The sequence below is a fragment of the Aedes aegypti genome, chromosome 1 (genome assembly GCF_002204515.2).
Source record: "Aedes aegypti strain LVP_AGWG chromosome 1, AaegL5.0 Primary Assembly, whole genome shotgun sequence".
NCBI lineage: Eukaryota > Metazoa > Arthropoda > Insecta > Diptera > Culicidae > Aedes > Aedes aegypti.
In genome coordinates this window covers 9,732,151-9,804,239 of record NC_035107.1, presented here as the reverse complement: position 1 = coordinate 9,804,239, position 72,089 = coordinate 9,732,151, and the positions used below count along the sequence as shown (strand labels likewise).

At 36.4% G+C, this 72,089-nt stretch overlaps 1 long non-coding RNA gene across 1 annotated transcript; it reads right to left on the bottom strand.

The window, feature by feature from the left end:
- Positions 1-21,171: 21,171 nt before the first annotated feature.
- On the bottom strand, positions 21,172-21,943 carry LOC5572467. The gene is made up of 2 exons (XR_002498786.1): positions 21,381-21,943; positions 21,172-21,322 (listed from the first exon to the last, which is right to left on the bottom strand). It is a non-coding gene; the product is annotated as an uncharacterized LOC5572467 (long non-coding RNA).
- Positions 21,944-72,089: the final 50,146 nt, after the last annotated feature.

The following is a 72,089-nucleotide window of genomic DNA, read 5'->3' as shown; positions in this document are numbered from 1 at the left end:
AAGTTTGTATTCTGTGGCAAATTTAGCATATAAATTGTCATACAAGCTGGCAAACTTGCATGCAAGTTGGCTGAAATAGTCAAGTTTCGCATTTTCAACAACCAATATCTCAAAAACTAGACGTGCTATGATATTTTTGGAAACGGCAATGGATTCAGCTAGGGTAGGTGTACCAGTTTTGGCCACCCTAAGGAAAAATATTGTTTATACATAACTCAAACTACCTTTGGTTACTGCCAATACATCAAACGAAAGCTTTCAATCCATGCTCAGCGGGGAAAATATTAAAACTAATCAGAAACTTTGTTTTTGTATTAAAAATGGGGGTGGCGAATACTGGACCACTTGTACCAGTATTCGCCACGATTTTAATTTCGGTTCCTGAATTCGCCACTTACGTTGATTTCTGATTTCCGATGGCGAAACAGGAACAGGTGGCGAAAAATAGGTGCAAAGGAGCAAACAATTTCAGAAAAATGATTTTTTCTATTATTTTCTGAGAAATTTTTCCGGTTTCCAAGAATGTTTCCGTATCATCTTAAAGCAATTTAGCGAACACTTAACAATTGGCAACCATATATGATAAAACGGTATATAATCTTGGGTGGCGAATAACTGGTACATGGCGAATACCGGTACACCTTCCCTATCCTTATTAAAGTAAATAGCGGTATTTTGGTCTCAGAGCTCCTTCAGAATTGTTTCCAGGATTCATGTAACTAATTCACAAATTTCTTCACCTTTTATGTGCATAAGCAAAATATTGCCTATGATACCGCATGTAAATCTATTCAAAAATGACCATAATGCACTAGTTCGTGAATTTCTCTACATTATTTAAAAAAGTGAAAACTCTAAAAATACTCTTTCTTTAAAAGTTTTTGCAAGTATTCTTCAAGTTTTTTTTCAACGAAAAATATATAAACAATCTTCTTTGTTTTTTTAAGTAACACTTCTGAAGGTCTACCAGGAAATTTTCAATGCATTTCTTAAGGGATTCGTTCCAAAACTTCTCTAAGGATTCTGCAACGATTTTCTCTACAACATGCTCTTAAGATTCATCTCAGAACTCCTTCAAAAATATGATGTTCATAAGATTTTTTTCTTGTATCTCTGAAGGGGTTCCTCCAAAATTTTTTCAGAACATTTTCCAAGCAATCCCTTTATTAGCACATATACTGTTACTAGTCCTTGTTTTTTCAGGATTTTAAAATTCTTCTAACATTCGTGTAAGAAAAAAAATTCCAAACATTCTTCCTACACAATTATCCGATAAGTCATACACATTTTTCTGAGGTAAATCCTCGTCCACGAACTATTTTATGATTTTATCTGAAAAATAATAATAATAATTTTTTTAAATATATTCGGTAAGTATCCCATCAGGGGATGTTTAAGGAATCTGCTTCCAAGAATTTTTCCATAAGTTTTCTTGAAAGGATTTCACCATTAATTTGTCCAAGTTTTTTTTTTTCAGGGTCTGTTGCAAATTACATGTTTACAAATTCATGTACCCAAATTTATCTAGCGCTAAACGCGAAAACATTCAGCATGACCTTAGGTGTTAGATTGTGAGTTTGAATCCCACCGCTAGAGCTATTTTTTTGTAATTTTCTCGACATTTCAGGATATAGAGTATCTTGGAGGGCTTCTTTAGCCCACTGACAATGTCCGCCATGCTGAAGGTGTCTGCAGTCCCCGGCCAGTTCAGGATTTATTTATTTTTTTTCGTATAATAGCAAATGCCTTCCTTCTAATCTAATCTAATCTAAGCGCTTGCACAGCCAATATTGAAAAGCATCCTGGAAATATCTTAATTAATTAAGGTATTTTCTTGTCAGTATTAACATTTGCAGAATATCGGCGATATGATACAAATATTAAAATGGCCAGGCCCACTGTGCAGACTTTGGGGTTGAAGGCAATTGAAAAATCATGACGATTAGGTTATTCACGCATGAATAAACTGATAGGCAATAATTTTTCAATTCAAGGAAGAAGAAACGGGGACAACCGTACCAACCGTTTCAATTCAGGGTTATAGGTCAAATCGTTGGGAGTGGCGTTGCTAAGAAAGTTAATGCACACTCCATTGTTGTTTTCCTGGGATGGGACATAGGCATTTCTTCCTCATGTCCTGGCTCTAGAGCCTTGGTTTAAGCGCCTGGGCTCGCTCTCTGAAACGAGATGAAAATTTATTTTGCCCCTTACCCGCTGAATAGGAACCCGCAATACATCCCATGAATTATTGATGTGTGCAATTTGACCATAAATTATTGAGTATTCAAAACGATCTCACCAGATTTCAGTTGTGTACCAACGTTTGTTGTTTTCATGTATACTCCTCAATCGTGCAACTCGCCAATGCTTGCATGTTGAGTTTTGACAATGAACGGTAGCTTTTCGGTGGTCAGCAAAGACAGCATTCTGCGTTTCTGGTAGCCTTGGGCTATTGGTGCATTGTCCCGTCATCTATGTATGTATCCGGACGTCAAAACCGACACTAATTTGCACTGCTTGTTCACCAGCCAAAAGTCGGACTCACAAATTAAAGGAAGTTTTTGGAGCAGCTGAGCAGCAACATTGCTTGAAAAATATTCTCAATAAGAACACTACTACCACTATTAATGAATATAAAATAACTGTAAATTCTTGAATTTCTTGTCAAACCACTATTGAAATGGAACAAAACGTTTGAAAATTTCATTTTTTTATACTCCACGAGTAAAAACTTGACAGACGTACGAAAAACGCGACCGTTTGGTATCACCGCTTACTGCGACTCCGTATAATAGGAAATGCCTTCCTTGGGAAAAAAGTATCATCAAACCAGCCACCCGAACTTTGACAAAGAAAACTCTCGGTTCACAAATGTGAAAGTGCTTGTAGAAAAATAAGCTAGGAAGTTAGTCCTATCCGGTTAGGAGCGCAACGCCGGAAAAAAGAACATAAATTCAAACATTTTGATGTCAATTATTTCCACGCCGATACACGCCGCTGTCGCCGCCGCCGAAACTTGTTAACGGCGCGACGCTGATGACGCCGCCGCCGCCGGTACAAAAATGCCCTCACGCCGCCGCTGATTAAAAATATTTCGGCGCACAGGTCTATCAGGATTTCTTAAAATAAAATTAAATCTTTCACATCATATGATGCGATTCAAAAAAGTATGTACTATTTCATTGATTCTAATCATTCGTAAAAGTACAAATACAAATACGTTTGTCAAGGCCGTAAATACGGCCCTGGAATTGCAGTGAATGGTATTTTTATTCATCTAAACAAGCTCCAAACCTGGGGGCACTATTGCTATCAGATAGTCTGAAATTGTTTTTCATGCCACTCTAAGCAATGGTTAATAAAGCGAGAAAAATGGGTTTTATCATCGCTCTATATTTGAACCTCTCTTTTGCTGCTGCTATTTATCAAGCTTGTTACAACTTGCGAAACATTATCACACATGGACCGATATAGATGCGATGACCAATTGATCGCGAATTATCCGTAGAAAATAAGATTTAGATGGAGAACCAGAATATTAATGACACTGGGATTGAGATTGTGATTAAGATTGAAAATGAGATTGAGATTAAGATTAAGATTATGACTAAGATTGAGATTGAGGTTGATATTGATATTAACATTGAGATTGACATTGAAAATGAGATTGAGATTGAGATTAAGATTGAGATTAATATTGAGAATCAGATTGAGAGTAAGATTGAGAATGAGATTGAGAATGAAATTGAAAATGAGATTGAGTTTAAAACTGAGATCGAGATTCTGATTCAGGTTCAGATTCAGATTAGTATTGAAATTGAGATTGAGATTTAGACTGAGATTCAATGTCAATACAATTCATATACAAGATTAACATTGAGAATGACATTGAAATCGAGATTAAGATTTAGATTGGTATTAAGCTTGAGAATGAGAACAAGATTCTGATTGAGAATGAGAATAAGAATAAGATTGAGGTTGAAGATGAGATTGAGTTTTAAATTAAAATTCAGATTAGAATTTGATCGATGAGAGACTGAGATAAAATTATTAAATTCTTATCATATTTGATAATTTCAAATTTTAGTCTATCGAAATCAAGAAAGGAGAAGGAAAAGATAAGTGCACTTATTTTACAGTTAATATACCGCAGTTCTAAAATAAACTTCAACAATGTCGCGTCCGGCAGATTCTGCCGCCTTGCGTTAATTGCGAGGCATGTTCGTCTTCAACATGACTCATACCAATACTGACTGCAGATGTTAATCTACCTACCTGGAAAGCTGTCTCATTCTTCTGCGCAAAACGATATCTCTCAGAACGAACAAGTTGATGCAACATTTTGCGAAACGATCATTTATCACAACCATACATGAATGTCCCGTAAACCTCTGGATTAGGTACCGCTAGCTAGACCGAACAACCTTTCCCCACAGCACAGATCTACAATCATCCACGCAACATATCTCTTTCTTTCCCCTCCGTTGTTGCCACATAACTACAATAAAGTCCATCCATATGACCGTCCTCCACAGGCCCAGTACTAGTAGACTGACCCAGTACCTCCCAAACTATGCGTCGTAGCTCCTAGTGCTCTGCGAGTTGACATTAACTAACTTAAAAATAAGCTTGACGTATCTCAACCAATTCACCGATCGCCATTAATTTGTGATATTGGAGCGGACTCCTATGTACTCATATACTCTTATTTAAAACTTTTTGTTTTTTTTTTCAATATGTATTTAAATTTCGAAAGCTCGTTCCTGGTAAAAATTATAATATTGTTAAGTTTTATGAAAGCAGAATAATTATGGATCTTGAGCAAAAAATAGATGGAATTTTGACTAACAATACTATTAAAAAGGCGTGTGCAGAATTCGAAGAGTCGGGCCATTTGATGCAGGACTATAAAAATCATTGTTTTCAATATGAAAACATAAAATATGGACGTTTAATTGAAGAAAAATGGGTGTTTTTTATTGATTCTGATATGAAATTAAAACGTAATTTATTGTTGTCAATAATATTTAAAAAGTGAAATATTGCCTTTACTTATTTGTGAAATAGGATTCTTGACTTTACAAACAAATATCATTGAAAACTCGACATTAAAAATTGAATTTGTTCTGTGGTTGTAAAGATAAGCTCATTTACATTCACCATACGAAATATTTGCACTTGACAGAACTTCGGGATTCAACCACTTTGTTAAAATTCGTATTTATTTTTTCGAACTGATTTGTGCACGTTATAAAAATGATAATATTTAGCATAAAAATGTTACGAGTTCTCATAAAACCAATTATTTTAGATTTATGAATGTATTGGCTCAAAGTTAAAAGACTTGTTTATATATGGAAAGTTCTTCAACTTCAGCGTTTTCCATACTGGTGCGCCACCTCATTCCCAGAACATTGCTAGTTTGAGAACCCATAGACTAACCGAAGCGATGCGACCAGCGATCAACGGATGGGACAAGCCAAGCAGTGGACGGCAGAGAGCAAAGCACGCAAGGTACCACCAGGCGTCATCGTCCCATAACTGTACCGACGGACGGCGCAACGATCCAAGCAATCAACGAACCAACCCATCCAAGCAAGCGGGGCAAAGAATTTCGCGCGTGTGCTCGGGTCAAATGACCGTCGCAACTCGCAATTTCTTCCCGGACTTCTTGCGCGAAAGCCGCCCCAAATACCCCAAGTGTTGTAGTTACAGTGCCCCCCCGAGGCGAGGCGAGGCGAAGCGGCCAAGTGCGACAAGGATGGACAGAATCAATCTTCGCCGGCGCAGAACCGAAAAACAGCCGTGTGATAAAGTTGTTAAAACACTTTGGACTGCCAAAATAATTCTACAGTACGGTCTCCTTTCACATGATGGTGAGCCCTGCACGAGGCGAAGGGTACCGTTCTGTATCGAATTCCCGGACGCTTCGAAATTCAGACACTGAACAATTTTAGTTTTTTTTCCGATAATAATACAAACAAAATCGAATGTTAATATTAATATGATCATTGGATGATCATGGATCAAAATTATTCTTTTCGAGTATAAAGACATCGTAGTAGGCGATGAAAATAACATTAAAGAAACAAGAATTACAGTTACTCTTTTAACCAATCCTTTGAAAATGCGTTCACGGAAATCCAATAAATTCCACCGGAAAGTTCTGAAAGTCTGTTCGACATTTCTCGAGTAAATTCTCAAAGAAAAAATACATAGACTGTTCAAAAGTTTTCTCTAATTAAACAACAAAAACATTTTGAATAATTCATGGGGAAATTTCTGGTGAACTCCTGCAGAAATCTTAGAAGTAACTGTAGATAATTCTGAAGATACATTCCTGGTTGATATCTTTAAGAAACCATGAACGAGAATTTTGAAGAACAACCTTAAAAATTCCTGGAGGCATCTCTGAAGAGATTACTGAAAAAGTTCCTGAAAAAGTTAAGACTTTTTTGAGAAATTTCTTAAACGAACCTCAAAATCTCTGGATTAATTTCCAAGATTTTTCTTGAAAAATAATACAGTACTCTCCATAACTCAATATTGAAGGAATCATCAAATTAGGGAGTTTTCGAACTATAGATCATAAAACCAGTGCAAATGCGATCCAAGGGATCATAGAGGTAGCTTTGAAGACCAACGAAGGATAAACCACGAGCTCGTCCAACTCTACGGAGAACCCAGTATCCTGAAGGTGGCTAAAGCTGGAAGGACACGCTTGACAGGGCATTTTGTAAAAAAGTGTTCGCTACTAATCCGGTTGGAAGAATAAGGCGTGATAAGGAATGTTCTTTGTGATTCTTTAATGATTTTTTTTTCAGGTATTCAACCATGTTCTTTGAAGAGACGAATCCCATGCAGAATGAGTCGAAAAAAAAATAAAAATCGTGCTCGATAGTCTCCGGTTTGGATTAAATTTGTCACATGTGTTTGGTATGATAGAATAAGTGTTTTCCATAAAAAAAAATATCACTCTAACCACTATGCTAAGGAAGGCCCCCTGTTCTTCATGGAACATTTTTCTCCAAAATCAACAGTTTCTGAGTTAGAATTTTTCAAATAAGTCGCATGTAAAAATGTATAGGCCATTTTCATAAGCTACTCTCGAGTCAAAATGGTCGATTTTTCTATGGAAAACACTTATTCTATCATACCAAAAACATGTGCAAAATTTACTGCAAATCGAAGATGGTCGAGTTCTGTGACTGACCGATTTGACATGGAATTCGTCAAGAGATTCGTCTTTGAATTGCTACGGGATTTTATTTATGAATTATTTTCGTGCTTTTCAATGCTTTCTTCAAGAACTCCTCCGATTTTTTTTCACAGATATTTTTTTTTTAAAATAAAGGAGCAACATCCCTCATTTTTTCAAAACATTCTCGGTTTTTGTTTAATTATTTTCTTACATAACTAAGAAATGTTTAAAGAATTCTAACATTTTTATAAAGTTTCTAGTGGAAAACGTTCAACTGTTCTTTCAAAAACTCTTCCAAGAAAATACACAAAGATTCCCTGACCAATTTGTTCAGGGATTTCTTAGAGAATTATATAATTGTTTGTCTAACATTCCCCCGTAAAAATTACCAAAGATTCATCTATATATTTTCCATTTTTTTTTTTGAACCGCACTAACGGATTCCCACAAGAAAATCCCCAAAAATTCCCAAAAGAAATTTTTTATGGTATAGTACAAAACTCGACTTTTCATTTATTTATAGGCATTCTTCTAAAAAGCTCGAAGATTTATTATTACCATTTCAGGTTTTAGAAATAACTCCATTTATTTTTGAATGGTAATCTCAAGATTTCCAATTTTTTGGTTCAAAAACTACTCCTGTTCCATGATACTATGGACGGTATGAATAAAATGTTGTATAGTTGAGTTTACTACATTCTTGGTAGTAAATGCTATTACAGTGGGATTCCGTTTTTGGCAACAAAATCGAAATTTTCAGTTGCCAAAAACGGAACCATGCCAAAATTGGAACCCAAATTTTCAATTTTATTTTACAACTATTGGTTTTGAAAACATCATTCGAATGTTATTACATCATCCTTATGGAACCATTGGCATCCATATGGCATCGAGACTTTGGAAGGCTTCACTGTGGGTAGTTTTCTTTAGGGTTGTATATGCTTTGAATCTATAGCCCCGTAATGTTTTAATTCCGCTCCTAAATGCTTATCTTTGACAGATACGCGTATTTCGACTACCACTTGCAGTCTTCTTCAGTGTCAGTTACTCGTATCCACTGAAGAAATCGTCGCATCTCTCTACCTTAAATACTAACACCAGATAAGTACCTACACAATCAAACTACCTAGGATTTTTTTTTTTTTTTTTTTTTTTTTTTTTTTTTTTTTTTTTTTTTTTTTTTTTTTTTTTTTTTTTTTTTTTTTTAATTCAGTAATCGATGTTGAAACCGCCATTACACACACAATACCAATAGAGTTTCAAGAATCTGCTAGAAATGACACTGAAGAGTCATTAAAAGGTAACAAATTTCAATTAAGAGGTCAAAATAGTGTTGAGGATAAAGTTTTGAGTGAACTTCGGGATAAGTCGGTATACTATGTAAAAGCGGACAAGGGCAATGCAGTGGTTATTTTGGATAAAGATGATTATGATAATCAAATGAACGAAAAAATAACCACTGGTCCCTATAGGCATTTTAGAGTCGATCCACTTCCCACAATGGTGAGACATGTAGCAAAAAACTTTAAAAGAATGTAAGCCACTTCTTGGAGATAACACTAGCCGCCTCAAAGTGTCTAATCCAGTTCTACCAAGAATTAAAGGATTGCCAAAAATTCACAAACCTGGCAATGAAATGAGAGAAATTATATCAGCAGAAGGGTCTCCTACACACAAACTTGCAAAGTGGCTGGTTAAGGAATTCCAATCCATGCCCAAACCTTTTGAAAGCCGTTCAGTTAACAATACTCAGGAGTTTGCAAGCCAACTTCAAGCTTCTGGGTATATTCAAGATGATGAAATTATGGTTTCTTTTGATGTTAAAGCATTATTTCCTAGTGTGCCAGTTAAAGAAGCCATAAACCTTTTGGAAGAATGGCTACTTAATCAACACAATGAGTCAAATTGGAAAAACAAAGTTCGGTATTACATCAAATTAACCCGACTTTGTATGGAAGAGAACTATTTTAGCTTCCGTGGTAATTTTTATAAGCAGACAAAAGGTGCACCTATGGGTAATCCATTGTCTCCGTTTTTGAGCGAGTTGTTTATGGCCAATTTTGAAAGCATTTTGAAAAAGAAAGATTTGTTACCACAGCGGTGGTGGAGATATGTAGATGATGTGTTTAGCATTATCAAAAAGGATTATTTGCCAAAAATTTTAGAAGCAATTAATAGTATCCACAAAGATATTAAATTTACTCATGAAGAGGAAAAGGATAATAAACTACCTTTTTTGGATTTGCTAATTATTAGGGAATCGTCTCACTTTGAATTTGAAATTTACCGGAAACCAACTAATACTATGCGAGTTATTCCGAGTACTTCCAACCACACTTATCAGCATAAAATGGCGGCTTTTCATCATATGATACATAGAATGCAAACCCTTCCTTTAAGTGAAACTGGAAAATCAAAAGAACTGAATTATATTTTTGAGACGGCTAGGCTTAACGGATATAGGAATAGTACAATACAAGCAGTAGTAGATAAGAGGGCAAGGGATAAATATAGGAAAAGTATGACAACACTTTTTGGACAATTTCGCATTCAGGGGACTGAAACAGAGAAATTTATTGCGAAACCATTTAGACAGGACGTTAGATCTAATATTCACAAATGATGCTATCACAGATTGCAGTTCAGTCGATGAAGCCTGTCAGCCGATAGTGGATATTGACCCGCATCACCCAGCCTTTGTACTCACAGTAAGATCTCCGACAATAGTTCCTTTCGTAGAAGTTAGTGATGAAGAAGTTCGCGACTTTGGTAAAGTGGACTACGAAACACTCCACGTTTTGCTTTCGAGAGTGGACTGGTCAACTGTCTATCAATGCAACGATGTGGATAATGCGGTGAGCATCTTCAATGGGAAACTACACGAATGTTTCACGCACTGTGTACCGTTAGCAATGCCGCGACGCAAACCTGCGTGGTCTAATGCACGCTTGTTGTATCTCCGACGGAATCAATCCAAGATGCAGAGACGATTTTCAAAAAGAAAAAACGATTGCAATAAGCTGGCATTTAATCGAGCTAGCCGCAGTTATCGTTACTACAATCGATACCTCTACGGTAAATATGTAAGGCGTGTTCAGGACAATTTACGAAGACATCCAAAGCAGTTCTGGAGTTTTGTCAATTCAAAGCGAAATGAAACTGGGCTGCCATCATTTTTGAGCTTGAATGGCCACTCTGCTTCCTCGGCCGAGGGCAAATGCGAGCTTTTTGCATCATGGTTTGCGAGTGTTTTCGACACATCGTCTCAATCTCAAGCGGATCCCGATGCTGCGTCACAATCGTTACCTACTGATATTATCGATGTTGACATCTTCGAAGTTAGCCATATGATGGTGGAGGAGGCATTGAAGAAGCTAAAACCATCCATATCGCCAGGCCCTGATGGTATTCCTGCATGCATTTTGAAACATTGCAAGGCGGTGTTAATTGCTCCGCTAAAGGCTATATTCAACCTCTCTCTCCGATGTCAGCAGTTCCCTAAAGCATGGAAAATGTCTTATATGCGACCGATCTTCAAGAAAGGCAGTAGAACGGAAGTATCGAACTATCGTGGAATAACCTCCCTTCCAGCTGGATCGAAATGCTTCGAGATAATAATGAACGATGTTTTATTGCAAGCCTGCAAAACATACATTTCACAGAATCAGCATGGATTCTTCCCACAACGGTCAGTAATCTCAAATCTATGCGAGTATACGTCATTCTGCATCAAAGAAATGGATAAAGGGGGACAGGTCGATAGTATTTATACAGATATAAAGGCCGCATTTGATACAGTTGATCACAGTATTCTCTTGGCAAAGTTGAACCGTTTGGGTGCTTCTTCGAGAATTTGCAGTTGGCTGTATTCCTATCTAACTGATCGTCAACTACTCGTTAAGATTGGAAAAGCCATATCAGCTCCATTCACTCCGCATTGTGGTGTACCCCAAGGGAGTAATTTGGGGCCACTATTGTTTGTCCTGTTTTTCAATGATGTGTCCCATGTACTTTCGAACTGTTACTTGTTGTTCTATGCAGATGACTTGAAAATCTATCTCATAGTAAGAAGCATCAATGATTGCCGCCAGTTGCAAGAACAGTTGGACCTCTTTGTGAGTTGGTGTACGTTGAATCATTTGAGTATTAGTGTGTCTAAGTGCTGCATCATATCCTTTCGTAGAATGAAAAGTCCTGTTCTGTACAATTATGCCATTAATGGTACCATACTGAATCGTGTGGATAATGTTAAAGATTTGGGTGTTTTACTAGACCATCAATTGACATTCAAAATGCACTATTCAGAAACAGTCGACAAAGCCAATCGTCAACTTGGATTCATCTTCAAAATAGCAAGTGAATTCGATGACCCTCTGTGTCTAAAATCATTGTACTGCTCGTTAGTCAGATCAATTCTAGAGTTTGCTTCTGTAATCTGGTCGCCATATGATGCAGTGTGGATTGCTAGAATCGAATCGATTCAGCGTAGATTCGTGAGATGCGCATTACGTAGCTTACCCTGGTCTGACCCATTACGGCTACCGCCCTACGAGCATCGATGCGCACTGCTCGGTATCGAAACGCTGGAGGAGAGGCGAAAGATGAACCAAGCCGTCTTTGGTGCTAAAGTTCTTCGCTCCGAAATAGACAGCCCAGCATTGCTTCGCCAGCTTAATATATACGCTCCTCAACGTGTGCTGCGTTCTAGACAACTACTATATCAACCACCGAGGCGAACTATGTATGGATCCAATAATCCCATTGACACGATAAGCCGGAGATTTCAAGATAATTACAATTTGTTCGATTTTAACATCTCAACTAATACCTTCAAAAATCGGTTGCGCAATCGCCAGGTTTAATGTATCCTGTTAAGTGTTGTCCAAGAGTTGATGTTTAGTTTAGTTTAGTTTTAATTTTATTCATTAAGACCATGATGTCGGATGAATCTTCAATACAAATACAAATACAAATACAAACACTTACTGCCGAAAAAGAGGATTTAATAAAAAGAGTAGCGGTGAATTTTGATACCAAGATTACACAACCTTTGGCTAAGAAATTTCGAAAATATGGAGTAGATTTGGTTTTCAGCAGTAGGAGTAGTCAGCTTAAATCTAGATTAGGATCAACAAAGGATAAAATTAATAAACTGAATAGAGCAGGAGTATATAAAATTTCATGCCCCCATTGTAATAAAATTTATATAGGACAAGTTTGTGTGTAGGAGACCCTTCTGCTGATATAATTTCTCTCATTTCATTGCCAGGTTTGTGAATTTTTGGCAATCCTTTAATTCTTGGTAGAACTGGATTAGACACTTTGAGGCGGCTAGTGTTATCTCCAAGAAGTGGCTTACATTCTTTTAAAGTTTTTTCTACATGTCTCACCATTGTGGGAAGTGGATCGACTCTAAAATGCCTATAGGGACCAGTGGTTATTTTTTCGTTCATTTGATTATCATAATCATCTTTATCCAAAATAACCACTGCATTGCCCTTGTCCGCTTTTACATAGTATACCGACTTATCCCGAAGTTCACTCAAAACTTTATCCTCAACACTATTTTGACCTCTTAATTGAAATTTGTTACCTTTTAATGACTCTTCAGTGTCATTTCTAGCAGATTCTTGAAACTCTATTGGTATTGTGTGTGTAATGGCGGTTTCAACATCGATTATTGAATTAAAAAAAAAAAAAAAAAAAAAAAAAAAAAAAAAAAAAAAAAAAAAAAAAAAAAAAAAAAAAAAATTCCTAGGTAGTTTGATTGTGTAGGTACTTATCTGGTGTTAGTATTTAAGGTAGAGAGATGCGACGATTTCTTCAGTGGATACGAGTAACTGACACTGAAGAAGACTGCAAGTGGTAGTCGAAATACGCGTATCTGTCAAAGATAAGTATTTAGGAGCGGAATTAAAAGGTACACGGTACTCCATCTACTTTAAAGTTTCTCTATTTGAGATTCTGCTCAGAGGATTCGAACATTCATTAAAGACCCGTAATGTTGATTGTGGCAAATGTACTACGTTAACGTACTTTTTACGCCTCAACGTCTTCTTTAACCTTTCGGTCGTCGTGCGAATTTTTGTAACGCGAGTAGTCGCGCGTTGTACTTTGTACAACACCTTTGGTTTTGCGAATATCCCAGGAGTCTGACCACTTAGAAAGATGACGTCTTCGGCAAAATTGTTCAGTAGCTCAAGGGCTATCATTATTTTAGCCAAAAAAATCGGGATTTTGTCACTAGGCGTCGCTAGTGAGCTGTTTCGCCGATCTCAGGATCCTGACCACTTAGAAAAATGGCGTCTTCGGCAAAGTTGCCCGGTAACTCAAGGACTATCATTGTTTTGAGCTAGTTGATTCTAAATTTTGCCACCAGGCGGCACTAGTGAAAATAAAACATTTGTGTTATTAATATCTCATGAACCTGATAACTTCGAAGGATGGCATCTTCGGTAGAGTTGTTCAGTAGCCTAAATTCTTTCTTTGTTTAATCATTAAAGTTCGAGATTTTGTAAAATAATGATAGTCCTTAAGCTTCTGAACAATTTAGCCGAAGGTGCCTGTCCGCAAACAAAAATTTCATGCTCAATAGCGCCGCCTAGCGGCAAAATACCCTATATCTTGACTCAAATAATGATAGCCCTTGAGCCACTGAACTACTTTGCCGAAAACACTAACTTTCTTAGTGGTCAGGCTCCCGAGATATCTGCGAACAAAAGTTTCATGCTCACTAGCGCCGCCCAGTGATAAAATTTTGATACAAATAGCTCGAACAATGATAGTCCTTAACTAACTAAACAACTTTGCCGAAGACGACATCCTTCTAAATGTTCAGGATCCTGAAATATCTGCAAAACAAAAGTAAAACTTCCATGCCTACTGGTGCCACCTAGCGATCAAATTGCGAATTAAATGAGGAACCATACGATAGCGCTTTACACTTCATTTTTTGCGACTTCCATGTACATTTGTTGATTTTACCGTATTATAAAGGGTCATACTGTAAATAAAAATTGTCGAGTATTGTTCTTAAGAAGATTCTTGAGGAATACATTTTGGTTTGGTGTCGATAGATATCTTTGTTGTAAAATGCTAGCATATAAATCACAACTGTTGTACAAAGTACAGTTCGTGACCTTTATTCAAGAATTGCTCATTTTCTTAAAACTGTGTAAGAATACGAAAAAAATAAAATATGTTATTGTAGTTTCACAAAGACGTATAACAAAATAAAAGCGCTGGGTATTGCAAAACGGCATAAGATGTTGTTTTTAATTTAATGATAATTGAAAATCAGTTAAACAGCCTAAAACTTTAGCGTAAAATTCGACGAAATTCGGTAAATTTAGAATTACTCCTTTGATTTATGTTTCTGAAAAAGTAAAGTGAAGTAATTATGAAAAATGAATGATTGATGGCAGTAAAAAGGGCAAACATGAACTACAACATTTCATGATCCATAAATGCAGCTCGTGATTTTGTAGAATATACACACAAGCTTCCTATAATTCTTACTTGAAATTAGCTCTAACTGGGCTTCATATATGATTGACACCTACCCTATGAAATCAATGGAAATTTACAGGATCCTACTATAAAACCTGAAGAGCCTGATAGGAATCGTGAGATCCTCGCAAGGAATCTACTAGCAAACGCAAATTATAAAACAAGAAACTTCTAAAACCTGTGTAAATATTCAAACTGAAACACGTTGAAATCACTAGCGCCGCCACACAGCATATTGCGTCAATCAGTGGTGATATCAGTATCTTGAAATATTTCATATTCACCACTGGCTGACACTCGTCAGAGCAACTTAGCGATATCAGCTCATCACGCCATAACTACTTGAGTTACCATTTAAAATGACCGTTAATTGTCTTACACAGTTTAACAATTGGACTTTGACGTCTGTGGTTTCACTTATTGGTGGACTCAAGTGGGTTGGTCACTCAGTTTGCCTAAGAACAGATAATGGTCTCTAGTTAAGATACTGGTTGAGATTAATGGCCTCATGAAACGTTGTCAATGCATGGCAAATGACCATCCCGAAGTAAATAAGCGCATACAGGAGCCCACCTGCTATTCAAATGTCTTAAACAACAGAAACCATAATATTTACAAAAAATTACAAATTTGAATGGTATTCCAAAATGTTGCCAAAAACGGATCCATTTTGTTGCCAAAATCGGGGGGTGCCAAAAATGGAGCATGCCAAAAACGAAGCATGCCAAAAACGGAATCCCACTGTAGTGAAGCAAAATGACACAAACATGTTCCACTCGTGTTCCACATGTGAGCAATAGGCCTTTTCATATGACAGATCCGTCTATGCATTTGTTTACATCGGTGGAGGACCGGTGCTAACACGGGCCTGTCATTTTCATAAAAGAACTGTCAAAGTGCTTCCCGATCAGCTGATTTGAGACGTCATGTGAATAGGCCTATTCCACCAAACATGAGGAATTTTTTTAAAATTTAATTTTTGTATTTTTTGAATCGCCTGAAAATTTGCATACAGATTCTTTATGACCAAAAATGCCATTTTGCATCTTCAGACCGCCATTTTGAACCTCGCCTTATTTTTTAGAAGGGCGTATCGGAAAATGCATGGCAAATCTTTAAAAAACTGTAACTCGAAAACGGTTTGTCCGATCGATTTGAGATCTTCTACAAAGTTGTAGGTATTGCTTAGGACTATATGGAGAAAAATATGCACGATAAAAAAAAGATACAGATTATGTTTTATTTCAAAAACAAAATTTTAAAATCGATTTTCTCCAGAAACGCAGTTTCGTTTTTTTTTAATTTTTGGATATGTTTCAGGGGACAACTTATGTGATTTATTGCACAATGTTTCAAAATGGAAGAATTATGGACAAAAAAATTATGATTTTTTAAAAATTTACAGATTTTGAAAAAAAAAATCGAAATAGAAGAAAACAATAATTTTTTATGTGATTATTTGAAAGTATAGAAAAATTGCAATCGAAAAGTACTTAAGTAATTTTTTTCTAGGTTGCATCAATTTCGAGATATACTCATATTTTTATAAAATTTTCAAATAAAAAAAGAAAAATAGCCCCTTTTCAAGCATATTTTGTGTTTCTCCATTCCAGAAAAAAATTATTTTGATTGGCGAATCGTAGCTAAATCGTTTATTGTTTGATCGAAACATTTATGCTTAAGTATTGAAAAAAGAGTGCACGGTAAAAAATATAAACGATATTTTCAAATGAAAATTTGAAGCTAATAGTTCTTAAAAACCGCAACATTGATGTTTTTGATTTTTGGATATATTTTGCAGCATATCGTTTGTAATTTCTTGCACAATGCCTCAAAACCGATAATTTTTGGATAAAAAATAAATTATTTGAAAAAATAAATAAAGAATCTGTATGCAAATTTTTAGGCGATTCAAAATATACAAAAATAATCGGGTTTGCGAAACGGCGTGGAACCGCTCAATACTGAACTTTACGTGACCATTGTGACATCCAAGATTCTCGGATTTCCTTTGGAATTCCGAAGTTTCTGAGGAAATTCTGGGATTCCGATAGATAATTAAGATTTTATTATGATTATTCTGGGATTGAGCGTGCCTTTCTTTCTTGAGGCAATATCAAAAATCCGGCATTCGATTCGATTATTGATCTTTAGAAATTATATAGGTATCTTTGAGAAGGTATTCCTGAGAATTTCGGATTTTGTATCACAATCTCAGCACTATAGTAATTTCATAATTCTATGTTGCTGTAATCTCTTCATAGGATACATATTTTCAGCTAAAATTCCAAAATTGTCAGAGAAATCTTTGTTGTCGAATCATCATAAAATTCAAATGCACATAAAGAGAATGCCAGATTTATTTCAAATTTTCGCTTCATATTGTGTAAAATTACATGTATACCGAAAATGTAGTAATATTCATATTGTCACATGATTTGTCGTGTGAATAAGCAAAAAATTTGGCATCCCCTTTATGTGTATGATTTTATTTATTTCACGCTACACTCTGAATGGATTTTTCTGAATGTGCAGCACTTTGAATGGATTTTTCTTAACGTGCAACATCAGTCACTGCTACCCTTATGTACTAAAATCTCATGTTCGAAAGTAGTACGTACTAAAATGTTCGAAAGGTTTTTTTTTTATACCAAAAGAGTAGTAAGCCTTGTGGATTTTGTTTCTGAAAAGATGCTCATTGTAGTAAAGTTTAACGCGTTTTATTCATGCCACCCTATATAGTGAACATATTGATGTGAAAAGAATCCATTTTTCCTACATTTAGAAATACCAAACGAACTGTTTTGAGGGGACCATTATTGAGTTTTTTTTAGTACAGTACAGTAGAAGTTTACCGCGAAAATATTGCCGGTATTTTTTAAGAACATTACCAAAGATGTATTGTGCATTACTTTGAAAATTTGTTGAGGAATTCCTGATGGACTTCCAGAAATCAAGAACCATTCGTCTAAAAATTCTGAAATTTTTCAAATCTCCTATACATTGTTTTTTTAATATTGGATCAGAATCTTTCTTAGAAGTTATCCTTGAAATCTATCTTTCATTGACTTCTGATTTTCTAGAATTCTGCCAGAAAGCCTCTAGAAATTCTGCTCTTGTATCGCACAAAAATTCAAACCAAGAATATGGATTCTGACGATAAGTAGTAAAATTATTTGTAAAGAAGTGTTTCAAGGAAGATCAATACAAACTTCTTTATGAATATCTTAATAAATTATGTTCCCTTTTTACAGTAATACATGTATTTTGATACATGTTTCTCTACAGATTCCTTTACTGCCCATAACTGCATATTTGTAACATTCGACAAAAGTAGGCACTGAGTAAATGGGGTACCAAATGTGAATTTCTCGTCAGTAGGGGAAGGCCCCAAAATTTCAAAAAATTACCGACAATTCAACAATGCTTATGTGAAGCTGAAATTTTGTACAACTCGTCTCACATATTGGGTGAATATTCAAAAAATAATTCTGATAGACATTTCTTTGCCACAACATTACGAGGCCCACGTATTATCTCAATGTGACTGTTATGCGGTTATATAAAGCAATGTGACAAAACAACATGATATTTTTTCCGAACTATTTAGAACAAACTCATAGATTTTATTGAGTTAGTCGAAAGTATTGATGATTTGATGATGTTCTACGGTGTTAACTCGAAATCGTAAAAAATGTCGAATGTGACAAATATGCAGTTATGGGCAGTTTACAGCTGTGCTAATTTTAGAAGCAAAAGTTTTCCTGGGGTTTTTCAACAAATTTCTTCCGAAGATTCGAAAGCAAGAGACATTTCAAAACCACTTTTCTTCCCAATACATAAATAAAGTATTTGAAGCAAAATTTGAAGAAAAAAAAACAGAAGAATTTTTGACGCAGTTTGTGATGTATTATGGAAACATTTCTTAAGGACTTTGGTTGAACTTTGCGGAAGAATTTGTTATAAAGTGTTTGGGATAAATATTTAAAGAAATTCACAGGAGCATTTCATAGTAGCATTAGCATAGTAGAACTTTCAGTGAAATATCTCAGTGTTAGATTTGACAGAATCAATGATTTTTTGGAGGAATGTAGAGGGAAAACTGAACTTTTGAAACATTAAGTAGCATTTTTTGAGTAAATCCGAGAAAAAAATTCTGGAATCAACTTGCAAAAGTTCTGTAGCCACTCTTCTATATTCCTTGAGGAATTTGATTATCCATTCATCTGATAAAAACTTGCCTATGCCGAAATTCCTTGTTTTCTGACAAAAATTCCCGCTATGTGTTGTCTGAGAAATTCCTTCAGTAATTTTGAAGTTGATCTATGGATTTATTTAGTGAATTCTTATAAGGGAAATAATCATCACCAGACACCTTGAGCAGGGTATCCTAAAGAACATGAGAAATCAGAAAGCAGTGTATGTTGTTTTATACTGAAACAGCATTATTTGAATAATTCAGAAAAAAAAAACGAATTTTGGGAATTAAATTTCCAGAATATTGACGGTATTTACCAGTTAGCAATTGATCTACAGCCGGACAGTTAAGTTTTCGGTTGTCATGCGATTCACCGAAATCAGAACAGCCACGCTGATGCTGCGTAAGACAAGCGAGGGTTTCTTACTATAGTTGTACAAAATAAAATAACGTAACAACTGAAGAGATTTTTTTGTTCATAACTAGAGTCATGTATATTAATTCAGAAGGTTTCGCATCATGTTAAATTGTTTTACTTATTTTTTTATTTTTATTTTATTGTCATCAAAAATCCGGGAAGGGGGGAGGGATGATTAAATGATTCTGGAAGGATCCATGTCGTCCTGTTTCTACACCAATGTTCACCAGAAACCAAACTTAAAAACAAATCCTGTATTTAATGCTATTAAGTGGTCAAGTGTCCGGGTTTCGAAGCAATACGGTATAGAAGCGCACCAAGACCAACCGAACGAAAGAAAAAAAAACAGCCAACGGTTAAGAAACAACACAATCCAAGTGCTGATGAGCCCACGGGTGTTGATTTTTTTCTGCTCCTCCGTTCGGCGAAAAGAAAAAAAGTCAATAAACTCATAAACTGCGAATTAATCGAAAATTAACAAGATGCTTGTCGGTGGACGTGATAAGCGAACACGGGCACTCTCTTCCTCCTGCTCCTGCCAGGCATGTGCTGCTATATAATTGGGCGCTTAAGGGTTCTGACGACGAACTGAGCGACGATCGTTCAACGCACTTCTCGGAGCCTATATGTTAGGGTGGTTCAACATATGGTGTTTGCTCCATACCGCTCACTCGATTAAGTCTGAGTGTCCTACCAAAATTGGAGCTCGCTTGGATGAAAACTGAGACTGCACAAGCCCTCCAAAGTTTATATGGGAATTACCCCAGACAACCAAAATGTACGTATAACGAAATCACCTTTTGTGTTATGCGAGGCTTTCATATGATCTAGAATCGAATGAGTACTGAGCAGCAAAAACGATACTTTGAGCTACCCTAATTAATATATGAATGACGACGCTGATGATCGTGACGACGAGCGGCATCAGTTTGGGGCCGAAAAGAATAAAATCAAACTGATTTTTACGATCACAGTAGCCTGAATGGCAGCAGCAACCTGATTGAGAAGGCGCCTGGCTTGCTGCGTCGTGATCGTCGAAACCATCTACCCAAAGTGGGCCTTTTCCGATGCCTGATGTTGGTTGAGGGTAATTGCGCATTACTTGACTTTTTCCCCCGTTGCGAAATTATAACTGTTTTCTCGGGCATTTCACGCTGTTAAGGGGTTCTACATTCTTAATCTGAATTTATATTCCATAAATTATACTGCTTTACAGATGGAAATTTACACCCAGACCTCGAGAAATATTTTATCACTAATGATTAGTCTGGGTAGGTACATTAAAAAAAAATCAATGGTGAAATACCATACTTATTCAGCAAGTCGGGTGAGTCGAGACAACCCACATAAACCAGAACAATACAGCCACTGTTTCAGAAACTATCCGTAACTGTTAACAACAATTTGTAAACAGTTTCGTATAACACCCAAAGCAACAATAAACCAACCGTACCGTAAACAATTTTGACGTTTTGGCAAATTGTAATTGAACAAATATCAATGTGGGGAATAGGCGGTTAAGTTATGTCACCATTTAAAAACGCCGATTTTTGCGAACAAAATTTTTCAATGATAGTATGTGAAACGGTCGATATATTATCCATGTTTTACCCAATTCACCGTATTGCAAACTGTAGTTAAATTGTTGACCAATAAAGATGACATAAAACTAGTAATGTATGTATAATGACTCATAAACGGTGTGTTATGGTTTTTTCAACCCTTTACTATACTGTAATGATGTGCTTGTACCTTATGAATTCTAAACGCACTTCTTGCAAATATTTCTCGATAAAAAAATTAACACCATGTTATATTTTTTCCTTTTATTGCATAGCGTAGTGATTTTAGATGCTATGAATTTATTCTATCAAAGCTAAGTTCAGAACACTGATTTTCTTCTTAAATGGCCACATCGTTTCACCCGGCTGCTCTATTAGACATCGTTGGATCCTCTGTGGATCCTTAAAAGTGTCGTCCATAATGATAGGTTCTACTGGAAGTAACGAAACAAATACAGAATACGAGAATATCGTATAGTTAAAAACACTTACCGATCACGTACACGATGGCAATTCCTACATCCTATTGAACATCTCCGGTAAAATTTCCATAAGTGCTGGACACAGCTGCGCAGGGAACATTGAGGAATATTTTTCGAGGAGCGAGAAGCGTTTTGTTTTCACAAGGATACTCGATCCTTGTAACATCGGCATTGACCGGATGGTTGTTGTTGCTCGTTATCGTTTACCCACCGAGAAACCGTTACCATTCTCGTTCAGCACCTTCGTCGTCAGTGGTTCACTATCAAACCGATCCATTTGGCACACAACATTGATTTGAGAGTATCTTCCGACTGATGTTTTACTCTAATTGGCACTGCCCGGAACAAAAATACAATAAACAAGCGTTTACAATAAATTGCGACTAGTTTTTATCCGACGAAACGGGAACAAAATTGGCAGATTGCAGATTGGATTTTTTTTCTTTTTTCACTTGCAAAATAAACACAACAACCTGCACGCTAGGAAAATTTAACACAAAAGGTAGTCTAAGTTTTTATATTGCGTTAAACATATTTTTACAAAACTTGTTCAACAAATGTTTATAATGTTAATTTTTCGATTCAGGAAAGTATTGGAAGCTATAAATTCAGACCATATATTAAACAACTGAAAATTTTCATCATGGGTTTGTAACTTATACACAGCTTTTGTGTTGTTTATTTTTTAAGCGTGTTCAATTTGCAGTGACTCACGAATACCGTTTGCAAAACTGTTAAAAATCAGTTATATATTGTGATACCAATTATCTCCCCAAAAAGTTGTACAATATCTGAACACTTCAATATATTGTTACAGTTTGCTATAGGTTATTCATACCATTCTATATAGTATAAGTATGTAACTCTCATATTGTTCGACGTATTGAAAACTGTTCATGAAACGTTAACCTTTACCGCTACAAGATGTTTATTGTTTGAAATGTATGACGAACTGTATTTTTCTATGCGGGAAGTCGCTGTCCCATCGAGTGACGTGAGACGACGATTGCTTATCAAATTGTAGCTACTCGCAGAGTAAACCTATATGTTCGTAATATCTTCTTGTTTTAGGTGAAACTTATTCAAGGTTCCTACGTGTTCCTTCATAATTTTCAACTTTTATATTCCCATAATTTGGCTCAAGAAATCTTGCTATATTTTGATTCTCACCTATATTATTCTTGAAATTAATCCAAAAATACTACAAAATGCTGATATTTCCGGTTTTCGACTATCATTAGTTAGTAAGCCGGATCCTATTCTTGGCACTTTTGATTCACTTCGGCAGTGGGGTTTTTTGAAAGCTGAACGAACCAAACACTAGTCGAAGTCGTCGAACTTTAGGACATCAACTTTTTTGTAATTTTGTGTCAGACTATTCTTCTACTCGGTTGTACTACTTTTCTCCGAATGCCATTTCCCCTCAAAAATGCGCAAGGAAAACCTAAAATAAGAGGGTGGTGAATTTGAAAGATCTACTCTAGAACTTACTCTAGAACTTACTCATATACGAAGCTCAGTTTTAGTTTGTATACATTCGTCACATAATACCAAACGATTGCATCACATCGTTTCATTTCAATTCAGAATTGGACAATCACCCACCCTCGCATAAAAAACTCTACCCGACTTAGAACCGAAAGTGGACGAACGAGAAAGTAAATAAATTTTCTGGATATTTAATGTCTGGTGTGGTTCTTAAGAGGGATCAGCAGTGATACCCAAACCCTTCGGCACCATTCGACAAACGCCGTTTTGGGTTGCCGGAGTGTCCACTGCAGACATCGAAATGGCTAGCATTTAGGAGCTTTATTTCTACCGTTGGTCCCATTTACGGACATTTTTCATTCTTTGATTTGGAGGGAGGTCAAAATGAAACTGAAATCCACTCCCGGAGACAGTATTGGAGATGTCTCCCCCATCTCGTCGCGCAGTAGGCATGGGAAAACGACTGACGTCCTTCGTTTTCCTCTCCTTGTCATTGCGTTCTCATTGGGACAAAGCCTGCTCATCAGCTTAGTGTTCTAAGAGCACTCCCACTATTTTAAACTGAGAGCTTTCTTTGTAAAAAAATGCCCTTTTAGCATTCGTTTATCGTGTAGTATGCACGATAATACTCTATGCTCAAAGGAAGTCATGAAAATTTTCAGTACGAAAAGAATCTAGACCGACTGCGATCGAACCCATACACCATCAGCATGGCTTTACTTTGTAGCCGCGGACTCTAACCACTCGGCTAAGGAAGGCCCCCCAATGAGGGATGACGACCTATCCATGGCGTTTCCATGGCTGAGTGAGCACCAAAGTAACGTAACGCTTTCAAGGTTAGGCGGCAAAATTTTAAACGGAAGCAAAGTGCACAACTGATTCGAGATGGTACCCATGATGATTTTCGGGATGACCGTTCGGGATGGTTTTTTGGGCGAGACACAACCTATTTGGCGAGGATGATGTCTCGGTGGGAGGTGCAGCAAATATTTGTGCTTCGTCTCGCTGCCGGACACATCAGGTGCTCATCTCACCCGGACCAAAGTGAGAAAAATGACCTCTAGCCATGGGTGAAGCCAGAAGGTGCAGCTAGGAGGTGCTGCCTCTCTCTCTCTGACCGACGGAAAATTTACCAAATATGTCGTAATCACCCATTCATAGATTTCATCAAAGCATTTTTCAAGGGGTTTCGTGGGATATTCCGTAAAAATTTTTCTTGAGATGTTCCACATTATCCTCTCAAGAATTACACAAACAATTTACCTTGAAAATATGGGAAAGCACTAATTTTCATGAATTCTGTGTCAATTTTCGAATTTCCATACAAAGAACGCATGAATCGTATGAATGGGTTGAAAAAATGGTGCTCTTCCCCTAGTTGTCCCGGAAAATGTTGTATTGCCACATAGTAGGCTGCTAGATGATTCTATTGAAAACTCCCATACAAATTGACAGTTTGGTTTTGTCTTGCTTATTTGAATTTCCCAACGAATCTAAAGTGTGATTCCATTTTTGGCAACAAAGTCGTAATCGGGACCGTTCCAAAATCGGAAGCCATTTTTTAATTTAAAAAAAAAATTCGGATGTTGCTTCGCGTGGGACAAAATTTAGATTCTCGATCCAGTCCATGTTTTGGATTGCTTTTGGATCCCATAACAACTGTGCAAAATTTCAGCTCGATCAGTGAAACTATATTTTAGCGCCAGCCTTTCAAAGTTTGTATGGGATTTATTTTGAAAAAAAAAAACTACTTTTGCAAAGAAAAATTGCCAGAGGTCGCCCATTGACCTCTAAAAAATTCTGAGCACAGACCTTGATAGGAATTTTTATCATGAAGAATATTGCCGAAAACCGCGAAACAATCCGACACTTGTGGAAAACGTTCTTCAATGAGAACCTATTGGCAAGGCGACGTTGATTAACACGTAAAAGAATAACAATAGTAACAAAAAAAAGAAAAAAGAAAAAGTTTCTGGAGGGAATGAGTGCTATAGAGTGAAACAATAGGTGGCTGCAGTTACGTTGGCTTATAAGTGATGCTGGAGTCTTTCTAAAATCAAGTTCCAAGGCAGTTCTTCATACATAGTGAAAGTTTGATCATCATCAACTAAAGTTTTGCGCCCACAATTACATTCCGCAGTGAATTTGTTGAATAATTACTGCTAAGCACTACTACGTCAAGTCCCCTTCAGAATTGTATGCCAATTGGTTACTCTCTTCAGTTTGTCCTTTGTTCTTTGACAAAATGAATCAAAACAAACCACTCACTCGCTCCCCATCTTCATCGTCCTCTTCGTTGAACGCAATCGGTAAACAGCAAACACTTCAACATAACAATAATGTGGAATCGTTAACTGACCTATGGGATAAGATTCAGGGAATGTTTGCGCAGTCGAAACACGATATTGAAGCCAAAATCGATTTTTGAAAGACGGACCTGGAGAAAAAGATCGATGCTTTTGAACAAAAATTATCTGATCTCAGACTGGATTGCGGTGCAGAAATAGAAAAAAATGCTAATGTTGTTTCGGATGTGGAAAACGATCTAGCTTGTACTAAACGAAATGTTGTTCGGCTGGAGTCTTCTCATGAGCTAATCGTTTCTGGAGTACCGTACACGAACGATGAAAATCCAATGTTAATTTTCCAGAACATTGCTAAGGCTCTATCCTACTGTGCGACAGCTATACCAATGGTGCATGTCAAACGGCTTGCAAAACTTCCAATCAGCGTTGGATCATCACCGCCTTTACTTATTGAATTTGCGCTACGTAATCTACGTGATGAATTTTACGGGAGGTATCTACGTGAGAGATCGCTCAACCTTCGGCACATTGGATTCAACAACGACAACAGAATCTACATGAATGAAAACCTAAGCCAGGCTGACAGGGAGATCAGGACGCAAGCAATCAAACTTAAAAGACAAGGACGGATTCATCAAGTAGGGTAGGTGTACCAGTTATGGCCATAGTGGTTCCCTATTTCGCCATATGTGATATCTTGAATGCTTACACATTTTGAAAAATCTTTTGTGTTTTAGCAGTTCAATAAAGGATAAATCTTGATGTTAAAACATTCAAAAAGATTAAAAATGTAAAAGTTATCCAAATTTTGCATATGGCCAAATAGGGAACCACTATGGCCATAACTGGTACACCTACCCTATACACACGAAGTGGAACGGTTTATGCACGGATAAAAAACCAGGATGATGCAGTACCGTTACAATCTTTGGAACAACTTTTTTCGTACGTCAACTAACCTATCCTATGAATTTCTTATTCCTGCTCATATTATCCATGTTTCACTTCCATGTTAATCCATGAAACCCAGTCTGCTCCTAAAAGTCACTGAATCGAACTGAATTGCCGAATTTCCCCTTCCTTGTTACATACACTTTTTTTCTACCAAGCAAATCCATCAATCCGATCCCAAGTTGTCCTTGTCTCCATCCTTCCTGAAAGTTAATGGAAGAACATCGAGGAGATCACATCGTCGGTAATGCTGCTGCTGGTGCTGAATGGATGCTGCTGTTGACGGATTGCTGATGCTGTTGCTGTGATGTTGCTGCGATTTTTTGTTTTTTTGGCTACTCAATTGAAGATGACACTGATGATGCTGATGATCTATTGTATTGCTGTGTGCGTTTGAAACGCAAATATCAAATGCGGGATCAACAAACGCGGTAAGATTTTCCACAAGAAATGCGATGTCAAAGTAAGGTTTTTTCTATCTAGGTCAGCGGTGATATAGATAATCGTTGCTAGGAGTCCTTTGATTGGTTTGTGTTACCGCATTTGAAGGACATTTAGTCAAGATTTGCACCTCAAATGCAAACAGCAATATATGGCCTACGTGAAACTCGATACTGTTGTTTGCGATACTGCTGTTATTTTTGTGCTTTACTGTTGAATTAGCTCCATAAGCCAATTAGACTGAAACTATTGTTTATTAAATTCATGTCCAGCAACTTAATTAGGTTAGGATACTTCATTGATGATACTGTTTCATATCTGCTGCGACTGTTATATGGGTTTCTTTTGAAGTTCATTCTATTTTTCGTATACGATAATGGCTAATTCACATAACAATACCTCTGCGTCTATGTTGATTCCAAGAGCTGTTTTTAACACAATTTTAGACAAAAATGCAATAAATATTTGCCATATAAACGTACAAAGCTTATGTGCTAGAAATTTTTCCAAGTTTCATGACCTCAAAGCTAATTTTTTCGACAGTAAAATGAATATAGCATGCATGACGGAAACTTGGCTTGGTAATGTCGTTACAGATCAGATGATTTCTATTTAAGGATACAACTTATTGCGAAATGACCGTGATCGACATGGTGGAGGTTTGTGCATATATATTAGAAACAATTTGTCTTTCAAAAAACTACAATCGTCCATTCCATGCAATCCAATGAATTCTCCATCAACAACTGAGTTTCTGGTGATTGAAGTGCGGAGTGGCTTAGAGCCATTCTTGTTATCTTTGTATTACAATCCTCCAGATAATGACTGCTCTGAACTCTTAAGAGTGCATTTTGAACAGTATACCGTCAAATACAATCATAAATTTTTTATCGGAGACTTCAATACAGATCTTTTAAAAAATAATTCTAGATCTCAACGTTTTCGGGACACGTTGTCTTCCATGTCGTACACATGTCTCAATAGTGAACCAACGTTTTCTATACAAGTGGTTGCTCTTTACTAGATCTTATCATAACTGGTTCTCCCAGCATAGTCTCAAGTTTTAACCAAGTTTCAATACCATTTGCTTCCAGGCATGATCTTATTTTTCCTTCGTTAAACTTCGCCAAGGCTGATGATAAGATAGATATTTACAGAGATTACAAAAATTACAATGAACGGAGCTTGCATGACGCATTTCATAATATGGATTGGGGTTCCTTTTATAGCATCATAGATAGTGACATTCTTCTTAATGTATTAAATAATCGTTTAAAATTCTTACATGATGAATTCATTCCTTTACGGAAGCAAAAACATAAAACCAATCCTTCGTTTAACCGGGATATCGAGCTTGCTATTGTAGACAGAAATATTGCTTATTCTAACTGGATACGCAGTAGGGATGCTTCTGATGAGCTCCATTTTAAACGACAAAGGAATAGAGTAAATCTGTTGATACGTGATGCCAAACGACGATATGATTCCAATAAATTTAACGCAAGTTTGCCTTGTAAGCAATTATGGTCTAATATAAAGAAATTAGGAGTTTCAAAAACTAATTCTTTGGAAAACAATCTTGATATTTGTGGAGATGATATTAATAGCTATTTTACTGAGAATTTCACAGTAGATAGATTTATCTACACCGACTGTAAGTTATAGATCTGAAGGATTCAGATTTCGCTTGGTGGATGACACTGAAATAATTTACGCCATCAATACAATAAAATCAGGTGCGGTAGGTTTAGATGGAATTCCTATAATATTTATCAAAATAATGCTACCACTTATGTTGCCGTATTTTAAGCATTTGTTCAATACTATAATTTCTAGTTCATAATTTTCGAGTGGTTGGAAAGCAATGAAAATTATTCCAATTAAAAAGAAACCTAGACAAAACTCGATCAGTAACCTTTGGTCTATCAGTATTCTGTGTGCTTTTTCCAAAGTTTTTGAAAAACTGTTAAAAACGCAAATTTCTGCCTTTGTTTCTGAGATGGAATTCCTACACCCATTTCAATCAGGATTCAGACAACATCATGGTACAAATACAGCCTTAATGAAAGTTCATGATGATATTGTCAAAGTTATAGATAAAAAAGGAATCGCTATTTTGCTGCTGATTGATTTTGCGAAAGCATTTGATCGAGTGTCGCATCGCAAGCTTTTATTGAAATTAGGAGAAGTGTTTCAGTTCTCTCATGCGGCAACTAAGTTATGCATTCATATCTAACTGATCGATCTCAGGCTGTTTTCTGCATTGACAAGTTATCTCGCTTTGAGAGTATTGTATCTGGAGTTCCCCAAGGATCAGTACTAGGACCATTGCTTTTTTCATTATTTATTAATGATTTGCCCTCCACCTTACGCTACTGTTCAGTTCATCTCTTTGCTGATGATGTCCAGATGTATTTGTGTGAATTGGAGCCAAGTAATTATGGTTCCTTGGGAAAAAAGGTTAATTATGATCTACAAAGAATTTTAGATTGATCACAGCGAAATTTGTTAACAATCAATCCAGCAAAAACTAAATCAATGCTGATAAATAGAGGTAGGAATATTTTTGAGTGCCTGGATTTGGTAATGGATGGAGAAAACATAGAATTTGTTGATCGTGTAAAGAGTCTGGGAATAATCATAACGTCTAAACTAAATTGGGATGATCAGATAAACTCTCAATGTGGTAAAATATATGGTTGCCTAAAAAGATTAAATTTAGTTACCAGACATTTTAGTATCCCTATCAAACTTAAACTTTTTAAAACTTTACTTCTTCCTTATTTCATTTATGGTGATTTTATTAATTTGAATGCGTCGGTTGCTTCGCTAGATAAGTTGAGACTTGCTCTAAATTCTTGTGTAAGATACGTTTATAATTGGTCGAGATTTTTAAGAGTGTCCCATCTCCACATAATCATCGGTGGATAGGGATGCCATGCCACATTTTCTGGGTTATAGACAGGTTATGTTACCGTCAAGCTACCATTCGCCGTGCATTTAAGAAAAGTTTGCACTTCAAAAAATTGTATAACTTTTCCAAAAAATTTGAAGCGTACTAGAATACCACTACGTAGCGTGAAATTGTATCATAATTCAAGGAAAAATCTAAAATTAGTGATGCAAAACAAAAACTTAATCAAAAATTATGTTTGAAAATTTCATGTTAGGGTTGCCTCGTACCGTTCTATGTCACCATTCACCGTGCATATAGTTTTTGTGATGATTTTATTTCCCATCTTGAAAAAACGTTGTTGATGGAGCAACTATGTTGCTAGTTGTGTGCGCACTTATTTTTAAGAGCATTTAAATCTTCATTTACAATAAAAACCTTAAAAAGTTTAAAAATTGGCTAAATAATTATTTTTTCATTCAAATCGTTATAAGAGGTTTGACTGTATTGTCCAAGCCATTCCATATCCACTCAAAAACTAAATATGAAGTAGTTTAATCACGACATAACAATAAATCTAATATTACCGGAAAATTTCATGCCTTTCACTCTAATGCACGGTAATAGGAACCATATGTATTGAAAAGGGTCCATTCACCGTGCACTTTGGTTTCGACTGAGACACAATAAAAAAATCTAATTTGCATAAAATCTCATTGCTCATACGACGAAATACATCTTACTAATAGTATCCGCAGTGAAAACTTGTTGAAATTTAGAAAAATTTAATACTATATCGTTAAATTGAAAAATGTGATTTTTTGGCATTTCTACTAAGAGTGCTGAAAAATCTCATTATCAAACAGAATTCACATAATTTTGACTACATAAACAAGGTTTTTCAAAATGCTTTGTGACAAAAACTGATTCATTTCATCAGTTTTATCTTATTTTGCTGACAAAAGAATAATTTGTGAAAATTGTATGAATATTCTGAATGAACTTGTATATGTGCACGGTGAATGGAGGCCGCACGGTGACTGGTGACTTAACGGTACTTATATGTGACAATTCTGAAATTTACTTGAATACAAATTTACTTGACATATGCATTTATTTTATTTATGAAGTTCTATAACAAGCTAAGAGACATGACGTTTAGCTTGATTTATTTCTATTATTGCGGTATGACTTCCATACATTAACTTTTTGTTTCCCTCTGGTGTCAACACTTTGTTCAAACAGACTCATGCCTGATAGAAACTCTTTTGCAATGCAAAAATCAGGCGAGTTCGATGGAGTAAAAATTGAACTCAAAATACTCAACACAAGTCCTCAAACAATCCGAGTGAAAGCGCATCGAGGATGCGAGCAGCTTTTCTGGTAATCTTTTTCTCTTGCTGCTATGCCGAACAAAACAGGCCTCGCAGAGTTGTGATAGCACTCTTTTTTAAGGAATTTACCTCAGTTGTGTTTTGTGCCGCATCTTCCTCGCTCATTTTTCGGTTGCCTCTCCGCTCAATATTTTTTTCGCTCCCTCATAAAAAGACAAACACAGCACGCTGCTCTAGAGCACGTTACTGAACTGTGGTGATGTTGAGGAGTATTATCAAGCCTGGCGGCTACCGCAATTTCTCATCTGTCGTCTATTCGATTTTGGTGAAATTCGGCAGGTAATAAGCTCATAGTATTTGCCAGCCACAAACAAAAAATCAGCTTCATCATATTAAAATCTGCTGAGAAATTGCCCTGTGAGGAAAGTGAGTGACATCGTCTTATAAGATACCTGACTGTATTAAAAAATGTTGCCAAATTGTGCCCGATTTGTTGACAAAATCGGGGACTTCGAAAAAAAATAAAGCATGCCAATAACGGAATCCCACTGTACTACTTTTTGTACTCACAAACACGATGGAACACTTCACAATTCCAACAGAGGATGAATTTTTCAATTCCTCACACCAGATCTTGAGCCATTTCGTGACACCCGTGACCACTCTATTTTGATTTATATATAGTTTTTTCAGGAACCATAAAGAATTTATTCAGAGAGTTTTTGGGACTTTTGACAGCAATTTTGTAACAATTTTATCATACAATCTTTTATGATTTCTATGACATTTTTAATTTCAGATGAAAACTATCATAAGAATCTACCACTATTGGAATTCTTGGATAAATGTTCTTCCAACAGACAGAGCAAAACATTTTAATTTTTTTAACAATTTTTCTTTACCTTGTAATTCCACCGAACTTGACGAATTTTTTTTTAAATTTCATTTTTGTATTTTTGAGTCGCCTGAAAATTTGCATACAGATTCTTTATGACCAAAAATGCCACAAGGCGCACCTTCAGACCGCCATTTTGAACCTCGCCTTATTTTTGAGAAGGGCGTATCGGAAAATGCATAGCAAATCTTTAAAAAACTGTAACTCGAAAACGGTTTGTCCGATCGATTTGAGATCTTCTACAAAGTTATAGATATTGCTTAGGACTATATGGAAAAAAATATGCACGGTAAAAAAAGTTACAGATTATTTTTTATTTCAAAAACAAAATTTTAAAATCGATTTTCTCCAGAAACGCAGTTTTGATTTTTTTATTTTTGGATATGTTTTAGGGGACAACTTATGTGATTTATTGCACAATGTTTCAAAATGGAGAATTATGGACAAAAAAGTTATGATATTTTTTAAATTACGGATTTTGAAAAAAAAAAATCGAAATAGAGGAAAACAATAATTTTTTATGTGATTATTTGAAAGTACAGAAACATTGCAATCGAAAAGTACTTAAGTAAATTTTTTCTAGGTTGCATCAATTTCGAGATATACTCATATTTTTATAAAATTTTCAAATAAAAAAAGTAAAATAGGCCCTTTTCAAACATATTTCGTGTTTCTCCATTCCAGAAATATTTTATTTTGATTGAGTGATCGTAGCTGAATTGTTTATTGTTTGATCAAAACCTATATACTGAAGTACTTAAAAAAGTATGCACGGTAAAAAAAAATATAAACGTAATTTTCAAATGAAAATTTGAAGTACATTGTTCTTAAAACTGCAAAATTGATGTTTTTAATTTTTGGATATGTTTTGCAGCATATTGTTTGTTATTTCTTGCACAATGCCTCAAAACGGAAAATTTTTGGATAAAAAATAAATTATTTAAAAAAAATAAATAAAACAAATTTATGTAAAACGATATTTTTGGTGCGTTTTTTTGAGTACAGAAAAATAACTACATATTTTGTTCCTTCTAATGACTGTTAAACTTGTGTTGCCAAATACTTGGATGTATTAAATGTATCCATTATTTTCTGAACCGTCCATGACCTCGGCAATATTGAAAGTAGTTGGAGTTTTTCGTTTCTGGTGATACCGTCTTTAGAAAATTTATCTTTAATTTGTGCAATCATTTCATCAAACTCGTTAATCTTATCTCTGTCAATTTCATCAATTGTATTTAACTTGAATATTTCTCTTCTTATTTTTTTTATTAACTTCTTCATATTTTCGCTTTACATAATTTATTGAATTCATTTTTTACGATCAATTGGAGATGTTAAAATACTGGAAATTGATTTGTTAAAAATTTCAATATTTACACTTTGTTAACGTTCACCTATTTCAAAATCAGTCGTATTGACCGAGGTCATTGACGGTACGGAATCACAAATTTTAAGCTTACTATTAAATTTATTCTGTTCAGCAAATCCCAACAAAACCAATTTCTGAATATTATCCTCCGTAAGATTTCGACAATGTTTAGAACAACTTTGTTTGAACACTTTGATACATCTTGAACTGATATAACTCATTGCGAAAAAATGATATTTGCACAACAAAAATAAATACCTCTGTAAAACGCCTCCTCAATCCACAATATAATGCTGTATCTTCTTTCGTAGCACGTCAATTTCACAGGCAAATAAACGTCACCTACAATCACTGAACAATCACTGTTGATACAACACTAATGCTCTCCCCAAGTAACCATAAGCACTAATAATAAGCCCTTAATCAGCATCATAAATGCGTACATGCATTATAATAGCACCACAAATGCTTACACACCCTATAACAGCACTTCCGCTGCATAGAAACCCTATTACAGCATCATTAATGCTTCTAAGCCTGATGCATACGGGCATTAAATAAGCACTATATTGGCTCTTTATTCGCATACAGGGCCTGTTTAAATGCCATCCAGTGTTTTGACAGATATACCACGTGCTTTGTGTTTACATATAGTGGTGAGAGGGAGTCAAACATAAGTCTTCTCACTACTACAATTGCAGCTTTTATGACGGGGAAAAGTGGTGGTTTAAATTGGTCACTTTTCTTTCCAATACTATTCATCTTATGTGGGCGAAGGAGCAAAGGAGCAGAACTTCAACAACTCAACAATACAGGTGTCGCAGGTTCGAGACGCAAAATGAGGAATTTCATCATCATAAAACAAGGATCAATATGTGGCAATTTCAAGTCCTCAAAAGTATTAAAACCACCAAAATGAATAAGTCTCATACGGAGAAGTACTATCTCAATCATTTTATTACATTTTGCATACTATTCGAGGTTTCCATTTTCATTCATTTATTTATTTACCTCGTGTACCAGCTGCTTGGCCGCATACGCGAAAGCTCTCTGGCTGCGTACGCGAAAGCACAAAATATTCGCCCGAAAAACCTGGCGAAAACAACTGACGTTTCTCACGTGGTCTTATATCAGCACTAGTGATGCCGAGAAGCACGGTTATATCTTCGCATTATAATGGCACGCTATTTCGCCTTTTCTGGCATTATAATAGCATTATATGCGTATATAAAACTGACAAGCATCAAATGATTACCCTATATGCGCATATAATGCTGTTACCGTGCCGCATTATCGTGCTTACTGGTTACTTGGGTCACGGTTTCAGACTTACCTTATATACTACATAGGTACTTCACACCACGAAGTTTTTGTACCGCATTTTTTTCAATGACGATTGCTACAGTGATAAAACTTGACAACATAGCGCATTACAAATATACAAAAAGAATGAGTAGTACTGTTCCTTTTCAATTCTACTATTGTATCCTTCGACAGATACGCGTATTTCAACCTCAACTGTAAAGCCGTCTTCAGTGTTGTGTACTTGACTTGACTTGGTTTGTGTTGTTGAAATCAAAATAAAATTTTCCGGAATGGAGAAACACGAAATATGTTTGAAAAGGTCCTATTTTTCTTTTATTATTTGAAAATTTTATATAAGTATGAGTATATCTCGAAATTGATGCAACCTAGAAAAATTTTACTTAAGTACTCTTCCAATGCATTTTGATTGTGCTACTTTTCCCCAAATGTCAGTTCCCCGAATGACCCGTTTCCCCGAATGCTATTTCCCCGAATGACCCGTTTCCCCGAAAAGAGTAGTATTTCAAATAGACGCAATAATAGTTTTCAGTGGCAGGATGGCGAATTTAAAAGAACGATAAGCAATCAAAAGAAGGAGGTATATGGACATTCTTGGCTATACACATGTTGCCAAAAATGCTGAGGACGGTAAAACTCGTAAGAACCGCCAATCAAATAAAGAAGGGTGCATATCAGATGACCAGTACGTTCACCACCCTGAAATGTATAAAGATATGAAAATTATAAGTTCCGAAAACTTTTCGGGAAGTGGGTTATTCGAGGAAACGGGATATTCGGGGAACTGGCATTCGGGGAACAGGCGTTCGGAGAAACGACACTCGCGGAAACGACATTCGGGGAAAAGTAGCATAACCATGCATTTTCTGTACTATCAAATAAACACATAAAACATATTGTTTTTCTCTATTTCGATTTTTTTCAAAATTTGTAATATTTTATAAAATTATAACTTTTTTGTCCATAATTCTTCCATTATGAAACATTGTGCAAAAAATCACATAAGTTGTCCCCTAAAACATGTCCAAAAATAATAAAAATCACAGATGCATTTTCATAGAAAAGCGATTTTTTTTTTTTAATAAAAAAATCTGTCATTATTTTTTACCGTGCATATTTTTTTCCAAATAGTCCTAAACAATACCTACAACAATCGCAAAATATATCCAAAAATTAAAAACATCAATGTTGCGGTTTTTAAGAACTATTAGCTTCAAATTTTCATTTGAAAATATCGTTTATATTTTTTACCGTGCACTCTTTTTTCAATACTTAAGCATAAATGTTTTGATCAAGCGATATACTATTTAGCTATGATTCGCTCAATCAAAATATGTTTTTTCTGGAATGGAGAAACACGAAATATGCTTGAAAAGGGCCTATTTTTCTTTTTTATTTGAAAATTTTATATAAATATGAGTATATCTCGAAATTGGTGCAACCTAGAAAAAAATTACTTAAAAACTTTTCGATTGCAATTTTTCTGTACTTTCAAATAATCACATAAAAAATATTATTTTCCTCTATTTCGATTTTTTTTTTCAAAATCTGTATTTTTAAAAAAATTATAACTTGTTTGTCCATAATTCTTCCATTTTGAAACATTGTGCAATAAATCACATAAGTTGTCTCCTAAAACATATCCAAAAATAAAAAAAAAATCAAAACTGCGTTTCTGGAGAAAATCGATTTTAAAGTTTTGTTTTTGAAATAATAAATAATCTGTAACTTTTTTTACCATGCGTATTTTTCTCCATATATTCCTAAGCAATACCTAAAACTTTGTAGAAGATCTCAAATCGATCGGACAAACCGTTTTCGAGTTACAGTTTTTTAAAGATTTGCCATGCATTTTCCGATACGCCTTTCTCAAAAATAAGGCGAGGTTCAAAATGGCGGTCTGAAACCGCATAATGGCATTTTTGGTCATAAAGAATCTGTATGCAAATTTTCAGACGATTCAAAAATACAAAAATAATCGGGTTTGCGAAACGGCGTGGACCGCTCATATTACATTGAGATTTTGAAGGCTTTCTCTAAGTATGTGCCAAATAATTTTGCTAGAGGTACCTTCGAGTGTGTTATTTTACATACTAAGTCGTAAATTCCATCAGACATTTCCTCTCGAACTTCTCCTGGAATGTCGACTGGAATTTTCATGGGAATAATCCAGTTTTTCTAGTTATCAGCTCAAAAATGTTTTGAAGACCAAGATAAATACATCATTTTTTATTTTAAGACATTTCTTCTGAATTGATCCTTGTAATTTCTCTGGAATTATGTTTTTAATAATACAATGATTTCCCCCTAGGATTCCGCAAATGATTCCTTTCCAGCATATTTTTTTACTAAAAGACACACGAGTACCGTCCTCACACATTTAGCTGCACAAATAGTAACTTGACTGTAGACAACGGACAATCACACTTCAATGCTGCAGCTGACAAAATTCATCCCCATGCCATGATGCGCTTGAAATGATTTGCCTAGAGATAGGGGAACTTACGTTTTGTCGGCAGCTTAAGCAGCTGAACTTTTAAGAGGGCAATTTTACGTAACAATAGAACACAACAATTAGCAGGATACACCTGAACTACACTTGAGCACTCTTCATCTATTAGTTATTACACACAAAACACTATTTTATTCTCTTAATATTCTATTTTTCCTCACCAAAGTCACGAGGCACTTGTTCTTTTATCTGCAATGCAATTACTATTGTCGGCAATAAAAATGTTCACTTAGGCAATCCAAAACTGCGCAAAAACCAGTTTATGTACTTATTGGTAATATTTCGTATGTTCCATTATACTTCAACAAAAAATAAAGACATATCAAACCAATAAGACGAAAATGCCCTCAAAACTATGACCCAGGCAAAATATTTTATTGTGATCATGAAAAACACGTTCTCTAAGAACTCCTCCATCCTCTGATACCGAACAAACTAAAATTTTCAACAATAAAGTGTGATTTTTGAAGGTGGAAAGTTTATCACCAGAGTATACGACAATCAGACGCTGTTTCTTGCTTTGGACGGACAAAACCTTTAAACTTCTTTGCTTTATTGCATTATTTAGGACAGTAAGAATAATATGACAAAAGTTGTCCTTGATAGCGAAGTTATGTCAGAATACACTACAATAATCAGAAATTACATTCGCTCACAAAAACAATGAAAATAACGCTTGTAGATGATAAATTCACGTTCAAACAATTATCGCATTTTTTTTATGGACCATACTGTACATACAAATATTTGGAATCGGTTGAGTATTTATGAAGTTATGGTCAAACAAACATGAATTTTTCAGTTAAATGAGGAATTTTTTTCGAGAAAACTACTTTTAACAAAGACTTGTTTTGATTTAAGACAAATTTGATGTTCTACAAAGTTTTCGTAGATTTAATCTATATAAATAAAAATGGAACGGTGTTTGTATGTCACGAAATGGCTTACGAACGGATCAACGGATTCACATAATTCTTACACAGGTGTATTCGTTTAGGACTCCGACGTGTTCGTGGGGAAAGAAAGTTATCAAAATCCACTGCTAATGGTTAGAAATAGTTTAAAACCAAAAATTTACACTTTTCAGTGCTAATTACCAAAAAAAAAATAACTGGCAGTGATCTAGAGTGCATTGCCATTATCATGGTGGTGCTCAAGATCAAATATTGACATTGAACGTAAAAAAGCATCAGCAGGTTGGTTTGTATCCTTTAATTTACGACGTAACTATTTCAATTATTTTTCACAACTACATCCAGTTTTCAAAAAATAAACAATGCCGAGAGCTAAACGTGTCAGTATTGGTCGCCGTACATGTAATGCAGTTAATCAAAGAATCATTCGTGCAAACCAAAATGAAGACCAACGGGACAGGATGAATATGGTCACACGAAGACGTAACGCTACAGTGCGATTATTGCAATCCCAGGAGGATCGCGCATTACAAAATGAAGAGGCCCGATTGAGAACCCAGCGAGCACGAGCAGCAATGGATCGATCAGTTGAGTCCAGTGAGCAGATTAATGTAGACCGACGCAGATCAAATTTGTTGAATGTTCATGAACGCTTGGCGTTCCATTATAATCCAACAATAAATTATACTGAAGAAATATCGATAACCATTGGGTCAATGACAATAGTTTGTCGATATTGTAGAGCCTTGAAGTTTCCCAATGAATCTAAGGGACTGTGTTGCGCGGGCGGAAAGATTAAATTACCTGCATTGAGTAAGCCCCCAGAACCCTTCAACACATTGATGAGCGGAGCAGGGAATTAATCGAAGCATTTTCTTAAAAATATACAGCAATATAATAATTGCTTCCAAATGACATCGTTCGGTGCAACCAATATTGTAACGGAAAACTTCATGCCTACGTTCAAGGTTATTTTGTTGTTGTTCAGAATGCTAACCATTGGGTGAATAAATACCTTTTTTGAATAGATACAAGGTCAAATTTATCATCGAGCAGGATCGTTATTACCGCTATCTGACCAGGATCACAAATTTCTGAAAATCTATTTCATGGGCAATTCAAGTGATGAAGTAGATCAGCGTTGTGCGCATAATCCTTCGGTGAGAAGAGAGATCATTGAGAGACTTCAAAACGTTCTACACCATAATAATGAGTTGATTAGATTGTTCAAAACCGCATTGGATCACATGCCAACCGATAATCACAAAATTATAATCAGAGCCGATAAAACCCCAGCAGGACAACATGCTAGACGTTTCAATGCGTCGACAATTGACGAAGTCGCTGTAGGGTAGAAGTACCAATTATGGCTATAGCACCAATTATGGCAATAGTGGGAACAAAATGAGATTTTTCTTATTGTTTCATTAGAATATAACGGCTAATATTCACAGAAATGATAAAACTATTTGTTTTTGATAGTAACTAAACCTTGAAAAGAACATTCGTGCAATAAGCTTCGAAAAATGAACATTTGAAAATTTTTGCCTCACATTTATGTCACCTTCTTAGCAGTTTGCTAAGGGACACCCGTTACGAAATATATGTTTTCATCCGGGAAAACTGCTTCAACCGATGAATTTATGATGCCTAGTGAGAACAAATGAATAAATGTAGCTAGTGTGCAATCAAATCTTCTGTTTTAAGTTGGAAATCGTGTTATTTCCACTATGTCGATAACTGATACAAAGAGTGTATGAGAGCCCAATTATAGCAATACTCTGGAGGCGGTTTGTTTACATTTTTTGATCAGTGAAATAAAGGAAGTAAAGCTATTTCACGGGTTACTTCCACGACGGGACGGTTTGATAAGGCATTATCTGCGTGTTTTGTACCCAATTACTAAGATTTTTCAATCACACGTTCGAAAACGTTCGCAAGCGGAAGATGCTTGATCTCATGGTAGAGAAGGGTTTTCAGCGACACTCGATTTTTGAATTTTCCCTCTTTTTTCGTTAAAATCAGGCATTGGACAGGTAATGTGAGATCATTAATGCTGTTTTGTATCATAATTTGCATTTACACTACATTTCGACTCCTTTTCGAAAATTAATTTTCTCCCATGAACCCATTGCAATAAATTGATTTAAAATCTATTTAACACAAAATTTCTGGAAAATTTTCTAAGCAATCACTTTATTACTTATTAGCGTTGCATTATCATTCGATCTGGATGGCATTTGAGATCTTTTCGTGCAAATATTCGATAGTCCATAATTGGCACACTTTTATATCGAATGCTAGGAACACTATTGCCATAATTGGTACAAAGACAAGGCTATTTAAAACCTTTTTTTAGAAGCTTTAAGCCAATTTAGTGCCAAAACGGTTCAATTCATCTGATTCGCAAGGCCTCAAACTAGTAATTAACATCAAAAAGTCATGCATACGTTTTAGAAACGTGGTTAAAATCTGATTTGTATCCAAACAGTTGACCTATTGCATCCATAATTGGTCCCTAGTCGTTGTGGGAGAAAATTTAACCTCTCGCGATATTGTGCTACACAAACGTAATGATCAATTGCTGCGCGTATATGAGACTCATCGCTCATATGATGCTCTACAATATCCGCTCATATTTTGGCGAGGAGAAGATGGTTATCACTTTATGTTCAAAATGATAAATCCATTGACATGTTAGTAGTTAATTTAAAAAAAAATTGTATCATGATAATATTTGCACGTGTATTAATAGAAGCTGAAACTAACAAGAAAGTAAGTTGCATGAACTACTATTTCTACCGGATGATGATTCGGGAACATGAAGATAACCATCTATTGAAGTGCCGTCGACTGTTTCATCAATATGCTGTCGATATGTACGTCAAAATTGAAATAGAGCGATTGACATTCATACGGTTGAATCAACAAAAGCTGCGGTCGGAAGAGTATATTCATCTACGAGATGCCATCAATGCAGATGGGAATGCGAATAATGTTGGTCGGTTGACGATTCTTCCAGCCACATATGTCGGAAGTCCACGTCATATGCACGAATATGCACAAGACGCGATGTCATATGTCCGGCATTACGGACGACCAAATTTATTCATAACGTTTACGTGTAATCCAAAGTGGGTTGAAATTCAAGAGCTTTTATTCCCTGGTCAATCATACGTCGATCGCCATGATATCACAGCACGGATTTTCAAGCAAAAACTAAAAGCTCTCATGGACTTCATAGTGAAGTATCGTGTGTTTGGCGAGACCCGATGTTGGATGTACTCGGTTGAGTGGCAAAAGAGAGGATTACCGCACGCACACATCCTGGTTTGGTTGATCGAAAAGATAAGACCAGATGAAATCGATGCCGTCATCTGCGCGGAGATTCCAGATCCAAACATTGATCCTGATCTGCACGAAGTAGTTACAAAAAACATGATCCATGGTCCATGTGGTGATTTGAACAGGAGTTCGCCGTGTATGGTTGACGGCGAGTGTTCCAAGCGTTATCCGAGAGCGTTATTAGCCGAAACTATTGCTGGAAATGATGGATATCCACTGTACCGTCGGCGGTCTACTGAACAGAATGGAAGGACCACTGTCGTAAAAGTAAATCAACAAGAGCTAGAGATTGATAATCGTTGGGTAGTTCCGTACTCGCCATTACTATTGAAGACATTCAAAGCGCACGTCAACATTGAATATTGCAATTCAGTTAAGTCTATCAAATACATTTGCAAATATGTCAACAAAGGAAGCGACATGGCAGTATTTGGAGTTGGTGCAGAAAAATCCAATGATGAAATTTCACAATATCAAATGGGTCGTTATGTGAGTAGTAACGAAGCGATTTGGCGGATTTTCTCATTCGCCATATACATGAAAGGCATCCCACCGTTGTACATTTGGTTGTGCATTTGGAAAATGGTCAAAGAGTGTATTTCACGACAGGTAATGCATTACAACGTGCCGATCGACCGCCATCTACGACGTTGACCAATTTTTTTTTGAAATGTACCAGAAGGATAATTTCGCCAAAACGCTGATGTACGCCGAAATGCCGAAGTATTACACGTGGAATCAATCATCTAAACAGTTTCAACGTCGGAAGCGAGGAACGCCAGTTGTTGGATACGAGGATGTATACTCAACGGATGCATTGGGACGCATTTACACAGTTCACCCAAGCAACGCTGAATGACAAACGTTGCCTGTCATTCCACGATCAACCGCAGCAGACGAAATCAATGCGTGTTTGAAATCGTCAAACTTATGGAGACACGTGAAAACACTTAAATTGACAACAAATATGCGTGTTGCATTGATGAACGAACCATCCGCTGAACTGTTTCACAGCAATTGATCCATATTGGTAATGGACTAATTCCTGTTCATATAACCACTGGCCTGATATCTTTTCCCCAAGATTTTTGTCAATTCACCACTTCGAAGACGGAACTCATCAGTAAGGTATTTCCAGACGTTGCAGGGAACTATAAAAATCATCATTGGTTAAGCCAGCGAGCAATATTGGCAGCAAAAAATAAAGATGTTGACGAACTGAACATAATAATTCAAAATGAAATAGATGGTCAGATACGATCTTACAAATCTGTTGATTCCGTGACAAGTCAAGAAGATGTCGTCAACTATCCAACAGAGTTTTTAAATTCGTTGGAACTGCCGGGATTACCACCCCATAACCTGCAGTTGAAATTAGGATCGGTAATTTTTTTTAAATTTTAGTCATTAGCAGTATTTCCTTGAAAAATTTCTTATTTTCACTTTTGAAATCCTCAACAGCTAAAATTTTTCATGGAAGAATCCTATAATACTTTAACAAAAACTTACTGATATCAAAAATAATCCGTATCAATTTTACAGGTAATCATAATGTTACGGAACATCAACCAACCACGACTTTGTAATGGCACTAGATTAGCAGTGAAAAAACTTTTGAACAATATCATTGAAGCGACTATTATTAAGGGAAAATATGAAGGCGAGGACGTGTTGATTCCAAGAATCCCAATGGTACCAACCGATTTACCGTTTGAGTTTAAGCGTTTGCAGTTTCCTGTGCGCCTTGCATTTGCGATGACAATAAATAAATCGCAAGGACAATCTTTGGACGTTTGTGGCCTTAATATTGAATTTCCATGCTTCTTACATGGACAGTTATACGTCGCATGCTCACGTGTTGGCAAACGATCGGCATTATATGTTTATGCTCCTGACAGAAAAACTAAAAACGTAGTGTATTAGAAAGCATTGGAATGAGTTAAAAAAGTTAACTCAATGAACTAGAATAAAATCTGTTTAAAATGTAATTTCCCAGAACTTCATTTAGTTTTTATTATAACAATGGCAAATGCAAAAAATACTACAGCACATTTAATGCATACTGATTTATAATAAAGGCAGAACAACGTTTGCCGGGACAGCTAGTATTGAAAATAATTATGCTAAAAGTTTCAAAATTGGTTAGAAATAACCGAAGTTATGGTGACTTCACTGAAGGCCTTTTTTATAACTTGAAAATGCACCTTAAGACGCTTGCGCTACCCCTAAAACTTAATATTGTTGGCTTAAACTTTGAGGTTTCTCTTCTAATACGAATTTATAAGAGCACATGAATTTTTGGTTTTGAGAACTTTTGAAAAAAAAGGCGCACCCTAGGTCTATGCGCAAAAAATCGCTAAAAGTTAACGCAAAATTGAAAATACTACAGGCTTTTTTACATTTTTTTTTTACGTTCATATTATTCTCAGTGTATGAGAAAATCAGAATAGGCCCTTTGCAAATCAATCCAATTATGATTTGACACAAATACATCATCCTCTGATTGCCTGTAGAACAACAGGAGTGTTGCCAAAATAGTTAATCTATTGTAATACGTATGTTTTATATGTTTCTCAGTACATTGAAGTTTATGCGCTACAATCTTTAGATAAGGAAAGTATTGAAAGGCTCAATCATTACCAATGCATGCTTTGTTGCCTAAATCCAATGAATTAATTAGTTGTGTTTGATTTTTTCAATAAATTTGAATTGTGAATAAAAAATACACCGCAATTGAATATGGTTTTTAAGCAGCCTAATACCGTAATAAAAAGTGATTGCCGAGGAAAGCAAAGTGCATTAATTTTAATTTGTGATTTGAAGCATAAAAATTCAGTATTCTCGAGTGCTTTATAGACAAATCAAAAGTTTAATAGTGCATGAGTGATCGGTGCGTAGCTTTTGTGACAAGTTATTATTGGAGCGGAGAATTGGACCTTTCAAAGTGGTGAGTTTTTCTTAAGCTGTTCTTGTGTTGTTTTATTCGGCAGCTCACGAATGACGATAATTTCGTAAGCATTTATTTCATTCAATGATTAAACCCATGTTATATAATACTTTTGTGAAAGATGAGGTTTACGTGGAAGATTATAGTTCAAGGAATATGTTGAGTACATTGAAGTTAACTCTTGTTCCGTAGATAAATTTAAACAAGGACGATAAGTTAGTGCTGCCGAAAATACCCTCAGGGTGCCGAAGCCATCATTTACCCTAACTCAAACAATTATACTCATCTTTTAGAGATTCGTTTTCACCTATTTAGCTTTATGAATTCTTTCAAAGCACTATCTTCAGAAAATTTGGACGTCTTTGGAAGGTTCTTGAAGTATTTCTGCTAGAGTTAATAAAGATTCGTCCAGAAATTTCACTGTGGACCATTTCATCCGGGATTTTACTAAATATGCGTTCTTTATTAAATACCTGTAGTATGACTACAAGAATTATTTCTGAAGTTTACGCAGAATAGTTAAAGATGTTCACCTACAAATTTCTTCAGGTATTCTTTCTTGTATTTTCTACTGAAAGTAAATATAAATTTCTTTGGGGATGACCCTTAAATATTGTTCAAGCCGTAGTTATAAAAAACTACGTAAAAAGGTCGGAAATTTAATTTTATCAGAAAATGGTAGATAAGAGGCGATCCATTAATTACGTAAGACAATTTTCAGGGTTTTTCAACCCCCCCTCCCCCCATAGTAAGATTTTTTGTATGAAAATTAAAAATAAATTGTATGGCGCGTAAGAAATTTGAAACCCCCCCTCCCCTCATAAACCCTTACATAATTAATGGACAGCCCCTAATGTCTGTGACGTCATTAGCCTCCCTGATGAAAATCCTACGTACGCCCATGCCTCCTGCAGAATCCTTTTAATCAAAGCCAGTCATTTAGGAATCTGCCAAGTGAAAAATGACTTTATCGACTATTATTTATTTTGTATTTTTTCGTCGTGACTCCCATTCTGATTGACGGCGGTTCCGTGCTGCAAACAATGGAAATATTGGTTATTTGATTAAAGTTTTTTTTTTATTCATTCTCCCAAGAGCTGCCTCTGCTGTCAGGTGAGAAGCGGTTCCGATTCAGCGAAGATGAGATGCTCCCAAGAGGCTCATCCAATAAAGGAACCATAATGTGAGGCAATCAGTCAAATCTTCTTCCTGAAGGCAGCCCGGCACCAGCAACAGTCTTTCGCGATCAAAAAGATGGTTCTGTCTGGAATAAATAATTGCTGCTCATCTTCACGCCTTCAATTCGCGCGGCCTTGGCCAGGGTTTGCAAAAAACGGCGATGACGTGCCTTCAGAGAATCCATTTTTACAAATTCCTTTCGTTACAAAGCAAAAATTTATTGGCATCGATTGTGGCCTTTCAGTTGACTCATCAGTTGAATGACTTTTGCTTCTCAGCCACCCGAAAGATCGGAATGTTATACTCTAGCAAACGAGCAAAATTTTATCCCTTTGAAACAAAAAAAAATACCCATCGATGACGATGACCATCACTAGAAGCATCACATCGCAATAAAGAAGAAGCTCCAAGGCCGACCGCAAGGCAAGTGCCTCAGCCGCCGAGGAATTCACGACCCATGGTGGTTAGGAGTTGTTCGATTAAACGCCCCTCTCCTTATAGTTTAGTAGAGACTGTTCATTACCACGCAGAATAAAAAAAAAGATCCGAAAATAAGCGACGTGATTAGAACTTGTTGGCTAATGAGAAGAATTTTGCGCCTGCTGTGATGACGTGATTTGTGCGCTTGCTGACTCGGCTACTTGGATTGCGCGAAAAAACAAATCATCAAACCAGAAGTCCAGAAGAAGATGTTGCTGCTGTTACTCTCCCATATTTTTTGCGTGAAATCGAAAAAAAAAAACGACTCTGCTACTTGAGCGCCATCGTTCCCAAAGTGAAAAGAAGTGGATCCTCCTAAAAGTTCTCAATCCACTTAAAACTGGTGAAGCTCTTGGAACAATGCCGGGAAGATGTTGCCCGTCATGTTTGATAATGCTTCTGTTTGCGCTGATGCTAATGCTGTCCCCTTCACTTTTCACCCTTCCCTTTGGTCACTCCCGCGTTGTTCCCTGATTCGAAGGAATCGTTTCAATTTGGGAAGGATCCATATGATGTGTAAGTCCTAAAATAGAAGGGGGTTGAATGCCCCTTGAATGTTGCGTGGAAGATGGCTGATTTGGTTAGGGACAATCAAACAGAATCGATGAGAAACATAAAACGGCTTATTTTTGTAAGTGCTCTTGAGAGAAATACAGCCCTGTCGTCCTGCTTAGTCGCGCTTAGTCGACGACTAAGAAGCTTTTCTCAGATTTTTTTTTAAATTTTCCACCCGAAATCATATAAAAAAATGAGCAAAATCAACAACAATCTAACGCCCCATAAGATATCAATCAAAATTTCTAACCTGTACCTACCAACGCTCTGTTGCCCTATTTCTTTCAGAACTTCATATAGAACATATTACCGCCCTGTAAAAATTCCATCTAAATTTTGAAGCTGCATCAATGCCCTAGAGTAATTTCACATTATTCCACGTAGATCAAAATTGAAAACTACAAGGTGTATCAACGCCCTGGAGTAATTTTACTTTGTCCCATATAGATCCGTAGCATCATAACGCCCTGTATGACATCAATTAAAAATTCAAGCTTTATCAACGCCGAAGAGAAACTTGACCTCCCTTATGTAGACCAAGTGCATCCTTACGCCCATCTTTACGCCCCACATCACTTGAATATTTTAAGCATTATCAACGCCCTGGAGTAACTTGGACTTGTGCCATGTAAATCAGCTGCATCTTAACGCCCTGTGGGGCAAATGTCAAGATGTACAAACGCCCTTGACTGATTTGACCTTGTCTAACGTAGATCAGGTGTACCTCAATGACCTGCATCGATTGAAAGCTACAATCTATTGACGCGATTTGAACTTGTCTCATATAGATCAGCAACATCTTAACGTACAGGGCTGTAGGACATTATTAAAAAAAATCAAGCTGTTTAGACTAATTTAACCTCATCCCAAGTAAATCAAGTGCATCTTGACGCCCTGTGTGACCTCAATAGAAACTTCAAGCACTATCAACGCCCTGGTGTAATTTGACCTAATCCTATGTCGATCAGATACATCTCATCGCCCTGTATGACATCCATTGAAAATTTAAGCTTTATCAACGTCCTGGAGTAATGTGACCTCATTTTACGTAGACCAAGAGCATCTTTACGCCCTGTAGGACATCAATTGAATATTCAATGCCCTGGAGTGAATTGACCTTGTTACATGTAAATAAGCTGTATTTTAACGCCCTGTGGGACAAATGTTAAGATGTATAAACGCCCTTCACTTATTTGACCTTGTCTTTTCGAAGATCAGGTGCACCTCAATGCCCTGTATCGATTGAAAATTCCAATCTGTATTGACGCCCTGGAGTAATCCGGCCTTGTCTCACGAAGATCTTAGATAAGGTGCACATCAACGCCCTGTAGGACATCAATTGAAAACTCCATGCAGTATCAACGTCCTGGAGTAATTTTGACTCGTGTCATGTAATCAATTCATATTAACGCCCTGTTCGATATCTATTTTCCTTGTCTTACGACCTTGTCCAATGACCTTGTCTTACGTAAATCAGGTGCAACCAAATGCCCTGTATCCATTGAAAATTTCAAGCTGTATCAATGCCCTGGAGTAATTTGAGCTTATTTTATGTAGATCAGGTAGATCTCAATGCTTTGTAGGTCATTACTTGAAAATTTCAAGCTCTATCAACATCCTGCAGTAATTTAACTTAAGTCCACATTAATGAATTGAATCGTAACGCCATGTAAAAATCAATCAAATTTTTCATTCTGTATCAACGCCCTGAAGTGATAATACTTTGTTTCACGTAGATCAGCTGCATCTTAACGCCCTGTAAAAAAAAAACAAAACAATTAAATTTTGTTTGCTCTCTGACCGTATATCAAGTGGAGAGTAGTATTTGGTACTTTAGTTGCGTCGTCTGCTCTTGCGAGAACGAGCGATGCAATCAAGATCAATGTTGATTGTGTATGCTGAGCAATTTATTTATTATATTTATTTATTTATTTATTTATTTATTTATTGTCGTCAATCATGTTTGTAGACCGTTACAGAGAGTTTATTATGCGCTAGTTACACTGTATTATTGGTGAGTTCTTTCCGTTTTATAGGGCTCACTCATTTATTTCATAACACTAAAATTGACCATGAATATTATTCAACTTTTGTATGGGCCGTAACATCTTTAGGACACCCACCCACTGCCCATAACTGCAAATCAGTCACATTCGACATTTTTGACAATTTTGAGTTAATACCGTGGAGAGTCATAAAATGATGTATACTTTCGATCAACTTATTAAAATCTGTGATGTTGTTCTAGAAAATTCGAAAAAAATACCAAGTTGTTTTGTCTTATTGGTAATTGTAACCGCATAACAGTCACATTGAGATTATGTATGAGCCTCGTAATGTAGTAGCAAAGAAAATTTTTATTAAATTTATTTTCTGACTATTCACCAAATATACGACATGAGCTGTGCAAATTTTCAGCCTCAAATAAGCACTTTTGAGTTCCTGGTATTTTTTTGAAATTTTAGTTTCTTCCCATACTGTCATGAAATGCACACTTGGTGTTCCATTTACTCAATGCCTACTTTTGTCGAATGTTACATATATGCAGTTATGGGCAGCCACCCCTTCAAGCGTTATGATATTTGTGAATGGGCCCACACGTTGTTTATAATATCTATATTTTGTCTCATATTATATTTCCATACTATTTGTCAAACGATTTTGCTACTTTTCCTCGAATGTCGCTTCTGCGAATGACAGTTCCCCGAATAATCCTTTTCCTCGAATCCCATTTTTCCGAATGACCTGTCACTTCGAGAAGTGATGCAGTTAATAAAGGTGCAAGAATAGTTCTCAGTGACAGAGTGCTACCAGATGACTGGTCCGTTCACTACTCTGAAATGTAGGAAGTTGTGAAACGGGATATTCGGAGAACAGACATTCAAAGGACTGACGTTCGAGGAAACAACATTTGGCGAATCAATATGTAGGGCAAAGTAGCACAATTCCTTAATTAAATGGGCTGTATCCCAAATATTCGGTATTATTAAAGAAATTGTTGGTTAAATTATCTTGAGAGATCCTTCGATAACAGCACGTGATTATTAAGAGGCCCAAGACCACTCTCGAAGTTTGATAAAATATATTAATGTTTAAAGCTGAAAAAATTCTCAACTTATATGTTCTTAAGACAGTCAGTTCATACCCTTGTTTATTTTCGATCAATAATTTTCAAGTGAACTTTCATAATCAAGTATGCAAAAAGAGCAGCATTTTCGTGTTATTAAAATTGATAAAATTCTGTTATTGATACTTGACAATTCCAAGATTCACAAATATATCCAACGTAAAACTACAAAAGATAAAACCATAGCGAAATATATTGAAATCCAGAGCAATTGTTGACTTTTTTTTCATTTTGATATCACTTCAAGAGCGATATTTTATTTTAATTTAAGCCAGCCGTAGCGGTAAATGCGCAGCTATTCAGCAAGACTAAGCTGAGGGTCGTGGGTTCGATACCACCGGTCGAGGATCTTTACGGGTTGGAAATTTTCTCGACTTCCCAGGGCATAGAATATCTTCGTACCTGCCACACGATATACGCATGCAAAAAATGGTCATTGGCACAGTAAGCTCTCAGTTAATAACTGTGGAAGTGCTCATAATAACACTAAGCTGAGAAGCAGGTTCTGTCCCAGTGGGGACGTAATGCCAGAAAGAAGATTTGGCTGAAAATTGAACACCTCTTCTTAAAGTTAAAAAAAGTTCGAACGTTCTAGATGTCCTGCTTATAGAAAACTCAAAAAAAGTTTTTGTTAACTTAATTATTTGATTTAATTTTTTTAAGAAAAAATATAATATTTTTCTATATGTATGTATAATATATGAATACTTTACGTTCAAATATAATCAATCATTTGAAACATTGAATATTAAGTATTAATTTATTAATGCTTAACTTTAAAACTTGTCTTTGCGTCCTAATCAAATTTTCTTAGTCTGACAGGACTGAGAATACGCATAATACTTCGTAAAAATGTTTCGAGTTATGGTTGAGTAATTATCGCTGAAATGTGATTACCATTGGCATACATAATTAGAATTACAGTTTGTGTCGTATTTCGCTTCAATTTCTCAAAACTAGAGAAGCGTTTTGGTTAATTAAAATTGCGAGGCGAATGAACTGGCTAATTAAGTTTAAACCAACATGAATAAAAAACAAAAAATAACTCAAAATGCTGAACCCTAGGCTTGACAGTTTGAAAAAAGCTCAGTTTTTTGAAAAAAAAAATCTATGTATTTCTTTATGATTAATTTTAAAGTGCACATCGTAATAGTCTTAGTTGTTAGACTCTAATAAATAGTCACAGGCATTGTTATGGTAGTTTAAATTGGTACAAGGAGTAAATAATTTTCACTTGTTACATACATTTACATACATCTTACATACATTTACATTACATACATGTTACATACTTGTTACATACATCAACTGAATCATTTTAAGCCCATGTACTTGATATCTTCGTTACATATTTTAATAGAAATGGAATACAAACTAAATACGTGCAAAAGCAAGTTCTCGTTTGTTAGGAATGTATATTGAAATATTTGTGATATTTGTAATTTTTATATATTGAATGTTGGTTTTTGGATTTCCGTTTATGATCTGTACAGACTAAAAGTCGAAAACCCATAGCAAATATAACCTCCGTCATAGTTGATCCCTATATACTAAAATATGTGTGATATTTCTTATGAGAAAACATCAAAACGCCTGAAAAAAGAAGCGCCCTCTGGGCTATAGTAACGCCCCCTCAAAAAGGGACGACTAAGAAGCTCAAATTTTACGACGACAGGGCTGGAAATAGTTTGATCATTTTTCTAAAACGGCGCTTGAAGTGAATATTCATTAAGCAACGAGTGCTGTAAAAATCAAGTTCAACGAGTTACGTACAACGGTTCTATACCATTTCCCGGAAAGACATTTCCCGGAAATCATTTCTCGGATACCCCATTTCCCGGAAAGACATTTCCCGGAATGACCCATTTCCCGGAATACCTCGTTTCCCGGAAAGATATTCAAGAACAATTGAAATAATCGACGTCAAAAAAAAAAACTGGAGGTGTTATGTGCAAGACACGACCACAGTTTTGACGTTGGATAACTTTAGGTTGGTTGGAAATGGTCTTGAAAATGATTTTTATAAATGGTCAATTGTTTTGGGGCAATTTTACACATAGTTTAGTTTGATAGTGATATTCCTTCGAACATATATTATTCAAAACAACTCATAAGCAAACTCTTGGTTGCCCTGAAAAAATACTCTTGGTGGCCCTGATGTACCGTCGTTTGAGGTGACTGACATTGCGTTTTAAGGATCACTTTGGACCACTATTTTTATAGCTAATTAATATCAGAACCTTGATATTTACTTTGTAAATATCCATGAAATGCATCGAAACGGGTGGTCAGTCACCCCCTAGGCTCAATGTCACCCTGCACGCCGATCATACTTTTTTGATGTATCGTTTATAAAATCCATGCTGAACTGCATCCTCACTTTTTATGTTGAATTCAAATATTTAAACAATTATTGATTTAGCAACAGGCAACGTGAACTTAACTTTTGTCCTTATATTTGTTCGGGGTTCTGCTGAACTGCACAAAGGATTAAATCCATTATATTAAGATATTTAACTTTAAAATCCACTCATCTGCGAGTACATCGCGAATGACTCTTTTATAACTTTTACCGCGTACAAATGACTAACAGGGTCCAATAAACAAGTCAAGATAGAATATTAAAGAAAATCATCAAATATTTCCCATGTAAACTCTTAATTCACTCTGGCTGAACCAAACTATATGAAAATGGTTGATATTCTGATTTGAAAAACAGTTTTACCGGACTATTCAGTAGCACAGTAATAAGACATTCCAGTGAATCCTCTAAAAAAAATATTTTTAATTATATTTTTTTTTTCAAACACTCCTGTTGTTTAGTTTAGTCTATTTATTTATTTATTTTAAGTTAGTTTAGTCTATTTATATATCATGTAGAAACATTTTATAGATCTCATATCCCTTCGAAAGGTTTTCAACTGTAGACTTACTTTAAGACTAAATAATCTCAAGACATTCAAGACCTCTTCTATGGTACTATGTGAAGTCTATGAGGAATCATTCGGATGATAGAGTTATTATTGTCCAAACTGTCTGTAAATTCATTGGATAATTGCCCTTCTTCCATACATAGGCTATTCTTTCAAGTTATGTCAAAATAACAAATAATAATGTTCAAACTGATAAACAAATCGATCAACATGAATTCCGATTTTAGGTTCTGTCATTCTCATAGATAATCACCCTTCTTTTGAACATTTGTCGTTCTTTCAAATTACATCCGATTCTGTTTTTGCACGGGGGATGCGTACCGTGCAAAAAAAAAAGTTTTCAGTTCAAAATTTCAAAAATCGTGCACAAAAAGTAACACCATTTTTCGACGTTTCATGCAAAAGTAAGGTTTTGGCGGAAAAAATGTATAGAAACTTATTTTGCACGGCAGTGCAAAAACAGAATCGGGTGTATACCGAAGGAAAATTTTTTTGTCGAGCAGGCTGCCAATATTAAACACCATAAGTTTTCCCTTCTTTCAAACTTAGGTTGTTCTGTTGAATTATTGTATTAGAAACAAATCAGTTCATGCATTTCACATATTTGAGCAACTTCCACCTTGTCAATTTTGTAAGGCTTGTGATGCTTCCACAATTCCTTCCCCACCTTTGGAATAAGACATTAGCATGAACTGTATGCTGTTATAAGGTTTTTTTTTAATCAATATCATCTTCTATTCTTTTTTTTTCATTCTGGCAAGACATTACAGCTTAAGTAGGCAGAGTCTGCTTTTCGGCTCAATGTTCATATTAGTACTCCTACATTGATTAATTGATTGATTGATTGATTGACAAAGAATTTCTATGCCCTCGAAGGTAGAAGAATTTTATGACCCGTAAAGATCCTCGCTGTATAGTTGCGCGTAAATCGCGTTCTGACATTCACATCGCAAAAAAAAAACAAAGCTTATATTTGGTTCATTCCGGGAAATGGCATTCCGGGAAGTGGCATTCCGGGAAACGGGTTTCCGGGAAATGGGTCATTCCGGGAAATGGCATTCCAGGAAATGGTTTTCCGGGAAATGTCATAGAATCACGTATAACATTTTCTGCAATTTCGTAGAAGACCACTTGAGGGTATCAGAATTAAATCGGAATGCATTCACCATTATTTTACAATTTTTGAAATTTGAATGAACCATTACAGCACTGGTTGTTGCATAATGACTATTCCCGCACTGCATACTTCAGTGCAGGAAAGTAGGCCGTTTCATGACAGATTGGCGTGATGAAAAACAGCCTATTACGATGAGAAATCGCAAAATGACTATAACCGCACTGCATAATTCAGTGCAGGACAGTAGGCCGTTTCATGACCGATTGACGTTATAAAACAGCCTATTGCGTTGAGGAATTGCAATAAGAATTTTCAGATTCCGGTAAGACGTGAATTTTAATTATTTAATTTTTAATTCACGTTAATTCTGACATTAAGATAATTATGTTTTGTTCTAGGAATCCTTGGATGTCGGTAAAAAATCAGTTATTCATAAAGTAATTCTGAATTTACGTAAGAGATATGACATCCCAAATTCCCTGTAGAAATTCCGGGATTCCGAAAGGCATTTTGGATTTAACTATTAGAAATCTGGTATATGATCTGGTCAATAATCTTTTAGAATTATTTAAGTATCATTGGGTGGTAAATGACTGGACAATGCGTACCACTGGTACTTCGCGTACCTGCAGGTATAAAATAGACCCCATTTGTGGTCCCTAGCCTCTTATCTAGTAACTCCCATCCCTACCTCCCCGTGGTGCCGCCTGGGGTACGAGTAACCGTAGGAAAGATCGGGTAACCAACCCTGGTGGGACCTTGGTCGTATGCTGACAGGAAAGGGGGGCTCCTCGCCCGCCCCGGTACAATCTGGAGCAACTCAAGCAACCCGAATTCGCAACTGAATACGCGCAAAGCCTTGAGGCAGCGTTGCTGGAAGAGGGAGAGTTCACCGAAGCCCCTCTTGAGGACTGCTGGAGTAGTCTCAAAGCAGCCATTAACAACGCAGCGGAAGGTGCCATTGGATTCGTGGAAGGAAATCGACGGAACGGTTGGTTCGACGAGGAGTGTCAGACGGTTTTGGACGAGAAGAATGCAGCGCGGGCGATGATGCTGCCGCAAGGCATCCGTCAAAACGTGGATCGATACAAACAGAAGCAAAGACAGCAAACCCATCTATTCCGGGATAAAAAGCGCCGCCTGAAAGAGTTGGAGTGCGAAGAGATGGAGCAGCTGTATCGTTCTCAAGAAACACGAAAGTTCAAGAAACTAAATGCATCCCGCAAAGGCTTTGTGCCGCGTGTGAGGTGATTGAAAGGTGGAAGCAGCACTACGATGAACACCTAAACGGCGCAGAGGAGGAAGATCAAGACAGCAGGAGGAATGGCTTCATCAGTACGGCGGATGAGGAAGACGTGCCAACTCCCACAATAGGTGAAGTTAAGGATGCTATCAAACAGCTTAAGAACAACAAAGCAGCTGGAAAGGATGGTATTGGAGCGGAACTTATTAAAATGGGCCCGGACAGGTTGGCCACTTGTCTGCACCGATTGATAGCCAGGATCTGGGATACAGAACAGCTACCGGAGGAGTGGAAGGAGGGAATAATATACCCAATATACAAAAAGGGTGACAAGTTAGAATGTGAGAACTATCGAGCGATCACCATTCTTAATGCAGCCTATAAAGTGCTTTCCCAGATCATCTTCCGCCGTCTATCGCCACTGGCAAGCAGATTTGTGGGAAGTTATCAAGCCAGTTTTGTGGACGGGCGATCGACGACAGACCAAATCTTTATGTTGCGGCAGATCCTCCAAAAGTGTCGCGAATATCTAGTCCCTACGCACCACCTATTTATCGATTTCAAAGCGACCTATGATACCATCGACCGCGAAGAGCTATGGAAGATTATGGACGAGAATGGTTTTCCCGGGAAACTGACTAGACTGATCAAAGCAACGATGGATAGTGTACAGTGCTGTGTGAAGATATCGGGTGCTTTATCGGACCCGTTTTAAACACGCAAAGGACTTCGACAAGGCGATGGTCTTTCCTGCCTCCTGTTCAATATCGCGCTAGAAGGTGTTATGAAACGGGCGGGCTTCAACATGCGGGGCACGATCTTCAATAAATACAGCCAGTTCATTTGTTTTGCTGACGACGTGGACATTGTCGGAAGAACGTTCCAGGTGGTTTCTGAACAGTATACCAGGCTGAAACGTGAAGCAGATAGGGTTGGATTGAAGCTAAATACGTCGAAGACGAAATATCTGCTGGCTGGAGGAACCGAGCGCGATAGAGCTCGCATTGGCAGACGCGTGATGATCGACGGGGATGACTTCGAGGTGATGGACGAATTTGTCTACCTCGGATCATTGATAACGTTGGATAACAACTGCAGCAGAGAAATTCGAAGACGTATCATTGCCAAAAGTCGTGCTTCCTACGGACTCCACAAGACCTTGCGGTCTGGTAAACTTCACTTCCGTACTAAGTGTACCATGTACAAGACGCTAATAAGACCGGTAGTCCTCTACGGGCATGAGACGTGGACAATGCTCGAAGAGGACCTGCAAGCGCTAGAAGTTTTTGAACGACGTGTGCTTAGGACGATCTTCGGCGGAGTATGTGAGAACGGCCTATGGAGGAGAAGAATGAACCACGAACTTGCGCAACTCTACGGTGAACCCAGTATCACGATAGTCGCCAAAGCTGGAAGGGTACGATGGGCGGGACATGTTGAGAGAATGCCGGACAACAATCCCGCAAAAATGGTGTTCAACTCAAATCCGGCCGGTACAAGACGAATGGGAGCGAACGAGCTAGGTGGTTTGACCAAGTGGAAGTGTGGGGCGATCGAGGAATTGGAGGTTAGCAGCCATGGACCGAGTTAGTTGGCGTAACATTGTGGCGCAGGTCATGTCTTGAAGGACGTAGAGCCAGCAAAAGTAAGTAAGTAAGTTCAAACATGAAAACTAACCCTTTCTTGAATTGTGTACAAAACCTCAGCTGGCTCAATGAAATTTCACATTCATTCCGAATTCCTGGAAAAACCAGACCCCACAAAAATTGCCCATTCCAACACGCGCACCGAGACCTCCCCCAATCCCATTCCGAAAACCAACCAGTCTACTCGCTTGGATCCCACGGCAATCTGGAACTATTTTAGTGACGAACCCGTCTCCGTCCCTTGCCCCGCTCCAGCTAGAGCTAATCAATATGAGTGATTGAATCTCCACCCCAAGCTGTCCTAGCTAAGCTGTGACTTAGCTGGCTGCCTCGGCGGTAACGATAGATTTATGAGTCTGCTCTTCTCCGACGAGGTGGCGCAAAAATATTTTCACCTTCAAGACGCGCTCTGACTTCGGTCGATCGCCTGGCGCTTAAAACCGCAAGTACACATGTGCAACATCAAGTTTAAGGCCTCTCCCGGTCCCTACGCTGTGCTATGCGCGTTGTGTGATGGACGGTTGCAAAAATACGAAAGCCTAGATCCCACAGCCAGGGTCTCTAGAGAGAGAGAGGCATCGGGTTCCCATAGTGTCTTCTTCCCAGAGGAAAGCCCAACAGGCCAACAGTACAGCATTTATTGGTTGTGCCAATTCAATCAATCAAAAGCCATCGGCTGACGAACGACGACGACGACGACGACGACGACGAAGACTGACCTCAGGGAGGATTGGCCACCACCCATCCCATCCAGTAAAGCTATCCGTCAAAAGGTGCGCGCGCGTCATAGCAGGCGGAGCACACCCCTTGAATGCCAAAATGCAAATTTCAAACAAAACTGAAGCACATATCCCATTAATTGCGTACACTTATTCACAAGTAGTAGGCTCTGTGGGGCTTTCTCTCTGGGATCTCTTTCCCCATCGCCATTCGTTTGGCCATTCGTTCATACGCTTGGCTCCGTCATTTTCATGGACTACTTGAACTTGATCATCGTGTAGTTGGCCTAGACCCGGGCGAAAGAGATACTCGCGTCTACAGTGTGGGTCATAATTTTCGGTTTCTTTTGGAGCTTACTCTACAATTTACACTAGGTTCGTGATAAGGTCATCCACTAAATCTCTATTTTGAAATCTCCGCTTTTTTCTCCCAATTTTCCCGATACAATATGTTTTTCCTGATTTTTTATTGCGCTCATAATTGAAATAATTTTTAATTCTTTTTTTATACAGCTTTAATAGGCTTCTGTTTTAGTTTGAAAAAAAAATTGAAAACATATAATTTGAGCATAAGTTTTTAAAACGACGAATGTGACAATGGAGAGAAAAAGAGAAAACAGCGATACATTATATAGTTTTCAATTATAAAACATCTAGTTTTGCAGCGGGTTGCATACAACACTTTTTGTTATTCAGAAAATTGTTGTTATAGGTATATCATTTGAAAGACATTAATCGATTAAATCAAAATCCTTCCCCTTTGTCGAATTCGGATCGCCTCAACAAACGTCCCAAAAAACAAAAATGTACGTATAAGAAAATCATCTGGAGGCTTTTCATGTGCAAAATTTTTCTTATAAGATGTCGCAAAATGTTCTATGTCTAGAAGAGCAAGACCAGTTGTATAGCCTTCAGATTTGTTGGCACGAATCGAATTCATTACATGTAAAAATGGACGAGTGCTCTAATGTCCATGTCAGAATCCGAACAGTCTATTCTGTCCAAAATGACTTTTACAAAAAGTGTAGAAAAGCAAGCTAATTTGACAACCTTGGCATTTAGTAAACTTTTCCCCACCACTGTATCGGTGGTGCCTACCGGGGTCTAGCTTCGCGCTCATACATCATTCAAGCAGAAGTGGACGACGGATTGGGGGGGAAGGGGCACTACACAGTGTGGAGCTATGTGCCGGATTGAGTGTCACTTTTGCACTAGTTCACACGGTGGGTGTAGTTTGTCATGTTTTATATCGGTTTTCTTCCCGGTAGGGTTTGCGTTTTCTTGGTGATTTATTGCTTTCAAATCAATCAAATTGATTTGCGTCCAAGCTTTGCGCACCCAGGCAGGCAGCGTGACTCGACGGTCGATTTCGATGATGTGTGAGCTAATGCAGGTTTTTGCATAATTGCAACTTTTTTTTTGTTTGTGCAAGGGTACGTTTTGTATTCTGATCAGAGCGATCTCAATTTGGGGAACATTTGACAGGAAATTGGAGTATGCTCTTGAATCCATTAAGATCAAGAGCAAACACGAGTTGCTGTGCCGTAATGTGTAGGAGGTTCAATGAATGATTTTTGTTAATGCCTATAGCGGAAAGGCCTTCTGAAATGACGATTCGTCTTTTTGGAGTTTACGCGTACACTGCAAACCTAAATAGCACCATCAATAAATTAAGACCAGTCAGTAAGAAATAAAGTGTTATCTATTCAATGTTCACGATGTACTTAAGTGAGCAATTAAACACCTGGATCTACGCGTCCATTCTAACGACTGTATGTCCATTTGCTGTTTGCAAATGAAAACGCTTTGCGATAGTTAGTATTTGCCATTCAGATTTTTAAAAATAATGGATATTCTGATGAATTGGGAATGAAGTCCTAGTCGTGGAATCAAATCTTATCCCCAAGACAATTGCTAACACCTCTATGATTTAAAATGTTACTTACTTCGAATAAAAGGAAAAGTCGTTGATCTCAACAAGAACGCCTTGTGGTCGATGTGTAGATGATGTGTTGAGAAATGATATTCATGGAATTTTTTAAGAGTTTGTTTTACAATTAATGTTATATCCGTGCATTGCTTCCAAATTGATAACTTCCCAATAACTTGTTTGCTAATAGTGGCAGACGACGGAAGATGATCGGGGATAACACTTTGTACTCCATATTTAAAATGATTGCTGGGAAGTTCTCCAACGTTTTCTCAGAAGCCATTTATATGGGTATGTATCAAAAACTACCACATCACAATACGAATAAAAAACAGTGTTCATGTGGGCACCATAGCCTAGTCCGTCTGGTAGAGGGGAAACTTGGCAAAAGCCAGAGCGAGGGTTCAGCCCTGACAAGTTAAGCTGTCAGGCAGCTCCAACTGAATATCATACAAAAAAAAAGATACAATATAGTAAGGAAGAGTTGACTGTATCATCAAAGCTTTACAGAAGCAAATCTCGAGCTGTATGATCCACTAATAAGCTGAAGCTGAAAATTTAATGGATTGTGCTTTTCATTATAAGTAGTGCGTAGCAAAACTTGTTAAATTGTAAAGCAGTGTTGGTCTCACTAAATTTTGTAAAATTTTGTAAGCATAACCAGAAAGTTCAACAAAATTCAAACCCTTCTAGAATTGATGAGCCCACACCTGATTTCAAAATAATTGGCAACATCCGCATTTTCATGAAACATCAGACTACACCTAGATTCTTGTTGATCTTCGCATTTCACGGAACCAAGATTGTTGGGTGGTCGAAATGGCGACTATCTAGGTTAACAATGCTTAGCTTCTTCCATTTCTCTGTCAGCTCTCCCGCTCCGCACTGTATCATTATCAATCCCTGGAATCGATTAAGAAGCAGAACCAATCGAAAGACAGCCACTTTATTGACAAACGCTCGCTCGGAGCCACTTTCTGACGCCGCTATGATCTGAATGCTAAAAGCAATCCCATCCTGCCAAGCCAAGTGTGCGACGTCGATTCCCATTTCGCATTTCGCCCAGTCCAGAGTCTCTGATGTCAAGCTTGCGAAACTACAAATCTCCCTTCTTCCATCTCTGATGATACCATATTAACCGGCAGCACTCTTCTGCGAGCACCATTGTTATGCATGTACGGACTGTTATTGCTTTTCTAATACGCTCTACTTTTCGTGGCTACACATAGGTTCCCCTCTTTCCCCACAAGTAATGGTCAATCCGCGAGATTATCTTCCAGGTTTCTTTCTTTCGCGCTCGAGAGCTGTGCTCCTCCTCAATGCGTGCATTTCACAAGTCGATCATTGTCGTTGTCGTCGTCGCAGCAAGCAAGCAACTCGTGCAACTACTGCTCCTGAAGACTAGGAAGAAGAAGGAGCGAAAAGCACACGGCAGCTCACGTCCCCTCCGATTGCTGATGGTCAGTCATAAAACGGTCAAGACATTATTCTCCGTTTATGTCGCTGGAAGAGCAGCAGCTAGTCCAGCAGTCAGTCAGTCAGTCAGTTAGGTCTCTCACTGAAATCTGCACAAACACATTTCCTCGTTTAAATTCCTGCCTAGTTTTCCTCGGCCCCGCGCCTCCTGAGTTGTGCGCGCAAGTGCGCGATTGACAATTATCTGCTCAGTGAACAGAGCTCGGGATCGTGGAGGACAGGGTTTGTCCATGTCGCACAATGGGACCATTTCAGAAAAAAAGACGATCAAAATCTTAGAAGGGTCTTAGATGGCGTAAGAGCGCGTTCAAAATATGTTTAGATTGTTCGTATATATCTTTGTACCAAATCACTTTAAGCTTATGTACAGAGCTGTTAAATATCAAGAATGAGTCGATATCGACCATACTAAAAATAAAATGTGGATGGTCTCGTCAGATTAAAGTTACTTATTTCTCAGGAATACATAAATGTACTAACGAGTTGCCAACCAAACCATCTCTCAGCTCATCAGACAATTGGATTAAATGAACAAATTGAAGTGAAATTTGCGAACTACTTAAAAATAATTTGGTTCAATGATATAGAAAACATTCTATACATATTCAATGAAGACACCAACACACTAGGGCCCAGATAGCCGTAGCGGTAAACGCGCAGCTATTCAGCAAGGCCAAGCTGAGGGTCGTGGGTTCGAATCCCACCGGTCGAGGATCTTTTCGGGTTGGAAATTTTCTCGACTTCCCAGGGCATAGAGTTGTATCTTCGTACCTGTCACACGATATACACATGCAAAAATGGTCAATTGGAATAGAAAGCTCTCAGTTAATAACAGTGGAAGTGCTCATAAGAACACTAAGCTGAGAAGCAGGCTTTGTCCCAGTTGGGACATAACGCCAGAAAGAAGAAGACCAACACACTATAACGCCATCTAAGACCCGAAAGAGGTTTTGATCGTCTTTTCCTTAAATGTTCCCAATGTGCACTGCGCCGCAGTAGGCCAGGTGAGGAGAGGTTCGTCGCTTGACAACAATAAAACTCTGAAATGTTTGGCTTGTTTCCTCTCTCTCCTATGAAGACACTTTTTTTCTATGCTTGGCATCTATTTTGCATGGTTCCGTGTGTAAGCACACTCGACTGTTAATTTAAACTAACCGAATTGACCAAAAGTGATTGAATGAATCGTTTTTGGCATTCTTCCGCGCGGTTACTTTTGCGCCTTTCTACCTTTTGGCTGCGCATGTCCAAATCGTTCATTCATTGGGCTTTTGCTCCGGGGAAATGAAAAAAAAGAAAGAAATCGAGCAGCAGTTTGCCCGACTTTTTTTCCTCCTTGCTTTTATTTCACTGGTCGTTATTTTGGGGCCGATCTGACGAGGTCTGATTCGAGACCGATCGTCGTCACATTTAACTGTTCCTGCACAGAAAATGACGAAATCGCACTCACGATTCATGCTGCCCCTTTTGCCGTGGCCTCGGAAGGGAATCGATTAGCATAGTCGTAACGATTGCGAATTTATTTTTTCGCCTCGTTGTAGTTTTTTGGGGCGCTCGGGAGAAATGACTAGAACCCCGTTAGAATAATAGGAATTTCATGCTTCCAATGATTGGGTTCGCCAGGCAGGCAGGCAGGCATGACGATCCGATCGATCTCCGGGTACTTGGCTGTTTATTTTTTTATCGGTTTTTTGCCCCATCCACGGCAATACATGCACAAGTTTGGATGCTTTGTTCTCTCGATATTGATACGAAAAGATCTACTTAGCAAAAAGAAATTGGATATCCAATCTCCTTATTCAGAAGATCTACGGAAAAGCTTCTCCATTACATGATGTATAGAGTAGGCGTAGGGCCATGGGCGTAAATAGCCATCAGACTTGAGGGGGGCCACGGCCCTTTCTCATGAAAGATAAAAATCGTGTAAGATTTAAATAACTTTACAATGTTTGTTTCGTTTATATTTGTGAATCGATTATCCAGGTTTTTAAAACCGATAATGGCTTATCGTTTGATCCCTACCAGAAAGCGAGCCCATTTGCGGCAACCATTGGCGCTCGTAAAAAGCTGGATTGAACGGACCCAAGCTAAACGTCAAATCGTTTAATCCCTACTAGAAAGCGAGCCTGTTTGCGGCAGCCATTATAGCGCTCGTATGAAGCTGAATAGTGGCGAACTTTTATACAGAGCTAGATCAAAACCTAAAAATCACCCAAAATCGATTGATTAACTTTCTTTGATACCAAATGTCACTTCTATGGAAAATATTAAACGTATTTAAAAATATATTTTTTGTTGTTTTATATTGCCAAGATGACGTATTCAACCCAATCACATATATCTTAAATGAAATACAAAGATTTAAAAGTAGACTCTAATCACGCAACAAATTTACCTTTCCAATTCGATTTGAACTGAAATTTAAGCAGAGTTATAAAGCAAGATAAAGTTTTAAATGTGTCTGTTCAATTGAGGTTCAAAATCAATATGAAAATCTAACCTCTTAAAGCCAAAAAGGCAAAAAGAACAAGCCTTTGAAGAAAAAAAAACGCTTGCTAATTTGAAAATTTGAATTATTGTTGCTCTGTAGCGAGCGATTCATTTCTCTAAACCTCTCGAAACCAAAATTTGAATATAGGATTAAATTATACCTTTTTTGTTAGAGTTAAAGACTTCACACCCTAAAACTTGTTGGCTATCACCATATTAAAGGATTGATTTTTTTTTTCTGAAAAAAGCTGTCGTCATCAAATTTGTATGAAAACAGTTGTTTAAAGAAAGCAAGATGGAAGGCATTTTGATCTAGGATTTAATAATATCCAACTAGAGTAAGGTAGGACAAAAACTCGACCATAGAGGTTCAATCAAAATTTTCATATTAATAATTGCAGTTGAAAATAAATAAATACCACACAGTGAACCTTCATAATATTTGCTACAATTTTGCCGAACACACTTGTATCAACATATTCACCCATTTTTAGTTATTACAGTTTCAAAATTGATTGTCTTAAACGAATTTTTGCACCACCGGGCAAGAGTTCGAATCTAGTATGGGGTAAAAGTTGGCCGATACACAAAATATCGACACTTTAGCGACAGTTATCCCTCTAATACCCAACCCCGCCTTTAGACGGGGTACACTTTGGAATTTTGTGTATTTTTTCGTAGCTCGCAAATCAAAATGATTTTATTGTTGGCTTATACCTTGACTCATAACACGCATATAAGAAATGTTTTTTATGACTTTTGAAACTTTTTTGTATTTTTAGAAATTGTTTGAAAAATTGCATTCTTATATAACCTACAAATGCCTGGGTTTCATTTAACGTGTAATATAAAAAATCGTACCTTTTATATTTTTCTACGATTAACCTATCACAAACGAAGAGCCTGGTGGTATTAAAATCATTTCAAACCTATTTTCCGTTAGTTACACGGAAAATAAAATACGCTCCGAAAAAAAATTAAAAATTTAATATTTTTAAAAATACCGTAACAATTTAAATTTTTATTATTGCCAAAAATCAACAACTAGAAAAGGCTTCAAGAAAAAATGAAAAAAGCTGGCGATGTTCAAAAATAAAAATTATAAAAAACCAAAACCAAAATTTAAAAATTTGCGAATAAAAATAAATAAATGCCCAAAACGTGTTTAGAACGATTTTAGATAACGAAAAATAATACTTGAATCGAAAACAAAAATTTGGGTATAAGAGGGTTATACATTATATCAGCCATAAACTTCAGTTTACAGAAAAATACACACTAAGTTGTCATCATAAAATTTTCCAAATCAGGGTTAATTGTAATATACCCAAAGAATTTTTTCACAGAATTAAGTGAAAATGTGAAATGTTGGTAACTTTTTTAGAACGATCAGGCAAAATTCGCTTAACTTGAAGATATTATGTGGATTTGGGGCTATTTGTATTTTTTTTTCCGCGAGTTTATGTATTGGTCGAACTTTTGCCACGCTGATCCGAACTTTTGCCCCCCTTAGGGCCCAAAATTGATTCCAAGCTTTCATGAAGTAATTAATAGGCCTAAGAACGCCCTTACAAAAGAAATAGGAAAAGATGTTACCCTTACTTGTTTGACCAAAAATACACATTTTTACATCAGAAAGCAACAAATAGTCATAATTTTTCCAAATTTTAAACGATTTTTATGATATTTGTAGTGAAAGTATCTTACTTGAATAGCATTAAAATCACTATGGTATTTATATGCTTTGATTAGAATTGAGCTAGAAATCTTAAAAAGAAACACCTGTCTCACTCAAACTTTTGCCCCACTTTAATGAACTGTTCAATTTTGGACTACTAAAAAACGAAAAAGAAATCGTACCGGTTTCAAAATACTACGACTGAGAAATACATATTTACCGAAAAATACAAGAGCTCATTCAATCAGTTTTTATACAGGAGACTGACATAGATGTACGAAAAGGTCGCCTAGCAAACGTTCAAGAGAAATTAAGGAATTTTGTAATTTTACATGCATAAAATTCTTATGTTAGTGTTACATACAGAAAATTGTTTGCAGTTAGATTGGTTCATAATTGCAATAAAAACATAAAAAAAGCATTACTCATCACTATCTCGTCATCAATCTAGAAGCAAATATTATCTATTTTTCTTACGTCCAACGTCTTCCCATATGACGCAAAAAAAAAATGTTGCGTAATTTAAATAAAGAAAAACTTAAGTCATATTATAAGCACTTCTAGAAGAGCTATAATCATGTCTTAAAAAATCTTCAGTATGAACAAGGTTTTAGGTTTGCTTTACAGAAACAAATAGAAACATGGTTTTATTATCTTATCAATTTAAACACTTCAGAAAATTGGTGTCAATACAACATAAAAAAAAATGTTGCGACATCTACGACTTTACACGGTTCGATGTTTTTTTACGAATCCATCACTATCTTTCAATGGATTTCAATGTTCACAGCTTTGCTGTCATTTAATTTGCATGTCTAATTAACAATACAACTACATATGGATCAAACCAGTTCTGCTAATTTTGAAACATGCTTCAAAAATTTAACTATATTGTAATTTCTTCTCCATTTTTTTCGTGGGGGCCAAGCTCATGATTCGGGGGGCCAGGCCCCCCCTGGCCCCTCCCTATTTACGCCAATGCGTAGGGCAATAGATGGGCGGAGTAGGCTGTCATTGATATTTGTACGCGGTATTGTTGTTTGCTGCTAAATTATCCCACGATTTAGGATTAATAAAAATCGGTTGATTTTGCATTGAATCTGCTGACAAAGTATCAGCATATTTTTTTATATAAGTGCATAGATTGAACCTTTCCGAATTGATATTGATTAAGAGGATTGAGTTTTATCAATCTGAAAATGCTACTGAAACGTATGATTGAGTTTTCAGTCTTGAAATAAAGATTCTGAAATTCTAAATAACCGTAAAAGAAATTCATCAAGTACATCTATGAAACATTGGTGCTGAAAAACAATAGAAAACAGTGAATCAAATGTCATCTAACACGCAGCAACAAAGACATTGTCACCTCCTATTCTTGTTGCAACAATATTATTCCGCAACATCAGTTTATCAAAACTTGAACAGAATATGACAAAGATCGATCACCACGTGCGCAACGATTTTCTGGGCTTCGCATTGCAGTTTTCGAGAACTTTCTCCGTGTTGATAAACATTGACACATTATCAAACAGCGTCCATGAAACAAATTCGGTTTTGTGCTTAAAATAACTGACTAATCGCGAGTTGAAAAGGTTGCAACAATGTTGCGCTCTGTGATTGTCATGACAATTTTGCTCTTGATTGTGTCCTTATCCGCAACAGTTGCGACAAACGGTTGTGAGTGAGCTTGTTTTGTTGTTTGTTTTTTGTCTATTTTGATGATAATTTGGTTCACTGATAGAAAATAAAAACAGAAGCTCAATCTTCACCATTCTATGTTGCTTGCTTTCGTTTTGAGGCGTATAGTAGTAAGTATTTGGAACTACAATCAACCCTGCCTCACTCGATATTGAAGAGACCATCGAGTTAAGGCTCAAGAATCCATCATTCAATCATCAACAATCATCATAAATGAAAAACCAGTTTTTTTTGTAAAAATTGAAATCAATCCTTATTACAATTTATCATTGTTTTTCAGATAGCAAGTGCAATGCAATGAAAGATTTTCTTGATCATTGCTTCAATTTTGAGCAAGAAAACTGGTTTTGAAAATTTGTAAAACGATAATGGTTATTTTCCTCTTAATTGAATTATAGCTTAACATAGCTTAGCTTAGACTGACAACACCTATCAATGGTTGCTATTACGTGATTGACCGAAGTCACCGAAGATGCACAAATAATCAACTAGAAGTTTGGCTAGGATTGGCCATGATCTTCTACAGTGTGCATAAATCAGTGCCTCTATTTATACAGGGTCAATAACGGCGCCGGCCACGTCCTTGCAGTCAAGTGGAATTGGTGGAAGGAATGTTATTTAGAGACCGTGTTTTCCTTTGCATCACCACAAAGGTTACTAGGAGGGATGTTTGTTGATGAGGAAGATCGTTAGATCCTAGGATTCACTTTGATAAGCGATTAGACCATGATAAACAATTATTTGTGAAATATAAACATGCCTTTAAATATAATATTTTCAATTGATATGAAAAAATGCAATGTAGAAGAAAATAAAGTCGACACTTAGTGACGAAGCATTCAAAATTTGTGTAACAAATAGCTAAATGCAACATTCCTATAGCTCGATTGGCATCACAGAACACTCTTATGCAGACAATTACAGTGACGAACCATTTAAAGTTAGTTGAATAAAAAGAAAGTTTTGTAAGTGTACAGTGTACTGTACACATATAGTGTCAAACCAATTGAGCCTTCATCCTCGACTGAGCAGCTACAATCCGCTTTCAGCTTCGCTTAATGCATACAGACTAACTGAGAAATAACACTTTTGCTTTTCATGCAAAAAGCTCTGATGACACAAAACAAAAAAACTAAAAGAAAAAATAACACTACAATAACGCGCGAAAACGAACACGTCAGCTTGGACCATCGCAAAACACTCTTGAATTAGGGAGATTTCGTATTATAGAATGCATAATCAGTTCAACTGTGGTTCAGGGGACCATCGAGGTAGCTATCGAATCCAACATTTATTATGGTTCTTTAACTCGATATTGAGATACGAAGCATCGATTCAGGGAGATTTGACTGTATTTTAGAATATGAAAAACTTGTTATTTCGTTCACCATAGAGAGATGGGTGCTCATTTTGCCCGCCTACAATCGTCGGTTAGCGATTAGATATGTTTTGGAAAATGTAAGGTTTACCATGGTTGCTACTCCAGTATTGATAGACCACAAGGAACCAACCAGATGCATTGGCGTAGGAAAAGGGGGGGGGCTGTCAGAATTTTGAGTTACGCCCTTTTGAAGTTTATATGATATAAATCACACGAAATATGCCACTTTAACTTGTTTTATCAAAGAGATTATGATAAAATTTTGTAGTTTTATTTTTTTATATGGTTTAAAATATTAAAAAAAAACATTTTTCTAAAATTTTTCTCGACCGACATTTGAAAAGGGCCAATGCTATGTCTAATTATTACTAATAAGTCAATACACGAAAAATGATATCTACCAAAGTGATTTTCGGAAATTGTCCAAAGCATTTAAATTTGTATGAAAAATTCTTGGACATAATATGCAGATACGCCCTTTTGAAATGTATGGAAAGAATATGGAATATGGAATATGGTGGATTCTGCTCCATCTATAATCAACGGTTAGCTAGGTGCATACATAATCATTACACTTTTGCGGTTATTCTTATTTCTTTCAATTTAGCAAGTTGCATAGAAAAAATATAATGTAACGCAGAATTTTCCAATTTAAGACCCCCTTTCCTCCCTCACGTTACAGCTTTTGTATGGAAAATGTATGAACCGTAACACTACCGAACCCCCTCGTTACGAAATATTTGAAGGATTCCAAATTTACACGTACACATATTGTCTATACTGACATTGAAAAAGGACCAAAATATAATGAAAATATACACATTCCCATATAGCTGAACAATGACTGTATCAAAGTTGACCGAAACACTCGAACATCACTTATCTGTACCTATATTATACGTCTGTATTCTATTCCATTATATTTAATTCTTTTCTGTTTTAATCTGTTCTATTCTATTCAATTATACTCTACTTAAATTTATTCTACTCTGATCCACCCTTCTTGTTCTTATACATTTTTTTACAAATGGACATTGTATTAATTAACAATAAATTTAAGTAGAGTAGAATTGAATAGAATAGAACACGTTATTTTATACAATCCGATGACCCTGGAGGGATCGGTTTTGCTTTTTACTGGTTATTGAGCAAAAATATTACTGCACAATCGACAAGCATTTCGCGAAATACTATTTATACTATAAATAAGCTATTGTTTTCTCTTTTGATTGCCGGCAATCAAAAGATTAATTTGAAATTAATTGAAATATTTATGGTCTATCGCCAGCTTTCTAGGCGAATCCTGACAATATACCTTCCCCAACCTCGAACTCCGTAGCACTTATGAGGGTGTCGCTGAGTCGGTGGCCTCTCATTAAGTAAGTGCTACATCAACATTTCCTTCCCCTATCCCAAGTTACGGTAAAGATGGGCGTGGCCGGGAATAGTGATATTCATGCTTTTAGTATTCTTGTTTATGATTTGAACAAGGTATACTCCCCTGTCTTGTTCCTGAAAGTAGTCAGGATGAGATTATTAAAAAGAAACATGAATGTTGCTAGTATCCAATCTACGAAGTATACCGTAACTACGCTAACGCTAACGCTAAGTAGAATTGAATAGAATAGAACAGATTAGAATAGAAAAGTTTTAAATAGAAATGAATAGAATATAGAATATAGAATTATGTAGATACAGATATGTTATGTTCGAATGTTGCGATCAACTTTGATGTTCAGCTATATTGATGTGTATATATTTCAATTATACTTTGGCCCTTTTCAAATGTCAGGCTAGACAATATGTGTACGTGTGAATTTTATGCAACTTGCTAAATTTAATGAAATAAGAACAACCGCAAAAGTGTAATGATTATGTATGCACCTAACCGTTGATTATAGATGAAACGGAATTCACCATGCAATATTCTTTCCATACACTTCAAAAGGGCGTATCTGCATATCCTGTCCAAGAATTATTCATTCATATTTGAATGCTTTGGACAATTTCCTAAAATCACTATCAGGCGTTAGATATAATTGTTCGTGTATTGGTTGATGAGTAATAACTAAACATAACATTGGCCCTTTTCAAATGTGTCCTAGATTTTTTTTAAATGAAAATGTGTTTTTCAATATCTAAAACCAGATAAAAAATCAAAACTACTTATTTTTGTATAATCTCTTTGTTTAAACAAGTAAAAATGGCATATTTTATGTGATTTCGATCATATAAACTTCAAAAGGGCGTAACTCAAAATTATGACTAAGGATTTTTTTCAAAATCGGCCCAGAGGTACAGAATAACGTCAGGAATCAACTGCTGACTGCCGTTTGTATGGTATATTTTATTTGATAATAACGGTAATTGGAGCACCGTGAGCACGTCTAGTTTTCGAGATATTGACTGTTGTAAATGCAAAATTTGACTGTTTCAGCCAACTTGCATGCAAGTTTGCCAGCTTGTACGGCAATTTATTTGCTTAATTTGTCACAGAATTCAAACTTCATGCATAAAACAATAAATATCAACAAAGTTCATAATATTTTCGATGGTAAAATGTTATTTTTTGGTGGTTCAGAAAAGTATTGTATTTTGCCATATAAAAAAAAAAAACGAAGAATTTTATATGAAAACTGTAAACATGTTGAAAAAAATTGATTTAAACTAAATTTTATCGTGAAATTTCAACTAAATTGTATCTACATTGAAAGTTCAAGTCCTATTTAGCGTGTTTGGTAGATTATATCACAAAAAAAGTTTGATAAATCATACCTTAAATTTCATGTAAATATCAATGAAACCAGTGCTAAAAATTGTGACGTGCTGGAACATTTCTGAGAATGGTATCAGTTTCAGCAACCCAAAATCTACTAGAGACACATCATTTGATCTACACGCAAAAATGTCATTTTTGTTACGCTGTGTTATAATGTATATGTTATAACTCCAACTCGTATAATGTCCGAAAAAAATAATTGAAAAATAGACAAAATTACTGAAGGAATTTCTCAGACAGTATGTAGCGGGAATTTTTGTCGACACATTGAATTGCAAACAATTTCGTCATGGCCAAGTTATCTTCAAATGATTGACAGAATTTTAACCTCATGTGAACATTTTTTTTTTTTAAACTTTTCGATATTCTTTATAAAAATTATGTACATAGGGTAGGTGTACCAGTTATGGCCATATTGGTTCCCTTTTTCGCCATACGTGTTAAGTTGAATAATTCTACATTTCAAGAGGTTTTGTGTAGTTCAGCAGTTAAATATACTATTTAACTAGATGTTAAAACATTCGAAGAGATAAAAAATGTGAAAGTTATCGAAATTGTACATATGGCCAAATAGGGAACCACTATGGCCATAACTGGTACACTTTCCCTAAAATAAAATTCTTCAAGAAATATTAAAGGGCAACTTCGGATCTTTTGAAAATAACTTGAAAATTTGTCAAGTAATATTGTGCGACTTGTTTATACTTTCAAAGCCAATTCCTCCTGATGGACATCCCTTACTTCTATGTCTACTTTTTATTAGCAAATTGATTCCGGAATATGGTCCCGGATTTACATTAAAAATGTTACATAATCTTTCAAAAGTTCAGTTTTCCTTCGCAATTCCTCAAAAAAAATAAATGATTCTGTCAACTTGAATAAATAATCACTTAACTTTCCTTGCACCATTGCCATTGCCCATTGTGAAATTGATCATCGTGTCACTCGATTTTATTTCTTCCTAATGGAGCACATATATCAATGTAACCTGCAGTGAATGAACGTTGTTTGTCGTAACTATCGTTGAATTGTGTGTTGTTAAGTGTTTTGCGTTAAAGAATGTTTATTTCTATGAAAATAATGTAAAATTCTAATATCATGTGCGGTGCAATATTGACAAACATCCATAAACTTCTAGTTCTAAACAAGGATTTGAACATGGTATAAACCTGAAAGTTTGTGAGGATGCTTGAGATATATCCCCAAACCAGATTTCATAACCAAAACTCGTACCAATTTGGTCATTCGGTGGAAATAATTGAATTTCTGTTAGATATCGGGATATTCCTTAGGAAATTGCGTACATTTAGGCGTTTTTCGCGTAATTCTTGAAATTTAACCATTCATTATTTCTATAATTATTGTATTGTTAAGAATTTAGCAAGCATATTCGGATTCAGGGATCTCAAATTTATTATATAGAGTTGGTTTGAAAACTAACAATAATCGCATTGACAAGTGATCAATTTCACCCCGAAATGAGATTTCCCGATTTTTTATTTAAGCGATATTTCTTAGCACTAAAATGACATTTGTTAGATAATTTCGGTACATGAGTCAATCAGAC